Here is a 72,089-nt window from a genome sequence, read left to right on the forward strand (position 1 = left end):
TCCTGACTACCTGGGGTCTGCCTGCCAGGAAGTCCTTAATCAAGTTACACATGTGACCAGTTCCTTCAGCTTGACTAAAAGTTTGGTAGGGATGATGGTATTGAATGCAGAGCTATAATCAATAAACAGCATCCGCACATAGGTGTCTCTTTCCTCCAGGTGTTACAGGCAGAGTGCAGGGCCATTGCATGGTGTCATCAGTGGATCTATTAGAGCAGCAAGCAAACTGGAACGGGTCCAAGGTGTCTGGTAGAGAGAATGTCAGTCACTGATGTCAGTGCTAGAGGGCGGTAGTCATTCAGGCAGGAGACAGCAGTTTTCTTGGGGACAGGGATGATGGTGGTCTGCTTGAAGCATGTGGGGATCACAGTCAGACTCAAAGAGTTGCACTGTTGAGTAGAAGATGAGTAGATTAAAAATGTTAATGAAAACATCTGCTAACTGGTCAACACAGGCCCTCAGGACATGAGGTCATGACAGGTCTGTGGAGGCCATAAGGTCCTGGTGCCTTCTGAGTGTTGACTCTTATGCTGATCAGGTGTAAAAAGATCTCTCCAACTTGCAAATAGTGTTCCTTGGATAGGCTCTGGATCCACCACCACCCTGACCATGATAAAGAATGAACATGAATGAATTCAATATGAATAAATGAAGTAATAAAATTAATTCCTGTGTTTCTCATCCAGGAGTCATTGTTTTGTTACTAACAACATTTACAACATGTGCTGTTTCACTTCCCAGTAAGTAAACCATAAAAGCATGAACACAGCAAACCATGAAAGCAAGAAAACTACTTTAGATTCCTCTAAAGAAATATATCTTCTGAAGTAACAGAGATTTTTTTTTTATTTCCATATTTCTATTATACTTTCTATTTCATGTCGACATTTAGGAACATTTCATCCTTCCTGTTTTTATATTTTAACCCTTTCATGCACAGTGTCCACACACTGAGAGTTCATTTAAGACTGTTTTTAAGAAAATATATGATGTAAATCACTTCCAAGTTACATGAGATTATTATGGTAATTTAACATAAATCATTTTCATGTTGCTCTGTAGGCTGTTTGCCATTCTTTATGTCTCTGGTATAATTTTCTACATAAATAAATAATATTTATAATATAATAATATAAATTAAAAAAAGATTGTGCCAGACAATGAATGTCTTAGCTGTTTATAAAACTAGTTGTTTTAAATAAAGATTGTGTACATGTCAAAAATATTGCTATATTTTGTTCAAAAATAATAATTGCTAAAACATTGAATATTTTAGATCTGCATGTTAAAGAAATTTAGTTTCTAAACACATTGTTTATTATTTCAGGTATAATGTTTTATCCTTTTTTTAGTCAAGGTATTCCATCTCATGGACAATCTATCTACATTTTATTTTTATTTAATATTTAATATATTCAAATATATTAATTTTTTTAACATTTATATATATAACATTATACATATATAACATAAAATATATATATATATTTTAAATCCTAATCTGACATGCAGTTATAAGTGAAAAAAAAACTAAAGGATCTGGATATAATAATAATAATAATAATAATAATAATAATCTACGCATTAAAGGGTTACATTACTAGTGCAAGTAGATTTCATATATATATGTAAAGTTGGGTAACTCTTTTTTTTTTTCAGATGCAAGTCTCACAGTACCTGAAAAATGCCAGGTATGGTTGAATTGTCCTTGAGGATACACTAATGAGACAGATGTTATTAAGTTTACATGTTTTTTGTGTATTGTTTTATTTTAGGATTAAAATTAAAGATGATTTTATTTGAGGAGTAGCTGAGATTATGTTATATTTATATTTCAAAGATGAAACCTAGTGGCGAGTATAAAAGCCTTTTGGATGACGTTTTTATGTTCAGAAATATCAGTCATTTGTGCTCTAGGTTGATTTAACAGTAGAGTGTGCGCTGGACTTGCTGAACCTAATTCAGAACAGAACGGCTCAGGAGCTACCGCAGGAAGTGAGATATATTTAGTGTTGTTGATTATATTATTGTGAATTTAAGTGTAAAATGTTCATGGCATTTGAATGTGTATGTCATGGATTTTACTCTGATTGTTGGATAGACTGTGGAAAATTATTTGAACAAAGTGATGAACGTTACAACTTTTATGAAAGACAACACTAAAGACCAGAATAAACTAATATCCTATGGAAATGGTGTACTGGACGTCACTGAGAAACTGGTGTCTGCACTGGTGAGGAAAACAGACACCATCAAATCCATCAACATTTCTCTACAATCTTTAGGTATGGAACATGTTTGTCAACACTGCTGCTATAAAATAAATCTATAGTTGCATGCAAAAGTTGCCTTTTGTTCCCTTAGGACAAAATGTAGAAAACTAATTTCGTTTATAGCAAAAACATATCTTACCATCAGGCACGGACAGAGTTTTACTGAATGAAGCAAACAAATCCTAACCAACTTCTATTCTTCTGCAAATTCAACCACACTCAACGCATTCATTGGGTTAACTCCTTCTGAGGACAATAAGAAAATATAAAAACTTGAACATAATAGTTAATATTGATTTCTATCTTTCCAGAGGTTCAGGTAATTATGATTGGACAGAACAGCTCTGTGAACGAAATCCCCTCTCTGATCACAAGCACTGCTTCCATGGATATCGAGCTCACTGGGATCTTGAAGAATAACAATGGTATAGTAGTGTTCTTTACATTTTTACTTTTTTTTTTTTTTTTTTTTTTTACAAAGTTTAAAAATTTAAAAAGAATTTATTTAAAAAAAATCCCCTTTTCAAGCAGATGATCAAAATAGCCACTACAAATTTGACCTTCAAATTAAAATAATAGTCCCATCTCATTTGTAATTTGTAGGCAGGGGTCTTCAATCTTATCCACCAAGGGCTGGTGTGGCTGTAGGCTTTCAGCAATTTTATTTAAAATTTAAATTCTTACCTTCTGTTTAATTTATTTGAATTCTAAATGATTTTATTTTTTCTTCTATAGAGGAAAAAAATGATCATGTAAAAAAGCCATTTATTCCCAAAAAAATGAACAAATTAAGTAAATAAGTACAGTGCAAATGTTTAGACAACCCTATTCTTTATATAAATGCGCTTGTTGAACATCTCACTCCAGATTTATTCCCCTTTGCTGTTATAATGAGCTCCACTATTCTGGGAAGTCTTTCCACTAGATGTTGGAGCGTGGCTGTGGGGATTTGTGTTCATTCAGCTACAAGAGCATTAGTGAGATCAGGTGCTGATGTTGGTGAGGAGGTCTGGGGTGCAGTCGGTGTTCCAGTTCATCCCAAAGGTGTTCAGTGGGGTTGAGGTCAGGGCTCTGTGCAGGACACTCGAGTTCTTCCACTCCAACCTTCACACACCATGTCTTCATGGAGCTCGCTTTGTGCACAGGGGCATTGTCATGCTGGAACAGGTTTCAGCCTCTTAGTTCCAGTGAAGGGAAACTATAATGCTACAGCATACAGAGACATTTTATACAATAATGTGCCTCTAACTTTGTGGCAACAGTTTAGAAAAAGCCCACACATGGGCATGATAGTCAAGTGTCCATAAACTTGTCCATATAGTGTAGCAGCTATAAACAGTGGTTCCTTCCCCAGCCTCTCTTTTTTCTCTTTCTGTTGAAGTTAATAAGACAAAAGCAACCTGTGATGTTACAGAGAAAGTATAAAGCATAAATATTCCCATGTTGGAAAACTGACATTTTCTTCATTTCAATGCAAGGATCAGCTGCTGTGGCATTCATGAGCTACACCAACATGGCAGCCATCCTGAAACTTAAGGTCTTTGACACATCTATGATTAGAAGGAAAAGCATGATGTCTGCTGTGGTGTCAGCAACACTTCCCCGAACCACCAACACACACCTCACTACACCAGTCAACGTCACCTTCACACACATCAGAGTAAGTTATTTCCCTTATAGAGGATTTATTTATTATTTTTAATTACCCATGTTCAGATTTTATTCCCTCCTCTTCCGCACTAGAAGTTAGACCCTGAAGGTGTTCTCTCCTGTGTCTACTGGAAGGAAACTGAGTGGGTTGAAGATGGTTGTAGCATCACAAAGCAAAATAGCACTCACACTGTGTGCTCTTGTGATCGTCTGAGTACCTTTGCTCTCATCATTGAGACTGACCCAGTCGTGGTAAGAGACCAAGATACTGTAAGCACTATCCTGCAAGATATTGCATAAGCAGCAGTTTGAAAAAGAGGCAGTGGTTAGCTTCATGAGTCTCAGAGGAAGCACATGTTAGCCTTCTGTTAGTGCTGTTAAAGTTCACTGATAGACCCTTTAATAATTGCATGATAAGTGAATGCCATATCAGATCCCACTGACGATTCTGTGTTAAAATAATGTTCTGCTTTTCAAATAGCTGCATTTGGACCATGTTTGAGGACACATGGTTTTAGGTAGAGTACCACACTGTATACAAAAACAGAAAACACAAAGTCAGAGATTCAATTCCATCCGATTTAGATTTGTTAGTACATTTAACAGAAAATCTGAATTAGTTCCCTAAAGAAAAACTCCCTACACTATATAACGAAAAATCCTCAAGAGGAACACACTCCAAAGGAAACCCATCTTCTTCTGGGTGACAGAAGATAGAGGGATTACAAAGAGTAAAGACAAACAGTACGGAGTGTGTGGCGTGGATACTGAATGATCTGTAAGAGCATGATTGTGAGAAGAGTTTTAATAATAGAAAAGCATCACTTCTTTTAATCTTTCCAGATTTACACTTTCTTGGTCGTGCTCAGCACAGTGTCTGTGGCAGTGGGAATGATATTTCTGAGTTTGTCTATACTTACATTTGCCTTTTGTCGTCGTAACACAAAAGTGACCAACACGGCTCTGATAAACCTGTGTATAAACCTTCTGCTGGCTCAACTTTTTGAACAAATCAGACAACATTTCCAGGTCTGTAGAGGCCCTCGAAAGGTGAGTCTTGCTGTCTACATGCTTTACATTCTCAGCAGGTAAAAATCAATAATGTAAACTTGAAATAATTTGATTTTTTTCATCTCTCTTTCTACAGAAATTGTGTGGACCGCTGGAGGTCATTCTATCATTCTTCTATTTCTCAGCGTTTATGTGGATGTTCGTTGAAGCTGTGCTGCTCTTCATTTTTGTGAAGAATTTATCAAAGATCAGATTAAACCAGACAGATGGGATTAGCTGGAAATGGTTGATTGTGATTGGCTACCTTTTCCCCCTGGTTCTGGTGGTCATGTATGCTCTAAAAAATTCCGACGTGTTAGAGTGAGTGCAGGAGACTGGGCTAATTACAAGATTTAATTTACATTTATGCCACAGCGTTGTGGAATTCTGGACTGCGATTGGTCAGAAGGTGCTGATTAATCTTCTATAACAGCAGCTCTGACAGTAGTGCAGCTGTTTATATTAATGAACTCGTTCTAGTACGTTATTGTTTCTATAGAAACAGCTGAACTACGTAAATGAATTATAACTTTTAGCTATTGCTCTAATTAAGTTTTCTGTAAGGAGACATTTATTAAACATGTATGGAAGGAGTCTCCAGTGTCAGCACTTTTGTAACAGTCAGAAGTTAAGCTGTAAGCTTTAGCGTAAAGCTTGGAGTTTAAGCTTTGCAGTTTCTCGGTAACATGGCAAGCTACGTTTTCTTGTCATGTTAACTTCAAGAGAGAGAAAAAAATAAGGCTGGTGAGGGAGTCACTGTTTATAGCTGTTATAACATAAAGTGAGAATGGGAACTGACTCCTTTCAGGGAAATTCTACAACATTAAATATAACTATAAACATAAAAAAGTATCTAGGTTTTTTTTTTTTATAAATAAATAAATATTAGCAAATTTCTGTGGTATAAGAGGAATAAATCATGAGATGTGCTGTTATAGGAAAATAATCCATTTTGGAATGGCAAACAAACGATTACAATTTTTTTTATTGATTGTATTATGTGTGTTTTTTATGCAGATGGAGTGTAAATGTGATCACAACTACCATCATAATTGCATGCATTATTCTTGGAGTAAGTACTGCAGACTGAAAAGAATTAAAAGCCACAAATACCCAAAGCCATTACAACTAAGCAGCTGTTCGATAATTTAATTCATTTGAAATATTTTCTTTCCCCTGTGCAGACAAATGCTGTAATCTGCACCATCACTATCATCATCTTGATCTTCACTCTGATACGGCTGAAAAACCAGAACTTACAGATGAGTAACACCAATGATACGAAACTCATAATAACTGTGATGTTTAAAAGCCTGGCCCAGTTTTTTATCCTCGGCTGCTCCTGGATAATCCTCTTCATCCCAACTAATGATAGTCTGCTGTATACTGTCTTCGAGTTCATCAGCTCCCAGCAGGGCACCTTCATCTTCCTGGTCCACTGTCTCCTTAATCAAGAGGTCAGCACTCAGCACTTTGTTTTCATCCAAATTTTAACAGAATTTAAGAATTTTATAGTTACATTACTTTTTAAAAGAAAAGAAAAGTTCAATACACCATTTGACTATACTTTTGTGTCTCTTCTCTTCTACTTCCAGGTCAGACAGAAGTACAGGAAATACCTGTGTGCTTTCTGCTGCTTCAGCAATCGTAACACTGCTACAGCAGATGTGCAGGTGACTCAGGGAACAGCATGAAGGTCCACAGGGCTATTATTGTCAGGGTTACGTTAATAATGTACCATAGGTGCTGTTATAGTAAACTACTGAGTGATGGAGTGGTGTGATGAAGCAGAGTTACCGTTACCACCCTGAAGATTATTTTCTTAAAACAGCACGTTCCCAAATGTTTTATTTCTCTTATACCACAGTGAGTTTCCAATGATTACAATTTTTATTTATTCAAGAAAGACACATTATACTTTTTTTGAGACCATTTATTACCTCTTATCATTTATACTGTCAAAGCTATAAACAGTTAATAACTTTATTATTCCAGTTAATGCATTTGTCTCGTTTAAAAAGGCTTATTCACTGATTTACACAAATGTCTGCTTTTAATGTTTTAGAAACTCTTTTTAAGGTTTTGTTGGCCCTTTTATGTCACATGTTTTTTAGTTTTTGGTTTTCTATATTAAAAAAAAAGAAGAGAAAAAGGTGTCTGCTGTTCAATTTTATTATAGGGCAAGCTAAAATGACAATTTATTAAAGAATAGAATCAGGTCAGGATTGTGATGTGTGCTGGATTGTTTAAAAAGCTTATGAACGTTGCATAGCTCAGTGTAGGAATTTCTGGTTTTGATAAAAGTGTGTGATTACAAAGGATTTTTTTTTGCTGTTAATAATGATGATCTAACCTTCCCTGACTTAATCACATAATGATGTGTATAAATAAACTATTCAGAAAATGATGATCTAATAAAGGATTGTCAAATCTCTCTCTCTCTCTGTTTCTCTCTCTCTCTAGTGCAATATACAATTATTGCTATAAATAAATATTTGCAATTATTGGGGCAGTGGTGGCTCAGTGGTTAAGGCTCTGGGTTCCTGATCAGATGTCCCAGCACTGTCAAGTTGCTACTGTTTGGGGAAGAATCACATATGTGATGAACAGGTGTCCACATACTTTTGGCCATAAGTGTATTTCTTCCATTTATGAGCTCCAGTGTGTTTAAACTGAGAGCAGGTTTGTCCAGGCAGATTCACGTTGTAAGAAAGTCTCAGTTTTACTTAGTTAACAGTGGAAATTATCTAGAAAACACCAGGAAACCCTTTATATAGTAATATAATTACCTCATAATACATAACCAGTTAGGCAACTGACTTATTATTTAAATCAACAAATACATTGATATCTGTTTTAACAGATTTCTCATGGACATAATATGTTTCTTACTGAAATGATTTGAGCTGCTTATCACATTTCTGCCATCTGGAATCTAGTAATAGTGTAATAATGATATATACTAAAAAATACCCTGAAAAGCATTCATAGCTCTCCCTTCACTTTAAGAAGGAAAGCTTACCTAAGTACATAACTTTCAGTAATACTACTAATTATATTCAGCAATATAATTACACTCACAAGGTTACAGTGGTACATCACCATCACGTACTATATCTATAAAGCATTACAATATAATTACCAAAATAACCTGTTACGGGGCTCGGCGCTAGGATGTATAATAGTGTCCTGAAGATCCCGCTTGACCCAGAGGAAAATATATACGGTGTGGAGCAGAACCAAGTGTGGAGACGGACTGCCAAATGGCTCTGCCTGAAAAACGAGCGCCTCGAGCGGGGTGCGAACCTGGTAGGTTGTGTGATAAAATGGCTGAACTTGAAAGGACTAAATATTTCCTTGCGAATACTAAATATATCCATCCCTCAACCTCAGTATTCACTTTTCTAAACCTGAACCTCAATATTCACTTTGCTAAACCTCAAACCATTACACTAATTAGTTAGAGCAGAATGACACCATTCTGCTGGCTGGCACAGAACTATTTCCACACCCGGAGTGAGACCATTGGAGGGCTTCTGAAGAGGCGTGGCCAGGTGCTGCACATTCACGCTGATTACCTGCATGAGAGCGCCATCTTCTAAAAGCCCGTGCAGGTGGCCGCGGATTTGCCTGAGAAGGCACCCACCGCGTTACCTAACCATAATAACGTATCAGTGTCTGGGCGCATAGTCGAAAAGTAAAATCATTACAGTATTTCTAAAATATATTTATTAAAATATAACTCTAAAGTACAAGGTGTCAACAGCAAATAAATAATATGTTATAAAGGTTCGACCATTGCGGCTTCTGTTATAGCTAAAAATACACTAAAAATGCTATTTTGGTGTCTAGCGGTGCCACTTTGGAGTCTTCCACTGCTACTGTGGAGTGGACTGGTGTCTGTGAGACAATAGAAGGCAGCAATATTCAAATACTCAGTTAATCTGGCACAGTGTCTCTCGCAAAATATATATAGGCTTTAGTTTTACTGTAAAACAGTTCAGTGGGGTTGTGATATAGCTGTTTGGTTTGAAAGCCACATTTTGCAGCTTTTTTTCTCTTTAAATCCACCCATTCTCTTTAAATCCCCCCATCTCTCTCTGTCCTCAGACGATGATCAGGACTTCCAGGTCCCAAATGCAAATGATTAAGATTTACAGATATGTACACAGAGTATGTAGTCAGATTGTTCTGAATAAGCCTGTGTATTTTCATATGCTGCCAGGAGAGTTTACTCAACCAGCAGAAAAATGATCCTTCTATTAAAACTTAAGTTTTTTATTGACAGGCGAGGTGTGGGGTGTTGGGTATGAATGTAACGCTGCTTTTTCTCATTTTTAATAAGTAGTTCAATATTTCATAAATGCTTTTTCCTCTTTTAATAAATAAGGAACCTGTTTTATATAGACATTACTGTGTCTTAGTCACATGCAAAGAAATGCTGTAACGCAAACATGCCTTCAAAAATAATGAAATTAAATGTTTTCTACACAAAACAAACTAAACTAAACAAAGTCAGTATCTGCTATGACAGCTCTTAGTTTATATAAATCCATACTTCATACAATTTTATGAGCGCACTGGACGGTAAGTTTTACTGACCATCTTGGAGAATATGTCACGGTTCTTCTGGACTTTGTCATGGTTGCTTCTGTTATTGCAGGTAAAACCTGACAGCCAGCATATGTAAGATTTCTCTGTTGTATTTAATTTTGTTGGAAAAGCAATGTTTGGATTAAATAAATATCTAAGACATACATTGTATTTTAAAAAAGGTGGAGCAGTTGTTGTCTGGAGAAAAGCCATTTACATCAAGGAAGCTGAAACTTCCTGATACACTCTAAAATATATATGTGCCACGTGAGATGGTGGCCGCTCTACAGACCGATGGTCTTGAGCCACCACTGTAGGGGTCTCATGTACAGCAGGCCAAATGGTATCACCTTGGCCATCAGACCCAGCAGTCTCTGGAACTGCTTACAGTGAGTGATCAGCCTTCTCTCACTCTCGTGACTGCTGTGAGGATCGACTCGATCCGAGCAGGAGATAGACGTGCCTGCATCGTGGTCGAATCCCCACCACATCCAGACAAGCGATTCTCCAAGCAGACTTTTCTCTGCATTTAGTCTTAACCCCAGTGGTTCCCGACGCCGAACCGCCGCCTGAGCTAATATCAACCAATCGTCGATATAATTCATACTTCGTGAGAGTGCGGGGTGAGAGTGCCAGGCCGAATGGAAGAACCCGATATTGGAAAGCTTCGCCCCGAAAGCAAACCTCAGGAACTTCCTGTGTCAGGGATGGAGATATGGAAATATTCGTCTTTTAGATCGATCGTGACAAACCAGTCCTCGGACCTGATCTGAGACACGACTTGATTGATTGCGAGCATCTTGAACATCAGTGGCATGACTGAGTGGTTCAAATGACGCAATTCTAAAATGGGACGCAACCCTCCATCCTTCATCGGAACGATGAAGTACCAGCTGTAGAACCCGGACTCTCTGTCATGAGGAGGGACCACCTCGATGGCCTCCCTCCTCAAGAGAGTGTTTACTTCTTGTTCCATTACCAGAGCCTGCTTTTTTTTTTCACATTTGGCAGGGTTGGCAGACCGATCTCCTGAGGGCGCTGAGGAGAGACGGGCACCGTGTGATGAGGTGTACACCGCTCTTCCCCTGAGGGGCCTGCCCTCAGAAGTCCTGGGCCCCAAGTGTCAGGACTTCCTGGCCAAGGTCTTCTTAGACCGCAGAACGGTCAGCAAATCCGGCCTTGCTCTAGAAGACCCCAGTGAACTGTTTTTGAGCCTCCCAGTATGAGGAGCTGGTACACAGAGGGGGCTGCTCCTGCCTGGCAGCCCCATGAGCTAGAGAGCGGCGAGGGAGGAACCGACATCCTCAGACTTAATCTCCCCGCCTTCGTCTAGCTCCCTCAGCAGAACAGCTTGGTAGGCCTGCAACACCACCAAGCGCCAGCCTGGCCTGCTGCCGTGTACCCCTTGCTCGCCAGCGCTGAGGTGGTCCGCAGCGGCTTGGAAGGCAATGCCGGAGCCTTCAGGGACGATGCCGTGCCAGGGGACAGATAGCTAGCCAGCATCTGTTCAACGCGGGGCATCACCCTGTAACCATGCTCACTCAGCCCCGCCACATTAGCATAATAGCTGGAGGCGGGACTGAAGATACAGGCCGAATAAGGCCTCCCCCATGACCTAGACACCTCGGTGTGGAGGTTGGGGAAGAAAGGTAGGCTCCGGCATGGAGGTGGTGGCTTACTCCGCAGAAAGCGTTCATCCAGCCTGCTTGTCTGCGGTTCAGCCCGTTTCTCGGTGGGCCAGTCGATATTCAGCTGGGCCACAGCACAAGTAACCACCTCCAAGAGCTCCTCATACTGGGAAGATTGAGGGGGCGAATCCTCATCGACGCGGTCCACGTCAAATTCCTTGGAGGAAGACAGGAGGAGCATTGAGCCCTCTCCCCGGGGGGAAGAAACCGTGGTGTGGGCTTCCGATCCCAGAGAGAGGGCAGTGGATCTGGTGGGTGAGGAAGAAGATAGGGGCTGGCCCGTCTCCATTCCCTCCACCAAATCCAGCTGCGATCCCCACGAGGAACGCTGGTGAAGGCTCCCTTCTCAAAAACAGCCTTCTGGGAGTGGAGCACATGCAGCAGCAAAAGCCCGGCTCCCTCGAGAGCCAACTGTGCATGCTCCGCTCCCAAGCAGACAACGCACAGACCGTGTGTATCCACATCTGTAATATAGCGTGGGCAGAGAGCCACATACAGCCTGAAACGGTGCCTGCTCTAGCCCGTATGTTTAGTCTTCGCGTTGGCTTTCAGCATGCCGCAGCCAAAGTGAAACAAACAGTATAAAAGGACCGACACACAGAGCACGCGTTGAAGGAAAAAGGCTGCCGCTATATCCACTGCATGTGCTTTTAAGCTTCCTGGTCGCTACGTCACCCCGTCCGTGAAGACTCGCCCATCCATTGGACTGATTACGTCACACGTGATTCAGAGTCTGGTCATGCTGAAGGCGTTCCCATAGCGTTCTGACGTAGCTTGAGTTCCTGAAGGGGAACTAATGTTTGGAATCTAAAATGTTTTTGTGCTGACTTGATAATGTAGAAGTCATAACATAAAAATCTATAACAAAGTTTGTCCTGAAAAAAAATAGGGTGCCTAAGATTTTTGCACAGTATATATATATATATATATATATATATATATATATATATATATATATATATATATGTATGTATATGTATAGGGTTAAAAACAACTCAACTAGTAGTCCAAGCAAGGGTTGACAGTGCACCTTCCCCATGTTGGGTTATTTTTGCCTGAAAGTTGAGTTGCATTTTGTATTATTATTATTATTATTATTATTATTTATGCAGTTTGTATTCACACAAACATGTAACTCTGTACTAGACTGCAAGGTGTGTTTACAAACCATCACAAATTTAGTAATAAATGTAACTAAGAGATTTTATATGCTGTTTGTCTCCAGAGTGAAGCTAGTTTAACATTACCAAGTGCTCTATTGTGAATACCATTGAAAATATACTCATTTTAAATTTTATCATAAATACACCTGTGAGATTATTTCAGGATAGGTGCAACAGTGACCGAGCTGATAAGTCAACAAAAATTACTTGATGTAACCATCTGGGATGTTTATATATTTATGATTATTAAAGAGGATATAGCCTTCACCTTTATTTTTAAGGAAAAAAGCAGGCTGGATGTCAAATCCATAGTAATCATCATCATCGTCATCATCATCATCTTCATCATTATTTTTTGTTTTTTTCTTAACCCAGTTTCCATTCAGATTGAACTAGCCCATTCCACTGATCAGCTGTATAGAACATCCTGCCTGGTATTTCCTGTATAGACTCAGATGCCACTACCACCCTGACCCGTATACAGCATAACATAATCAAATGAATTCCTGTGTCTTTCCTCCAGGAGTCACTGTTCTGTTACTAACAACATTTATAACATGTGACACTTCACTTCCCAGTAAGTAAACCATAAAAGCATGAATCCAACTGTGGATTACTGATGATGTATTCAAGCAAGCCATTGTTGATTTATAGTATGTAATGCAGTAACTCATGTTAGTTAACAGAACTAACAGAGTAACTTCCTCTTATTTCAGATGCGAGTCCCGAAATACTTGGAAAATACCAGGTATGGTTGAACTGTCCCTGAGGATACACTGACGAGACAGATCAAGTTTTTGTGTAGTGATTCATTTTAGGATTGTACTTGAAAGTAATGTTGAAGTTCTCTTTGTAATCTCTTTGTAAACATTTCAGCCAATAGAAATTTGATTATTGAAAATCATCTGATGCTATCTGACAAGTATCTTAAATTAAGGCTTGTTGTTCTTATTTTGTATCTCAGATCGTAAATAGTGGCAAGTTTAAATGCCTTTGCAGTGATTTTTGAACATTTACATGGACTAACATGACTTGGATTAGCAGTTTTTATGTTCAGAAATATCAGTCATTTGTGCTCTAGGTTGATTTAACAGTAGAGTGTGCGCTGGACTTGCTGAACCTAATTCAGAGCAGAACGGCTCAGGAGCTACCGCAGGAAGTGAGATATATTTAGTGTTGTTGATTATATTATTGTGAATTTAAGTGTAAAATGTTCATGGCATTTGAATGTGTATGTCATGGATTTTACTGTGATTGTTGGATAGACTGTGGAAAATTATTTGAACAAAGTGATGAACGTTACAACTTTTATGAAAGACAACAATACCGACCAGAATAAACTAATATCCTATGGAAATGGTGTACTGGACGTCACTGGGAAACTGGTGTCTGCACTGGTGAGGAAAACAGACACCATCAAATCCATCAACATTTCTCTACAATCTTTAGGTATGGAACATGTTTGTCAACACTGCTGCTACAAAATAAATCTATAGTTGCATGCAAAAGTTTGCATACCCTTAGGACAAAATGAAGAAAACTAATTTCTTTTATAGCACCAACATATCTTACCATCAGGCACGGACAGAGTTTTACTGAATGAAGCAAACAAATCCAAAAAGGCTAACCAAAACCAAAGTAGATAGCCAGGCAAAGTATCAGGCGATCAGTGGTCAGGCTCAGTATCATATGCTATGGGAGAGACTTCACTGAAATATTCACTGGAAGTCCAGGTTATTTATGGCAACTGTGCTGACTGGGAACAGATGGTTGTGATTAGAAGTGTACAGATCATGCGATAGAGCACGTGACTGTGTTTTTAATTCTTTGTGATATGACAGTGAGGGCTTTCTCAGGTTTGTCAAACTGGATCTAGAGACATAGTGAAGGGCAGGTGATGGGCATTCTTAGACAGACTAGACACCTGCAATGAAAACTGGCTTTGGGAATGTGAACTGTCACAGGCATTTCACTGGCAGTGAAAGAGCCTGAAATAGCATGGATAGACTGGGTGGAGTCAGCTCCAGGAGCACACTTATTTTAAAAAGAAGCTCTGTGTTTATTGGTCAGTCTCTGTCCCTATCCTCACCTAAGATCACAAGTTATGGGTAGTAGGAGTGTAACATTGCATGCAAAATATTTGATTAATTATATAATTATGTATCTAATACAATTGCACTGTTTAAACACCAGAGGTCCCAGTCTGTGCAACCCATAGAGTTATGCATTATATGTTATACAATTACATGACCACGTTGTAACAGTTAAAAAGAGCTCTTCAGTAGCTTTGAAGCAACACCATCCCCACACTGCTGAGATCTACAGAGCCCACAAAAGTCTGCCATTTTAGCCAACTTTGGAGCTCTATTTCCAGTAAAAATTACACCTCAGACATTGCTATGGAGATAATGAGCTTCAATCGAGCATTTCCCCTTTCTCCTTTGTTTATTCAGTCAAAATTTGGGGAGAATTTACAAATTTATTCATTTTCATTTTTAAGATATGATCAACCTGTAGTACATTTTGTTTATAATATTTAACCTCTGTTTGTAGAAATTTTTGGTTTCTTTAATTTGATACAAATTTTAGACAAAAATGCACATTGTTTTCCGTTGTTTACGATTCAGAAATAAAAAGTAGTCTTTTCAGTCATAATTTTTCTTCATTCAAATTTTGTTTGAAATTTTCTGAGAATGGAATTGAATCAAATAATGAAGCCAGATTGTGAACCGATTTGAATCATGACCAGAAAGTATCGTTACACCCGTTACAAGAATAACAACGGTATAGTGGTGTTCTTAACATTTATTATAATGTCTCTGGCTAAAATTCCCTACTGCAAGCAGATGAGCAAAAATGTCACTACGATGTTTACCTTCGAAATAAAATCCAGGCGATTTTTCAGAACTTTTAATGAACGAAACTGCTGTAACCTCCACTGTAAGGTGAACTGTACTGTTACAGTTCATAACTATAGTGAAATAATATGTGTTAAAAATTGTGTAACAAGGCCACAGTTACGAATATTTTCCACAATAAATCTGACTGTATAACAGTCAGACAATAATGACTAAATAATAGCGCTTATTTTCTGTTTAATTGGTATAAATTCAAAATATCTTCATTTAATTCTTTTTCCCTACAAAGAATGAACAAATTAGGTAAGGATGTTCATGCTTGAGTAGGTAGACTACTGTTCAAATTTTGGGCACCCTAAAATCATTCTCTTATATCTTCTGCATTAGAGTGTGTATTAGAATGCACACATTAATATAAACCTGTTAATCAACACCTTCTGACCAATCAAGAATTTTTTTCTAGCTAATGGTAAAATTACTCAAGTAGGCAAATTCAAGAAATGTTATCAAATCTGTGTATCCAAACAGATTTTCTTTTGTAATTTTAACCTTAATTTCATTTTAGCTTCTGTGGCCTTTATGAGCTACACCAACATGGCAGCCATCCTGAAACCTACCTTCTTCAAAACATCTATAAAGACTCGGAAAACCATGATGTCTGCTGTGGTGTCAGCAACACTTCCCCAAGCCTCTGCCACAGACTTCACTACAGTCAGCTTCACCCTCAAACATGTAGATGTAAGTTATTTGACTTTAAGAGGTGTTCTCTTCATTTTCAGTTACCGATTTTCAGATTTTACTCCCTCCTCTTCCTCACTAGAAGTTAGACCCTGGAGGTGTTCTCTCCTGTGTCTACTGGAATAAAACTGAGTGGGTTAAGGATGGTTGTAACATCACAAAGAAAAACAGCACTCACTCTGTGTGCTCTTGTGATCATCAGGGTACTTTTACTCTCATCATTGAGACTGACCCAGTCGTGGTAAGAGACCAAGATACTGTAAGCACTATCCTGCAAGATATTGCATAAGCAGCAGTTTGAAAAAGAGGCAGTGGTTAGCTTCTTGAGTCTCAGAGGAAGCACATGTTAGCCTTCTGTTAGTGCTGTTAAAGTTCACTGATACACCCTTTAATAATTGCATGATAAGTGAATGCCATATCAGATCCCACTGACGATTCTGTGTTAAAATAATGTTCTGCTTCTCAAATAGCTGCATTTGGACCATGTTTGAGGAGACATGGTTTTTGGTAGAGTACCACACTGTATACAAAAACAGAAAACACAAAGTCAAAGAGATTAAAGAGATTCAATTCCATCCGATTTAGATTTGTTAGTACATTTAACAGAAAATCTGAATTAGTTCCCTAAAGAAAAACTCCCTACACTATATAACGAAAAATCCTCAAGAGGAACACACTCCAAAGGAAACCCATCTTCTTCTGGGTGACAGAAGATAGAGGGATTATAAATCATTACAGTACACAGGTGTAGAAGAGTAAAGACAAACAGTACGGAGTGTGTGGCGTGGATACTGAATGATATGTAAGACCGTACTGAATATGAGTCCTCCAATAAGCATACGAGTTTTAATAATAGAGATCTCTTCTTTTATTCTTTCCAGTTTAGCATCAATTGGATCATTTTCTTCAGTGTGTCTTCTTGCGTGGGAATGATATTTCTGATTTTGTCTATACTGACACTTGCCTTTTGTCGTTCTTACACAAAAAGAACCAAGACGGTTCTGATAAACCTGTGTATAAACCTTCTGCTGGCTATGCTTTTTACCAATCTCATGCATTTCCGGCCCCATAATTGCCTCCAACAGGTGAGTGTTACCTTCTTTCACCTGCAGGTGAAAATGAATCCTTTTAAATCCAAAATATATTTTTTCATCTTTCTTTCCACAGAAATTGATGGCAGTGCTGGAGAATTTTGTGTCCTTTTTCTGGCTCTCAGCTGGTATATGGATGCTCATTGATGCTGTGCTGCTCCTCACATTTGTAAAGAACCTATCAAAGGTCAGATCAAACCAGCAGGAGGGGCTTAGGTGCATATGGTTGATTGTGATTGGATACTTTATTCCCCTTGTTGTGGTGGTCGTGTATGCTCTAGTCTTTCCTGGAGTCCTCAGAGGTTTCATGTGAGTGTGGGAAACTGGGCGGGCTTATTTTCCTCATTTTATTTAAGTAGTATCACACAAGCAAGAGGGCTGTTGTACTGAATATCAGCACAGCTGTGATTCAGCCATAGGCATGAGGCCACAGACCAAGTGCTACAGGTAATCAGTGTAAGAAACTATTGCTAGAATTAGAATTTTATGTGAAGTGAGTGGAGAGAAGTGGAGTAATACTGTACCAGTGCTGTTGTACTAAACATCAGCACTCTTGGAATGACCCATCACTTGTCCAATCAAATAAGTGGACCACAACTTATGTGACTGTTGTAATTGTTACTGTACTGTGTGTGTATATGTATGTATATATACATGTACATGTAACTCTAGAAACTGTCAACCATGCCATGGTCAAAGTCACAGAGATGACAGTTTTTCCCCATTCTGATGTTTGATGTGAACATTAACTGAAGCTCTTGACCTGTAACTGTACTCAGAAAGTACGCAGACCCCTACATGTTGCACACTTTATTGTGTTGTGGATTTGAAGTATTTGACACTTCAACATTTTTTTTATTAAACATATTCCCAATACAGCTTTTCGTGTGAAATATAGTTTTGTGAAAAAAGGTTTAGCCGATTGAAATATTTACGGATATAGCAGATGGAAACGCAAATTATCGATAAAATTTAACAAGTTTCGACATAATCTTTCTTCGTTTAACTTTAGTGCATAAATTCTATGCTGATACTTAGTTTGGAAAAATAGTTTGGAAACAGTTTTTGTTGAGAAAAATGGTATTCATGTAAAAAAAAGCGTCACATGACGGAATTTATCTATTCGTCGGGGAAGAATGCACCGTAAACCTGTTGCACAAGATGCACCAAGGAATTAAAGTATGCAATTTCACCTCTGCTACATTCAGCATCCTGATATAATACCTCATTCATTTTTCTTTAATAGCCATGCACACAGCAAATACACGTGGATGGACAGTCGTTTTACTAACCATAAAATTTCCCACACTACTCTGTACTCAGTGCAGGTTGCCAGCTTGAACAGGGCGATAGCAATCCGCTTTCGAATCCGAATCAGTGTTCGGTGGCAACCTGCGATGCATCAAGTGCAACATCAGGACCAATTAATTGGCACAGCATTTCATACATGGGCCGTGTCGTTCTAAAATGTTGCAGCCAGAAACGTTCCGAGAAGTGTCTCTCCACCACTACCTCCCTGAACGCCCTACTGTGTGGGGACTCTCTCCCAGACCCATGGGCTTCGTCACATTAGGGCAGTTATGGAGCCCTATCAGACGAGCTTCTGCTCCATTCTGACGTTGTCTTCTGATATTCCATACAATTGCAATTATTTGTGAAATTAAAATGACAGTATGCTGGCCAATTTCAATTAATTATCTCTTGATTTTACAAAGATTTGAGGACATGTTGGACACAAAGGGTATACAACTTGCGATATACGCAAAATTATGTATGAAAATGGCTCAAAGGCAGTTTTCTTTTGGGATACACCAAAACTTATGTGACAATTCCTGCGCTTTGCTAGATTTCCGACCGGGCTGTCAGAAAGTTAGCCAGAAGAGTAGCCCAAGAGCCAAGGACCGCTCAAAATGTGCTCCAGAAAGACCTGGAAGCAGTGGGTGCAGTCATCACTGAGAAAACAATAGCCAGTTTCTCTCCATGTTTAGATTTAGCACAGCCCTCATGTCCTACATTTTTTTCCTCTTTTTCCTTGTGCTTTGTTTGTTTCCCAGTGTTTTTGTTTCCATTAAAGAACTTATTGCATTTTGCATCCGTCTCCCTGGACTCTCCATCATGACAGATTGGAATATTACGATTTCTTTAGCTGTGTAGTTTTATTAAGTTAATACCAATATCCGGTCTACATTTCATGTGAATAGCTGCCTTGGAAATATGTTTAATGAATATAGATAAAGCTGTAACTGTAGGTTTTCTGACATCATCAAGACAGAGGAGTTTATGCTTGGCACTTTCTTAGTAACATTTTTTCTCTGCAATTTTTTTTGTTTTAGTAACATTATGAAAGAGAAAAAGAGAGGCTGGTGAGGGAATGACTGTTTATACAACTGATTGTATTACGTGTATTTTTCTATATGCAGCTGCAGTGTAAATGCGCCCCCTGATATGATCTTTATTTTGGTTATTCTTTTTATCCTCATTGTTGCAGTAAGTAATACAGACAGTACAGAATTAAAAATCACATATAATGAAAGCCATTATATCAATGATGTAATTTAATTCATCTGAACGATTTTCTCCTGTGCAGCCAAACTCGATCATCTTCATCATCATCATCATCATCATCTTGATCTTCACTCTGATACGGCTGAAAAACCAGAACTTACAGATGAGTAACACCGATGATACAAAACTCATAATAACTGTGATGGTTAAAAGCCTGGCCCAGTTTTTTATCCTCGGCTGCTCCTGGATAATCTTCTTCTTCATAGCTATTGATACTGTGGAGTATTATGTTTTTTTTTTTTCCTCAACTCCCAGCAGGGCACCTTCATCTTCCTGGTCCACTGTCTCCTCAATCAAGAGGTCAGCACTTAGCACTTTGTTTTAATCCAAATATTAATAGAATTTAAAAATTGCATTACTTTTTTTTTTGACTACGTTTGTCTCTCTTCTCTACTTCCAGGTCAGGCAGCAGTACAGGAAGTACCTGTGTGTTTTGTGCTGCATCAGCAATCGTAACACTGCTACAGCAGATGTGCAGGTGACTCAAGGGACAGCATGAACGTCCACAGGGCTATTATTGTCAGGATTACGTTAATAATGTACCACAGAAACAACGATTACAAAATATCACATACTATCATACTGTTCATACTCATACTCATCATCTGTTTACAGTTACCTTTAATGTTGAAGCACTGCTGAATGATCTGGATTCATCTTTTAACTCACATGTTTTAAATATTTGGTTTTCTGCATTGTAAAAAAAAAGGAGAGTTTAATTTTATTATAGCTTAACTAAAACAACAATCTATTAAAAGATAAAATCAGGTCAGGATCATGACATGTGCTATGTGGATATGGATTTAAAGCTCAATGCAGGACTTTTCAGCTCAGGCTTCATTTATTCTGTCAGCTTTTCTGTCTTTTGTAAATATTTTTAATATAACATTTAGAAACATTCCTACAATGTTCTTACATCACATCTTTTTTGGCTGGGGGAACTTTAACACAAACATTTTCATATTATAATAACCATTTATTATTATAATCATTTATTATTAAACCATTATTACAGCAAAAATTTTTGGAACATGTTGTTCCTAGTTACAACCTATCTTTCTAAGAACGTGTTGAATGCTTACTGTCTAGGTTTAGGTTTAGGGTTAGAATTCTTTATAATCAACACCAGAATTATTGGCACCCTAATTAGGAAAAATGTATAAAATATATATTACACCAAATGACTGAAATTTGAAAATCTATTTACCTTTCCACTAAGAGGGGAGGGGGACCAGTTTCCCTCTACAGTTATGCTATAGGTAAATGAGGACCTGAGAAGCTAAAAGTGAATAAAAGTTGTAAATGTATCTACTGCCCCCTTCTGGTCATCAGCAGCATTTACACATCTGTTAAACTTGAGTCCTCATAAATGCCTGTGTATCAGCAAGGTTCTCTGTTTAATATGCATGCTGTAACTTGTAATAAAGTGTTTTAATGGTGCATCCCACTTGTGTTAAGTTCTTAACCTCTGATGCCTTATAATCAGGGGCGGACTTTGCCATTTGAGGTGGCAGGGTCGGGGTAACAGGACAAAATGCAAGCTCGTAGAGAGATCAGGTTACTATTCACTGATGGAGCATCACAGTGACAAAAAACCGTATAAAATGGCATACAACAGGCCATACTGAAAATATCTAGAGTAGCACATGGAAGTCAAGATGTTAGCTAACCAAACTAATCTGATAGTGGTAACCACACTGAGAGAGAGAGAGAGAGAGAGAACATTGCTCATTACTGGAGATAAAATAAAACCAAAACAAAGTCCTTCCTAATTTCGCTAGATTGGTAAGACAGAATTTAAACATTCATGATTAAGATTCTTAAGATTGCAGTAGACTATTAAATATAATTGTGATAACTGTGAGAACTAACAAAAATAACACTTATTTCTTCATAGCTGATTTTGGGAATGCTCACAACAGTTAGTCTACTGAACTCTCACCAGCTCTACGCCAGTGTTAGTGCCACTGCTGCTGGAGGCCAGAATCATTCATCTAATTAATGATATGAGCTGATGAACACAGCACAGTGCCAGCAGTTCAGCAGATTTAATGAATTCATTACATTTAATTCATTAAGTTCAATAAATGATTAATTCCTAGAATACAACAAAAAAAAAAAATCAATTCATAATATAATATAATATAATACAACATTATAATATATTATATTATATTATATTATATTATATTATAATAGGAATTAATTCACATATTTACTATATATATATATATATATATATATATATATATATATATATATATATATATATATATACACACACACACACACACCCACATATATATATATATATATATATATATATATATATATATATATATATATATATATATATATGTAATATATATATTTTTAATCCATTTATTTCTGTAAAGCTGCTTTGTGACAATGTCCATTGTTAAAAGCTCTATACAAATAAAATTGAATTGAATTGAATTGAATAATATAAATAGGTAATTATTATATTTTCCTGGTTTATCAGCTCCAACTGACGTGTTTAAACTGACAGCAGGTTTATCCAATCAGATTCACGCTCACGTGTTCTCTTGCCCAATCAGAACTCTCGGCTCGTCCAGAACGCGGAAGTGAAGGGACTGTTTTTACACGAGGTTGCTCCCGAATCGCGAATAAATAAATAAAAGAAAGAAAACCAGGCGAATGTTAGGAAGTGAAAGCATTTAGTGTCGGTTGCGCGTTACATCCCAAAAGTATATAAATGTAACAGATCAGGCAAAAAAGGAAAAAAAACCTTTTTGTGTAGAACTGAAAGGGCCTGGCAGCATGACATGGAGTACAGTATAGCTAGACTAAACCCATGATCAAATAGCAAAAAGTGCATCTACAGTATATCATGACTTTATTTTTGCTTTTCTAAGTTTATAAAGTCATTGTAGCGTCTCCTGCTGCTCAGATGAGCAGTCCTCAGAGGTGTCCAGGAGAACTGGAGGAGGAATGGAGTGGAGCAAAGAGGGTGTGCCTCAGGGTTCAACACGAGGACCTCACTACAGAGCCTAAAGCTGCCACTCTGGAGCGTCTCTCTGTCAATATGGAGTCCAGCAATGCCTCTAATGAGGTGAAACATGCCACTGTAGGATCTTCAGCTGCCAGTCTGGGGGCTACAGGTGCCACTGAAGAGGCTTTTGTTGCCACTGTGGAGTCTAAAGCTACCACGATGGAGTCTTCTGTTGTAGCTGCCATTTTGGAGGATAAAAACGCCACTTTCGGGGTAGAAGGTGCCACTATGGAGTCTTCTGTTGCTAGTCTGCAGTCTACAGATGCCACTTTGGGGTCTAACACAACTTTATGGTGTAACAGTGCCACTTTGGGGTCTGACAGAGTGGCTTTGGAGTCTATTGATGCCTATTTGAGATCTAATGATGCTACTTTGGGGTCTAACCATGTCTCTTTGGAGTCTAATGATGCCACTTTGAGGTCTAATGATGCCACTTTGGAGTCTAATGATGCCACTTTGAGGTCTAATGATGCCACTTTGGGGTCTAATGATGCCACTTCGAGGTCTACTGATGCCTCTTTGAGGTCCAGTGATGCCTCTTTGGAGTCTTCCATTGCTACTCTGAAATCTGTTGGTGCCTGTGAGAAGGTAGAAAGCAGCAACATTCAAGTGGTTAGTTACTCTGGCACAGTTCGTCATCTTATAGTGCAAATTTATTAGAATTTTTAAAATGTTACTATAAGCTTAGTTATAGTAAAATTGTTAAATTCTAAAGCCATATTCTGCTGCCTTTTCTCTTTAAATCCACTGTTTGTTTTTCACTCTCTCTCCATCATCAGTCGGTGATCATACCGGTGTATAACGGTGCTAAATGGCTGGATGAATGTCTTCAGGCTGTTTTAGATCAGGACTTCCAGGGCACTTTGGAGATCTCAGTGTTTGACGACGCCAGTACGGTACGCAGACTTCATGGTCATTTTAAATCTTGCTAGTAATATAAATATAGCAACGTATTTACAGTTCGAAGATACGGACTGCACTCCTGCAGCAGCGTCTGAGACATTTACTTTTTTATTATTATCGCAAGCGGAAGCTGTTTTTTTTTTTTTTTTTTTTTTTTTTTAATCAAACCATTAAACTCTGTGATATGTGTCCGCTAGACATACTGTGAATTTTATTGTAGATTGGAATTGAATAATTTGGAGTTAATATTTTTTTTTCTAAATCTTCCTAAATTTCTCTCTCTCAGGATAACTCCAGAGGGATTGCTGAAAGCTGGAGAGAAAGGCTGAGGATGAGAGGCGTTACCATGGTGATATCAGGCCATAATACAGACAGACCAAGAGGAGGTGTGTGTGTGTGTGTGTGTGTGTGTGTGTGTGTTCAAGGCAGTGTGCTTTCCTTCTCAGTGCCATGATGACTGATGACTTGAAGGCTGTTGTTTTTGTCTTGTTTAGATCAAGGATTCTTAAACATAGCTATCTAATGTTTAGTTTTTCACACACATGATTGGCTCTTACATTTTATGACATCATAACATCAGCCTATTACATGGTCAGTATCATAGGAACCACATCTCAAAGTCTTGTCTTGGGTCTTGTGGCTGAAATATTACTTAACACGAGAAAAATGTCAGCGGAAAAGCAGTAAAAAAAAAAAAAAAAAAGCAAGCATTTGTTCAAAAAGTGAACTAATTTGCTAGGTTTCACATTGCGCTAGTTACGGATAAACACTAAGGTTAGCATGAGCTAAAGTATACAGATATATCGTCGTATCACCTAGCTATAATTTACAGGGAAAGAAAAGTATAAATGTTATAATGCTACATAGTGTTGGCATTAGCGCACACACACACACACACACACACACACACACACACACACACACACTTTTAGTTCTTTAACACTAATGTGTGGCTCTCTTTCTGTCCTCAGTTGGATTTGCCAAAAACAAAGCTGTGGCTCAAAGCTCTGGACGATATCTGTGCTTCCAGGATGCGGTGAGTGGTGTGTGTGTGTGTGTGTGTGTGTGTATACACATCCAGTGGATTTGTGAAGATGTTGTGGTGCTGAAGCAGGTGTCTCTTGCAGTTCACTAAGTGTTTGACAAATCTGTCAGAAGAAAAAGAAAAGATTAAGGTGTGTGTGGAGGCCAGTAGGAAATATCTGGCTGTTTTGTGCTGACACTTGGGAAAGAAATGGCTTGAATCACTGTGATATCCATCAGATGTCCTACACACACACACACACACACACACACACACAAAAACACTAAAGCCTGCCAACTTCAAGTTCTCAAAAACATGCCAGAAACCATACATCATACATTACTTTGGTGCGTCTGTGTGTGTGTGTGTGTGTGTGTGTGTGTGTGTGTGTGTGTGTGAGAGAGAGAGAGAGAGAGAGAGAGATACACAGATATGAAACCTGTCCAGGGCACAAAAGCCAAAACACACACACATACACACACACAAGATCATGAGAAACACCATGTACCTGGAAACACACTGTTTCCCATATGCAGAAATCAGGCTGTGTGTGTGTGTGTGCGTGTGTGTGTGTGTGTGTGTGTGTGTGTGTGTGTGTCTGTCTGTCTGTCTGTCTGTCTTCAGGTCAGCTTGACAAGGCCAGAGTTGTTGACAATTCAGCTCTGATTTGTTTGAAATAAAGACAGAGAGGCGATAGAGACAGAGTGTGAGAGAGTGAAGGAGAGCAAGAAACTGGGGGAGGGGGAAAGAGAGGGAGAGAGAGGGAGAGAGAGAGAGAGAGAGAGAGAGAGAGAGGCAGAACCACAGTGGTCCTGGGAGACAAAGAGACAGACAGATAAGATACAGGGAGAGGAAGAGTGAGGCATCAAAAATGGGGAGGGAAAATGAGAGACAGAGAGAGAAAGAGACAGACTGACTCAGTGAGACAGGCTGAAAGACAGATAGATATAGGAAAAGAGAGAGAGAGAGAGGGAGAGAAGGAGACAGATGCAGGGATAGAACCATAGAGTGTGAGAGAGGCAGAGAGACAGACTATGGAAGAGAAAAGACAGAGAGATGGACAGACAGAAGAAGAGAATTAGATGGAGATACCAAGAGAGAAGCAAACCGATATGTTTAGAGAGAGAGAGTGAGAGAGAGAGAGAGAGAGAAATACATATAAACGTTTCTACACTCATTGGCCATTTTATCAGGTCCACAGTTCACTGTATGTGTACAGTTACTGATTGTAGTCCATTTGTCATTCTGCAAGTATTGGCACCCCTCGACTCTGTCCAGAGTGTAGATACAATTTTATAGGAAGGTATATTTACTAAACTAGAAAGTATCTAACTGAGTGTGTGTTTGTGTGTGTGTGTGTACGGAGGTTGAGTAAGACGTACAGATTGAGTAACACAGAGCTCACTGCTGCATCTGCTTCTCTTCACCCAGCTCTCCATTTGCTCCAGCTATGAGTCACAACGTTCCACGCTGCCAGGCTCGGGCTGGAGAGAAGAGAAACGTTCTCACATTTAATATTCACAACCTTTTTGGTCAAGTTTACGGTTGCTAAAGTGCCTCTCGGGAGCCAACCAACAAGTTTAAGTTTAAGTAGCAGATGCAGTATGTTCTTGGCCAGCCTGTGGAGGAAACGTTCTCCAGCATGACATGACCATCAGGCACTCACCTGAAACCATGGTTTCTCCATGAAAACATTACATCGTCAGTCGACTAATTGGTTTATTGACAAAACTGATTGCTGCCCTGTTGCTGCGTGTCCAAATATTTTACCAACAGAGTTGCCAAGTGTTTTATTTCTCCAGTGGGATATTCTGACCACCAGCTGGGCTTTGTCATAGCGAGAGTGTCAGATTTTCCTACTAGACCATCAGATTGGCATTTTAATCTGAAATTTTTGCAGGACAGTTTTTCATGGAAGGTCAAGGGCTGATGGTAGATTGAGAAAGCAAAAAGGACATTTTGTGAACAGCTCACTGCTAACTCAAGCTTCAGAAATGGAGATGCTCTTTGTACAGCTTGAACCGAGTGCTAAAATTGACCTCATTTTATTAGAGAACTTGCAACAGAGCTAGGTTCCTTGGGGAGCTTTGGTGAGGTCTTATTTTACTTTTGTATGGAACACAACATGGGATGCACCAAATGCTTTCATTTTTTAAAAAATCTAGAACAGTGTTTCTCAATCCTGAGAAACTTGCAGTTCAACCTAGTCCGGGTTTGTTAATTAGCTGATAAGTTAAATACGATGAGTTGGATCTAGAGAAATCACCAGAATGTGCAGGGTAGAGGTTCTTCAGGACTAGGATTGAGAATCACTGATCTAGAACTGCTGAGTTTTCACCTTCTTGATGGTAAAGTCTTTTGGTTTGTTCCTCATTGGGGAACCTTAATAGTTCTATGTAAAACTCTACAGCAGAACGTTTTCTTTTTATGACAGTTTCCAGTTTCAAGCCCTTTAGAAAAGCTGTAATCAGTGACCATGCTCATTGATTGACCAAGCTGTGATCAGTGGTCAGAACAGTAACAAAGCTCTTTCTAGACCTTGTGGTTGGAATGTCATTGGACGTAGATCTGATATCCACCAGCCCTCCTCTTCTTCTCGTACTGGGAAGCACAGGGTGGCTGAATGGATGGGGGTACGCAAACCCAGAGCCCTGGAGTGGCATCTCTGAGTGCAAGAACTGAGGTCAGGTCTGTTGGACTGTTGGATCAGGTTGTAAGAAAATGTAACGGTCACTGTCAGCGAATTTCTGAAATACCCATTGGGGAGGCAGATGTAAAATATGGACTTTCCATTAGGGAATATCCAAACAGACAACATGGGTATTCCCCTTTGCTTTACCAGGCCATCTACAGATCAGTAAAAACCATTGCAGGAACAGACAAAGGATACATTAACTAGCTAAACACACCAGGTAAAGAAAAGTGCCAACACCAAGAGGATGTAACTGGCTAGGTTTAAAAATGGTAGCTAACATAGTATCATAACATATGGTGAGCTAGTCAGCTAGTTATGATCAGTAATCCAGAGTAAGTAAAGTGAAGGAGTTTAAGACCATGTAGCACATCATGTTTGCCCCCTCGACACGAAGTCATTGGCCATGTTTGAGCTGTGAGATGTGGTGTTTTGTCCTCATATTGCATGTAAAATATATTCTACGACTCTGGATAGCATTTTTTAATTTTTTCTCGGGATGTTTAAAAATACGAGTGGTTCCTTCTGCGTTGTCTTTATGTCAATCGTGTGAAGGGATACTGTGCATCTTTTGTCTGGAGGTCTATCAGCTAGGTGACTCCTCCCTACTGACGGACCCTCTGCAAGTGTTCAGTTAATGAACCTGTGACCTTCAGTAGTACCAGCAGTCCCTTCAGACATCAGGGGCCTTGAGCCTAGTATTACGGAAGGGATATTGTTTTGGTTTGATGAATGAATCCTTATTTGACCTTTTTGTGCAGTGCACATGGATACGCAGTTTGTTTTCACCGTTAGCTAAACGGTTCTGGTCATTGGGCAAAGTGTTGTTCATCTTTCAGTTGTTTGTCTTTAGGCCAAATCTCCCAATGAGGCAAGAATGTTTTAGTGCTGCTGAACTTTTTATTGTGTGTGTGGTGAGCACAAGCAGGAACCAGATGTCAGGGCAGGAATCACTGGATGCACATTTATAATAGCATATGTATTTTCATGGGTCTTAGGCAGGATCATGCTTATGACAGTGTTTATGGGTATCTGGGGGATCAGTGGTTGAAGACGGTGATTTATTGCTGAAACAACTATAATTATATTCATTTTTTATTTGGGGGATTATGCTGTTCTTTTCCAATTTTTCTGTTTGCTTTTTTAATAGCATATAATGACTTCATATTTTGTTTTTTTCCCTTTCTCTTCCTCTTTCTGTGTGTGTGTGTGTGTGTGTGTGTGAGAGAGAGAGAGAGATTGTGGAAAAAAATGGTGTGTATCTGTGAAAGTGAGTCACAGAGCAGCTGATGTGCAGAAGCAGATGTCGAAAGTAGGGTTGTGTGCATGTTTTGGCTGAGCCTTATTCATTTGTTGTTTTAAGTGTCTGGGCTTTAAGTGAACAAGCAAAAGTCATGACCTCTGACCTCTTTAACAGCTCCCAGACAACACACACACACACACGCTCCCTGTATTTAACTGCTGGTGGTTGCTGATCCTAGTGACTTCAAGTTACAGGTTTACTCAACATTCAGGCAAAAACTGTGGAGCTGAAGTTCGTAAGATATATTTAGAGGAAAAGAGAGAGTTTTGCTAGTAGAATCATTCTGTTAAGAGATTTATTTGGAATATTGTTGATGAACCTCAGTGCATATGTAGCTGTTAAATCACATATAAATCACTGATAGCTAAAGTTACCCTGTAACTACGCTTAGTGTCAACCGTTAACAGAATTTGAATGGGTCACGCCATCTTGGAAAAAAAGTCATGAACTTCAAGCTTTCTAATAAATTTCCAAGATCATGAATACCACAAGAGTGGGTACGATGTGATGTAAAAAGCAGCGATGCTGAACTATCTTTGCAGAATAAATATACAACAATGTAACCGACATAAGAGGTAGGGACTTCCTCTCTTCTATTTAAATGAAAAATAGAGGTATCAGTGTTAAACACAGCGTTAGTGTTACAACTGAACAAATCACTAACGCATACTTTACACATTTACTCCGCAGCTCTTCTAGATGGCTATAGAGTAAACGTGTAAAATACACGTTAGTATAAGACACGTCTGATTTTGTGTGTTTGTGTATGTTTTTCAGGATGATGTCATGATGCCCCAGAGAGTGAGACTGCAGTATGAAGCTGCTGTCCTGAACCCCGATACCGTGAGTTTGCTCATATACACACGTGGAAATATCACTGCTGGAGAGTGAGACAGATGTAACTCATCTGGAGTCATCACATCGTAGATAGACGAGTCCAAGTCAAGTTAAATCCAAATCCCTGACTACATCACTGGATAGGTGGGAGGATGGATGGATTGATGGATGTATAGATGGATGGATAGATGAATGGATGAATGGCTTAATGGATGGGTGAATGGATGGGTGAATGGATGGGTGGAGAGACTGACAGGTGGATGGATTGACGGATGGATGGATGGATGGATGGATGGGTGGGTCAAAGTATCAATGATAAGTTAAAGCAAAGCATTTAAAAAAAAAAAAAAAAAAGTCGACTTTAAAAAAGAAAATTCCATCTACATGGAAGTTCTGAGTTTGAGGGTTTTTCTCTCGGACAGCATGTCAGATATAAGCACTGTAGGAGCCAAGAACCTTTAGCTGTGCAAAGCTCTTCAGAAGAATCCTTTTTATACTTCTAGCGAACTGCTTGGAATTTTTCTCATCAGTTCTGAAGAGTTAGCTTGTGGTGTGTTAATGATTAACACCTGTGAGCACTCTGATGTTAGCGGAAGTTCATTAGGTTTAAGTTGAGCTAAACTTAACTTCTCTTCGTGTGTGTGTGTGTGTGTGTGTGTGTGTGTGTGTGTGTGTCCACATCCCTGCCGCGTCAGCAGTGCGGCTTGGTGAAAACCCCTCGGTGCTGTACAGGGTCTGGAATCTGGGGAACTTTCTGTGGTTTGGGGTTTTTTATGGTGCTCATTACCACCTCCAGCTATAATTCCATCCATTAAGAGAAAAGCAGCATGAAGAGAGAGGAACGACGAATGTTCCTTAAACTGCCTTCTTGTTATCCTCCGGTACACAAGTTCCGTTCTGATACCGAAGAACACAAGAACAGAGAACGAATAAAAGTGGTGTTGATCCTACACACATATGGAAGTATACACTCTTAAATAAGGAATAAGGGTTCCTCAAAGGTTCCTCAGTGGTCTTTTCCTTCTGTTCTACTTGGAGCCTTTTCTAAAAAGTCTATATAGAACCTTTAAGAGCCCAAACTGAAGAACTCTGTATTTTACAAGAGTGTGTTTAATGTTAATAATTGTGTTGAACCTACACGAATATGGAAGATGTATCAGCGTACCCTCTTAGAAAAAATGAGTTTCTCAAAGGCTCTTCAGTGGTGATGGTTGAATAGTTAAGGGTTCTGCTTGGAACCATTCCTAAACACTCTTTAGAGGTCTATTTAGAAACTTTAAGAGTCCAAACTAAAGAACACTGTAGAGTTAAAAGAGTGTAAACGGAGCAATTTTTTTTTTGGGAACCTAAAAAATGGAATAATGTTCCAGTATTTTGATGCGAGTTGTTTACTATTTACACCCACCGAAGTGTAAAGTTGTAGAACATACAGCATGGATACATTCAGCATACTGTGTGTTGTGTATAAAGTGGTGTTGTGATAAACCACTTGAGCTTTCAGGTCTTTTAATTTAACTAAAAAACAGTTAGAATATAATACGGAAGGTCTGTGTAGCTAGGAGTCTTGCTTATGTCTCGCGGTAAATAGCTAGCTAGCTGAATTAGCCTCATCCGTAAAGGAAGATTGTGTCTGCTGATGAATTTTAGCAATTAAGGGTTAGTTTGACCTTTTACCTCAGGTTAGTTTGAATTTTGACACCAGGACAAAACTGTGCAAGAAAAAAAAATGGAAAGTGTGAGGCAAAGACGTCGTTCTTGTGTGTTGTAGATTGTTGGGTGTCAGGTGAGGCGTATTCCAGAAGGTTCCACTGAGCGCTACACCAGGTGGATCAACACACTCAGTCCAGAGCAGCTACTTACGCAGGTAAAACACACACACACACACACACACACACACACACACACACACACACAAAGACTACTGCCATCAGATAAATTTGATGTCCACAAAAACTTTTTAATTGAAATAGTTTTATAGAATAACAAATACTGAGGTAAAGAAGAAAAACTTCAACAATCCACTGAATTATTGCCATGACAACGAAAAGCGCACCCTAATAATGAGGAAAAAAAAAAAAAAAAAAGCTGCCAGGACTCTCAAAAAAATAGGAAAAAAAACTTTGTGGATTTTTGAACACACACACACACACACTCTTTCACTGTGATCGTTGCGTGGGTGTTGTGTGATTTATAGCTATTTATCTTCAGGAAGTGGTGATGGTCACCTTTCATCTTCCTTTGCCATATTTGGGCGTGTTTGCGTCAGGATGTGTGCTAAAGCTTTGTGTGTGTGTGTGTGTGTGTGTGTGTGTGTGTGTGTCAGGAAAAGGGTGCGTCATGGTATGGTTTGAGAGGTCGCGTGCCATGGAGTCAAAGGTCACTGGAAACAGGATGTGTACCTGGAGACTGCTGTTTCCACACACACACACACACACACACACACACACACACACACACACACACGCACACAGACACGCACGCACGCGCGCACACACACACACACACACACAGCAGAAGAATCTGGTTCAGAGGGGACTGTAGATCAGTGGAACCCCCCCAGACTTGTGTGTGTGTGTGTGTGTGTGTGTGTGTGCGTGTGTGTGTGTGTGTTTTATTGTTTTGTATTTAGATAATTTGAAAACATTAAAAAGAGTTGTTTTCATTTTTAACTTTGGAAGCTGGGACAGACAGACAGAAAGGGGCGGGGCTTGTGTGTGTGTGTGTGTGTGTGTGTGCGTGCGTGTGTGTGTGTGTGTGTGTGTGTGTGGAGAATAAGAGAATACAGTGTTCAGATTGTGTCAGGAGCCGCTCTCGCTCTCGTATAGATAACTCAGAGATTCTGCAAACAGCTGCTGGGTTCCGAGTCACTTAATAAAGGATTTCTCTATGAAGAGTCTCTCACACGCTTCGTTAAACGTGGCGTATGAATGTAGCGTTTGACAAGAGCAGCAGCATGACTGGAATCCAGGTCAAAATTTAGGCCACAGTTCTGATCATCAGAAACAAAAACAGCCACATGACACAGCTTGCAGCAAGCAGAAACATTTTCAAGGATTATTCCGGAGAGAGTGAATATTAAAGTGCAGCCGTAATATGTTCAATTCTTCTTATAACGTAGCGTATATTATATCAGTGTCGAATTTTTAAATAATAATGCTAATGATAACTTATGAAATAATCGTTATTATTATTATTTTAAATTTTAAGTTTTTTTAAAAAAATTCATTTTAGAAATTTTTGAATTAGGAAATAATTTTAATGATAATAATAATAATGACTTGTTTATTTATTTATCTATTTATTAAAACATGAAAAAACCCAACAACAAAACGTTTTGTTGAAGCCCCCTGGCAGTTGATTACAGCTTTAAGTTTTAGGGTTTGACGCTACATCTGGAACACATCTGGATTTATGGATCTTTTCCTATTCCTGTCTGCTGAATCTCATAAGCTCTGTCAGGTTGGATGAGGAGCGTCTCTGTACCAGTAATTACAGGTCTCTGCAGAGGTGTTCAGTGAATTTCAAGGTCAGGCTCAAGGCCACTCAAGGACATTCAAACACTTGTCCTGAAGCCACTCCCACTTTGTCTTGGCTGTGTTTCGGGTCATTGTCTGGTTAGAAGGTAAATATTTGAGCCTCCTACGCTGCATTCCTGAGCGCTCTTCTTCAGGTTTTTCTCAGTACTTCGTACATCTTTCCTGTGATTTTGACAAACTTCCCAGTTGCTGCTGCTGCAAAAATAAAAAATAAAAAATCTCTGGGAATTGTCCAAGCGTCTGGTTTCCTCCGGATGTAATGCTTGGCATTTGTGCCAAAGAGTTCAGTTTTGGTTTCCTCAGACCACTGAATCTGAGGAATTAGCCGCTCTGACATTTAGGTGGAGAGCTGCAGAAATTGTTGTCCTTTTGTCACGTTCTCCGTCTCCGTCTTAGTCCCGTTCCTGATTAACCCCCCCGTCCCTTGTTTTGCCTGGACTCCAGCTCTACGCAGAGTCTCAGAGGTTTGCTCACATGGACATCGATAGATTTATTTTTGTCCGATGACATGAATCCTCACAACATTTTAACTCTGTCTCTTTCTGATTAAAAACAGCGTCGGATTTCAATAGGGTGTGTGTGTGCACATTCCGCCATTCCATCCCTCCACCCTCCACACACACACACACACACACACACACACACACACACGCACACACACACACGCACACATGCAGGGCTTCCAGAGGTCAGCAGCTTTCACCCATCAGAAGTTTCAAAACTGTGCTACGTTAATGAAACCGCAACCGCAGCCAACGCATTCCTTCGACTTTGAATTTAAAGCTCCACTTTGACTCGTTCAGTAGCGAGACGCTTAAACCTCTGGTGTACCGCTGTGTCATACTGTGCTGGAACCATCACTCACATCTGCAGGTTTTATTAAACTTTATTTCGTTTCTGGGGACATTTGGTTTAAAACCTCTGTAGACACACACACACACACACACAGTGAGAAATATGATATACCGTATGCCTATAATAAGCTGAATTGCACAGTGGTCAGCATTCATCTGAAAAATATTAGCTATGGATATTTTATGACTTGGAGAATTAGTCATCGCCCCGTACCTTACGAAAGCCCTGTGTATCTGGAGGGTATTTCGTGTGTGTGTGTGTAATAATATGACTATATGCAGGCTCGTGTCACATTTCAGGTCTACACCTCTCACGGACCAACGGTCGTCATGCCAACATGGTTCTGCTCGCGCCATTGGTTCCAGAAAGTCGGAGCTTTTGATGAAGGAGGCAAGGTGAGTCTGAGGGTTGAATACTTTCGTTCCGACGCAGGATCGGATCTGGGCTTGTTGGGAGTGAGTCTCAACATTGCACACTGTAGAATTTCATCCAAACCACAAAATACTCCATGCAAATGACGTAGGTGTTCACAAGACGCCCCACTTTCAGGCACCAGGATGGTGAGCTCATTGCAAATACCAGCAAACCAAAGCATCTTTCATCCTCAAGCGCAGGTGAACAAATGGGTGCGAAGCAGACTTTCTCAGCTGAAGGCAAATGATATGCAGTAATCTCTGGGTGGTGGCCAGTCACATTGTTGAATGTTTGGTCCCAGTCAAGCCTCAGTGAAATCAGTGCAAGACACAGCAGTCAGATAGCATCTGTATCCTGAAGCCAATCCTTGATTACAGCAGTACAATGAGTGAAAAAGACCTTTTTATACCTCCAACTCAAGCAGGAAATCATTTATCATCGGGTTAAAACATGTTGAAACAGGAACATTAGGACATTACTTGGAATTAGATCTTTTTTTTAAAAAAAAAAAAACAAATTAAATGTATCCCAAAACATGTCTTGTTAGTAATGGCACCTCTGCTTCAGTATAGTAATGCTGCGTTCATGGTGCATTGTAAGTGGTAATGACAATTACGAAATTTGACGTGCAAAGTGGGGAAAAAAAACAAAACAAAAACAAACATGGACGCCTCCACGAACGTGAGTCTGTTGTTTACTCTGTCAGAGCGTGTAAAGCTCATAAAAAGCTACTTTAACTGCAGTTTTACAGTCACAGGCCTGAGTAGCTGCTGGTTCTTTTCTACTGTAGTGACCTACAAACATTCATGCAGCATTTTGGACTGAAATAGCAAGTAGCATTAGCAAAAGGCTAGCTGGCTAACATTAGTGATAGCTCTAACGTTGATAATAACCTTCTTAAAGCAGTGATTAGTATGATTAGGGTTACAGATTTAACCAAGTGCTGTGTCTGTATATTCACTGATCTAAAGCAAGTGCTGCTATAAACTCATTTAAAAGTAGAGAAGTGGAACTTTACACTGTTCACAGTGAGAGCGGCCATGCTGAATCGACGTCACTCTGTTAACGGGGAAGGAACTGGTAGCTGAGAAGACTACTCCACGTTAATGAGTTAAAATTGCAAGTTGAGGGGTGTTTTCGGTGGCTTTTACCCGTTGTACACGGGAAATTAAATTACATTACACCTGCGTTTCGCCAGCACAGCTCGGCATGCACTTCCCTCTGGAGAGATAAACCTGCCCATGAAGCAGCCAGATTCTGGTGAAGGAAAGTGTTTTCCTTCATTTCACTTCAATATAAGTCGCATTATTCGATGCCCCACCCCCTGGGAACTGATCACTTTCATCCACAGTGCAGTCGCGCCTGAGATCGGTTACAGCAAAACCCCAGACTGCTGGTTTTCTAGACTGCCCCCGAGTCCGAAAACAGCTTCACACGTGACCAACCGTATCGAATTCTCAATGCAAACGCCCTCGAGAGTGACGTTATATCAACCAATCAGAGCTTATTTTTCCTTGCTCAAGCACCTCCCACTCTCTCCCTCCCTCAGGGGGTTCCGGAGGATTTGCTGTGGTTCTACCAGAGTCTTCGCCAGGGAGGGGGCGTGATCCGAGTGGACGAGTGTCTGCTGATTTACCGCTACCACGAGCATGCGGCAACACACTCTGTACTAGAGTAAGTACACACAACACACACACAGAGCTAAATGGAGCTTGACACTAAGACCAAATGCCATCACAAGGAGACATTTAAAACCTTAGCCATGACCTCGACTGGAAAAGGTTCAGGGTCCCTCCTCAGGGAATGTCTGACGCTTGTCAACTGGAAGGTTGTGAATTCAAATCCCAGGACAGCCGCTGTGTGCCCCTCAGACAAGGCCTCTAACCCTCAACTGCTCAGCTCTGTGCTCGGATTGCGCTGTGGTGGACAAGTCATCAAGTTAATAGTGCTGTTTTCAGCTAAAGCTCCCAACCTGGAACTTCCAACCTCTGACTTGGAAAAACAACACAAACATCTTTGAGGTGCTACTCAGAATGATCTCCTCAACCCCAAGTTCAGAGTATGACGTCACATCAGCAGGAAATAAAACACCACTTCTGTATCGTTCAGTGAGATTGTAGTAGTATTTAATATAGACCAGTCAACAGACAGTAGGTTAAACCTAAACACTTAACATCACAAAGTTATCCCTCATATCACTAACATTAGCTACACTTACAGCTTTTCCTCTGACTCTTACAAAGCGCTGACACTGGAGACTCCTTCCATACATGTTACATAAACATCTCCTTACAGATGATTGTCTCTGAAATGGACTGTATATAGTTTCCATTTATTCGTTTTATATAACACCGTGTTACTCATCTTCTCCTTCTCTGCATGTGTATCTCTCTCTCGCTCTCATTCACTCTCTCTCTCTCTGTGTCTCTCTCTCTCTCACTCTCTCACTCTCTCACTCTCTGTGTCTCTCTCTCGCTCTCTTTCTCTGAATTTCTCGTGTTGGGAAAACAGTGAGATTTTCACACCGATTTTCAATTAGCCACAGTAAGCCTGAGTTTCAGAATCTGAAACACTATCCTTGTACCCACATATGTGTGTGTGTGTGTGTGTGTGTGTGTGTGTGTGTGTGTGTGTGTGTGTGTGGGTGTGTATGAGAGAGTGAATGAGGGGAAAGTAAAAATAAAAGGTTCTCCATGATGACTCACTGATGCTGGACAGAAATGAACACTTTCACAATCAATTGTATTATTCTCTCTCTCTCTCTCTGTGTGTGTGTGTATGTGTGTGGCCACATAGAGAGCATAAAACATGTGTTTCTCTGGAGATGATTAGCTCTAACTGATACCATATGCTTCCTTTCATGATCTTGCAACAAATTAATTACAATGAAATCAGTAAGAATACAATAAGAAACAAAAAAAACCAAAAGGAAACCAATGATCAGGCTTCAGTTTAGCCTGTGTGTGTGTGTGTGTGTGTGTGTGTGTGTGTGTGTGTACGATATTGTAATATATTACAGTATTGTCATCGGTTCCTTTTTTGGGTAATATTTCAGTTCAAATAGACAGCTACCTTCTAAGCTTCCTAATTTAGAAAAAGAAAAAAAAACAAAAACAATGAGCTTTTAATGTGATCCATGAGCCAATCGCAGTACAAACTCACACACACACACACACACACACAAGCTGAAGAACTTCTTACTCACAGTTTTCTACACAAAATATCCTGATTGTACGGAAAGGGGATGACGAAAAATGTTAGTGGTCCAAATTCTGATTTCCAGAGACAAATTTATCAACATTAATATGCTTTGTGTAAAATGAAATTAAAATCTATCATATTATTTCGATTTATTATTAATTTAAAAATATATTTCTGTAAATAATACAGATAATAAAATATTTCAAATGTATTTTTTACAATTTTCATCCTCAAAAATATAAATGTTTTGCTTTAAATGCAAAATTTAAAACGGCTAAAAATAATATTGTTATCTTCTGGCGTCTTTTTTTTTCCCATTAAGCAGAAACTTTGAGCCAGAAACACATTTTTGTGTATTGAGATCATAAACCATAATCAGCTGTGAGGAATTCTAACAATGTGGAATCTTTGGGAATACCAGGAATCTTCTTGGCATGAGCGGCATCTTCACTCCTGCGTGCTGAATCTGTGGCATTTAGAGGTCAAGTGTTAAAAATGCCCTCCCATGATGTGTGTGTGTGTGTGTGTGCGTGCTTGTATAGTCTTATTGCGCTCTGTTCCAAGGTTTAATGACTCTCTCAGTTCAAAGACTTGCGTAAAGGAAGTAGTGCGTTTCTTTAAATAACCTGAAAGAGAGATCCTCCTTTTCCTTCTGTCCTTCATTTCCTTTTCTCCTTCTTCCTCCCTGACTCCTCTTTGTGTCTTGTTGTGTGTCTGGGGTCGGTTTCTGACTGGGATTCATTTATAGCTATACATTTAGCTATACGTCAAATTCCTGTTGTATAAGAAGAGTTAGCGTAACGCTTGAGCATCAGGTTCCTTGCTAATATCACATTACATTACTTAACATTGTATCACAGTTTACAATATAGTTATAATATTGCATTTTTTTTTTTAAAAAGTCCATGTAAATAATCACAAGTCTTCACTTAAATCAGCGTAAAAATGCACATAAAAACTCAAAACACACTCTGACAACCTGCAAACACAAATATGACTAGCAAGATTTTAAAATAAAAATAAAAAAACAGCTATTTTTTTAAGATCTTGTACCAAACTTTGACTTACACTGTACCCTGTTTGTCGGATGACATCACATTAGCAATCTAAGTCACGTTTGTAAACTGTGTTTTTATACTATCCACGATAATAGTAGTGTGAACGCTAGCTTCGGTGAAAACTTCGTGTTAAGTGCAACAGCGTGAACGACTTCTGGCAGTCGACAAACGCGAACGTGACTGTTAATCAGAGAAGGAAGGAAAACGTTATCTAGGAGATAAGCTATCATACAGTCACAATTGTAATGTCTGATTTACTTTTCACTCCTTTTCTGCTGTCGAGCTGCAGTGTGCTGACCCCTGATTCAGTAAAGGTCGTTGTGTTGAACTTTGGGAGTAGCTGGTAGCTCTGGTTTATGTGCAGGGAAACCATCTGGAACCTCCGAGTGCACTTCTTGGAGGAGAGAGTGCTCGGACAATGGGATTCATTCACCATATGGAATGCTGGGAAACAGGGACGGAAACTGTACCGCAGCCTGACATCCACCAATCAGAAGAAGGTATGAGACAATAGCTGTAAACGAGTGCAGATTTGTATTAATACGTTTTAATAAGCTATCGTTTCTATAGCAACAGCTCATTCACTGGGACAGGGACAGGTACAGCGCTCCACAGAAATGTATTTTTAATAAATACGTTTTTTTTTAATATTTACTTTGCAAGAGAGAAAAAAAGAGAGGCTGGTGAGGGAACGAGTGTTTATAGTATAACATTAAATGTAACTGTAAATGGATTAAAAGTACCATGTGTTGCTTTTGAATTAAAGATTAACTGTAATCATTAGCAACTTGATACGGTATAAGAGGAATAACACACTTGGGGACATGCTGTTTTAGGAAAACAATCAGTTTTGGTATGGTGACAGTAACTCCGCATCATCACACCACCACGTCACTCCTTATTTTACCGTAACAGCAACACACCCAGTGTTTTATTCCTTAAATGAAATACGTTTCATATGAACGTAACACAGTGATGTGTAAAAAAATATTATACAATAGCAGGCTAAAGTTATTTTTAGCTGGAACGGCGATAATGGTGGACAGGCCACGCCCACATGTGACAACGCTGTAATATCCTGACGACACACACACCTGGATTGACTTGATGCTTACTAGTGCGTTATTTTATTTCAACTAAACTGATACAAAAGCTGATGAACGAAGTGGAATTGGGTTTAAGTTTTTGTCTGGAGGAGTCTCTGTTCAGCTAAATTTGCTAGCTAGCTAGCAATAACCTCCTGTGTTAACTAGGAGCTCGTTAGTGGAACGTAAGCGTGGATTAGTACGGCTACGGCAAGTTTGCAGCGCGTGAATCTGGAAGCTGCTAGCATTAAGGGCAAGTAAGCAGAATCCTCCTCAGTTTGTGGGTTTGTTAACAACTTTTCTTGTTCTGCGAATGTACGTCCGTTGTTCATGCTGAGAAACAGCCACTGTTACAACGACACTGTTTTCTACTTTGAAACCGATGTAGTGTTCTGTGATCTGTCACTTTAGCTAGTTAAAGTGAGTGTTTTCAGTTTGTTGCTAGTGTGTGCAATAGTTTCAGTGTTTATTTTCACTCATTACTATGGCAGCTGTTACTGTGTTTCATAGACTTTGGAATAGAATGTCTCACACACACACACACACACACACACAGATGAGTTCATCTGCTTACAAATCTGGAAGATCTGTATTAATCTGTGTGTGTGTGTGTGTATGTGTGTGTATGTGTCCTTTTGTGAGTTCCTCATAGTTATCGAAATGCCTGACGTGTGTGTGTGTGTGTGTGTGTGTGTGTGTGTGTGTGTGGCAGGTGAAAGCATTCTGTGATGTAGACGAGAACAAAATTAAAAAGGGCTTCTACACATATGAGGAATCAAAGGTAACATCACACACACTTAATTCTATCTTTGTAAGTTCTGTCTATTGACAGATTTGTCTGTTGTGTTATTGTTTTATTATTGTAGCTAAATAATGCTAACTTTAGAAAAAAAAAAAAATATATATATATATATATATATAAAACTTTCTAACATTATGGGGAAATTCGGTCTTCAGAAAAGCCTTAAAACATACACGTGTTTTTTTTTGTTTGTTTTTTTTTCCCCCCTTACAGGAACGTCCCAAACCCAGAGTCCCTGTGCTGCACTACAGAGACTCATCACCTCCATTTATAGTGTGTGTAAAACTGGTGAGTACCGTGTGTGTGTGTGTGTGTGTGTGTGTGTGTGTGTGTGTGTGTGTGTGTGTGTGTGCATGCATCGGTCTGTGTGTTAGTTATCAGCCGTGTTGTTTCCCCCTGCAGGTCTCTAGACTACATTATAATGGCATTATTACAGTTAGGTTGGAGAGACAGATCGTCTGGACAGACAGGAAATAAAGTCATAAAAGGCATAAAGTTTTCACTGATGACTACGCTACAAATGAATGCCTACCCCCCCTCCCCTCCCCCCAAACACACACACACACACACAAACCCCCAAACACACACACACACACACACACACATCAGGTATTTGGATAATTATGAGGACCTCACAGAGGGACACATATACACACACACACGCACGCATTAATAATTATGAGGACCCCACAAACACACACACACATACACAGGTCAGGTATTCTACTCATTATGAGGACCTTACAAAATAATTAAAACATTCACACACACACACGTCATGTATTCTACTCATTATGAGGACCTTACAAACTAATTAAAACATTCACACACACACACACACACTTGTCATGTATTCTACTCATTATGAGGACCTTACAAACTAATTAAAACATTCACACACACAGTGTTGTTTCAGAGTGACTGTAAGTGATGCTTGTTTCTTCCTTATCTTAATGAGGTTCCTGTGCGACCAATTACTAAACCACACACACACACACACACACACACACACTCTCTCTCACACACACACAGAGTCACTCTCTGTCTCTCTCTCTCTGTAGGATATGACCGGCGGCGTGTTAGAGGAGACTCTGCTCTCTCTCTGTTTAACGGAGGGAGTGGACTACTATCACTTCAACTGACTGATGGACAGATAACGGAGAGAAAGAACAAGTGAAGATGTGACACATGAAGACTGAACCACAGACAAAAGGAAAAGAGTTGGAGAGAAGAGAGAGGGAAATGGGACATGTTCGTGTGTGTGTGTGTGTGTGTGTGTGTGCTCAGTGTTACTGTATGTAGCTGATAAGTGCAGCGATTAGAGAGCAGCTCTGATTGGTCAGCGTGCTTTTATTGTTTACTTTTCTCTAAACCTCAAAACACTCATTCATCCTGTTATCTGTGTTTGTGTGTGTGTGTGTGTGTGTGTGTGTGTGTGTTAGTGTTACAGAGTGTTGAAAGACAGGAGTGTGGCCTTCATGGGCAGGAGGCAGACAGAGGAATGTGTGTGTTGTGTTAAGGCATTATCTGAGGTCAGCAGCCACGTTCCTCCCTGCGTGTGTGTGTGTGTGTGTGTGTGTGTGTGTGTGTGTGTGTGTGTGTGTGTGTAGGAGGGGAGAATTCAGGGAGTCTGTCTACTTAAATCAGTATGGAGAATTACTCTGATGTTTTTATCCCTTTTCATTTTCATTTTATTTACTCAAATGTTTTATTTATTCATTTTTTATTCAAATATCAGCACTTGTGGTGCTGTTGGTGCTCTTAATAAAGTTACTTAAGTTTTTATGATCTATTTGTGAACAGGAATTACTTCTGTGTGTGTGTTTGTGTGTGTAGGTGTGTGTTGATGCAATATTTATTTAAGATATTTGTTAGTGAGAAATGTAAAGGCTCTATTTGCAGTGCATATTTTCTAGTGTTAATTTTTTAGACACATTTAAATAATGCATTTAAAGAACAAAAATGAGTGTGTGTTCATGTGTGTGTGTGTGAGTGTGTGTGTGAGTGTGTGTGTGAGTGTGTGTGTGAGTGTGTGTGTGTGTGTGTGTGTTCAGAATGTGGAGAAATTAGGAAGCTGCTTGTTCTTTGCAGTGTTAATTAAACTGCAATATTATCACTAACAGAAATATTTTAATATTATTATAATCATAATATAATGCATAGGTTAGTGTGTGTGTGTGTGTGTGTGTGTGTGTGTGTGTGTGTGTGTGTGTTGTGTTTGCTCTTTGCAGCATTTCACTAAATTGTGTCATGTGGTGGAATGTGGCGACTCGGTTACGTCGCTGCTCTTTGCGCCATTTTCTCACGGGAAACATGCAGCGCCACCTGCTCCCGATTTCTCTAACACACAAACACACACACACACAAACACACACACACACACACTCTGAGAGACAGAGTGCGAGTGTGTGTCGGGTTATCGAATTAAAACATGGAAACAGCCCAAATCCGCTCTCCAATAACCGTGAGGATGTTCAGACCCAGAGACTCGAATCGGAGCTAAAACTCGAGTCCTGATCGGGTTCAGCCTGAAGCTTTTCATCACATGTAGAACTTCTTTTTTTCTCCACGTACACAAGTGTACTTATTTATTTATTTATTTACTTACTTACTTACTTACTTACATTTGCTTGTTTGCTTGCTTATGTCTAGAAAGTATTTGTTAATTAATTTAAAGTTTGATCTTTTATAGGAGCCAATAGATATACCGTAATAACTAATTTACTCTAATTAATTCATTAATAATCCTATATTTGTTTACTTTGTAATTTAGTAGTAAATACTATATTTATAATAAATATATTTTATTATTGTATTTTAGAAAATCCAGACAGATGAGTATTGGGTATTTATTGTTTCATATATTTACAAAATTAAGCAACTATTCATTTCATTCATTACACTATTTTTATTTATGTATTTATCTAATTATTTAGCTAGTTAGTTAGGTAGGTAGTTAGTTAATGTATGCTTGTTTTGGCCTATAAGGTATAATTTCATGAATGAATCACTCTGTTCATCTCCACGTTTACGTAAAGCTTGATGGTGTTTTTCCAACAGCCAATAAATCTAAAGATTTGTTTATTTAGAAAATATATTAATTATATTATTTCTTTCATTTACTAGTTTATTTGAAAGCAAATGTCTCTCTTTGTTTATTTAATGTTTAAAATATTAATATGGTATTTTTAGAAAATCTGGCAGGAGGTATTGTTTCATATACACTATAAGCTCCACTCTTCTTGTGAAGTCTTTCCACTAGATGTTGGAGCGTGGCTGTGGGGATTTGTGTTCATTCAGCTACAAGAGCATTAGTGAGATCAGGCGCTGATGTTGGGTAAGGAGTCTCCAGTTCCAGTTCATCCCAAAGGTGTTCAGTGGGGTTGAGGTCAGGGCTCTGTGCAGGACACTCGAGTTCTTCCACTCCAACCTTCACACACCATGTCTTCATGGAGCTCGCTTTGTGCACAGGGGCATTGTCATGCTGGAACAGGGTTGGCATAGACCCTTTAGTTCCAGTGAAGGGAAACTGTAATGCTACAGCACACAGAGACATTCTATACAATTGTGTTCTTTGCACTTTGTGGGAACAGTTTTGGGGAAGAACCACATATGTGTGAGTGATGGTCAGGGGTGCACATACTTTTAGCCATGTACCTCTTTACTTAAGGTATTTAATACCAGTTGATCGTGTCATATTTTATTTATTTATATAGTTAGTTATTGGTAAGTAGGTAGGAGTTTATTTATTTAGTTAATAAGTAATATTTACTGTATCTATTTGTAGCCTATGTTTGAAAGGAGATTATGGAGTGTGTTATGTTTAACTCAAGTTAAATCTGATATGTCTGTTTATGGAGCCGCTTCAACACACACACACACACACACACACACACACACAGCTGCTCTTTATTTTAGGGCACTAATTAGAGTATAAAGCTCTTCTCCAAGCTGTTTGGGACTTTCGGGAGGCGTGGTGTGGGCGTGGTTTTACCGGGAGGTGGGAGGGTTTATATTTTTTCCACACACACACACACACACACACACACACTCAGTAGGTCGCTGGAGCTCGCGCGGTGTCCGGAGTGCAGGAGTGCAGGGCTGCTGGCGCGCGCGCGCTGGGAACGAGATGAGCTTTTCCGAGAGTGTGGAGTTTGGGTCTCTGAGAGCGGAAGAGTAAACTTTTCTTCTTCTTCTTGTTGTTTGGGCTGCTGAGGAGGAGGAGGATGAGCATGAGGATGAGGATGAAGGTGCTGCGCGCGCTCCTGCTGCTGTGCGTTTGCGCGAGCGCACTTGCGCAGTACTCCAGCGACCAGTGCAGCTGGAGAGGGAGGTACAGTGCTGTAAACAACTCCTACTCCCATCTCACTGCTCAGCCTGCAGGGTTTCACTGCTCACACACACGCTTACAGAGGGTTTCACTGCTCACACACACTTACAGAGAGGGTTTCACTGCTCACACACACGCTTACAGAGAGGGTTTCACTGCTCACACACTCTTACAGAGGGTTTCACTGCTCACACACACGCTTACAGAGAGGGTTTCACTGCTCACACACACGCTTACAGAGGGTTTCACTGCTCACACACTCTTACAGAGGGTTTCACTGCTCACACACTCTTACAGAGGGTTTCACTGCTCACACACTCTTATAGAGAGGGTTTCACTGCTCACACACACTCTTATAGAGAGGGTTTCACTGCTCACACACACTCTTACAGAGAGGGTTTCACTGCTCACACACACGCTTACAGAGAGGGGTTTCACTGCTCACACACTCTTACAGAGAGGGTTTCACTGCTCACACACTCTTACAGAGGGTTTCACTGCTCACACACACTCTTACAGAGAGGGTTTCACTGCTCACACACACTCTTACAGAGAGGGTTTCACTGCTCACACACACTCTTACAGAGAGGGTTTCACTGCTCACACACTCTTATAGAGAGGGTTTCACTGCTCACACACGCGCTTAGAGAGGGTTTCACTGCTCACACACTCTTATGATCCCTCTGTTACACTCTGTTCCAGGGGAAAAAAGGTTTAAATGGAGAAACTTTCCACTGTTTTTGATTTCTCTTTGAAGACTCAGTGTGCTGAGGATCTCAAGCAGGAAATCCCCTTAACATTATCATCACTTATTGATCATATGAGATCAGAATCCTCCTATTCCATCATATCTTAATTAAAAAAAATACACTGATGGTATTATATCTTGGGGGCGGGGCTTATTTGATTGAAAGACAGTGAGAGAAGCACAAAAGTCAGGTTTCCTCAGTGTACTGTTTTTAGGGAGAATGAACTTTTTCCACCTGTTTCCACCCTGGCAGTGAAAGCATTAGTGACTTAAAAGCTGATTTGCTGCAGAACTTCTCCATGAACCGCTGTGGGATTTCATCAGGACTGTTGTTGTGTTGTGTTGTGGTGTTGTTGTTGTTGTTATTGTTTGGTTTTCATTGTTTTCCACACAAGGATGATTTCAGTGATATGGTTCTAACTTTGTAAAGTCCTACACTCGGAGAAATAAAGCTAACAAACTACTTTTTTCTCGTTGTTACCCCACGAGCACATCTACTGTAGCTTTAGTATGATGTTTTTTCACCTGGAAACCTTTAAAAATAATTTAGGGTATATAAATGAACCTTAAGAAGGTAGAGTTGTCATTAAAGTCGCACGCTACAACGCCACAACATGACATCATATCTCACTCCTTTTATTAAAACAAACAGAGATCCTGTTGAGATTTAGAGCTAGGAGAGTCTAACTGGACGAGTGTTTAACACTCCTGCTCCTTTTAACTGCATCTTTTTAATGCTTCCTGCTTTCTTCACACTTAATTCAACCCATCAGGTCATTAACACATGTTTTATGAGGGTATAAACGGTGTGTGTGTGTGTGTGTGTGTTAGGATGTTGATGCTTTGCTTCCTGCTCTTAACACCTCACATTTATTAGTGTGAAGAGCTCATCAGTATTTGAGATTAAGAGTAAAAACACTGAATTTCAAAGAAAAAAAGTTTGGTCAAAAACAATGAAGCACAATGCTAAGGCTATAGACTTCCATTGCTTATGAATATTAGCTTCCTAACTCCAGTATAAACCTATAGAAAGCACTAAACATGTCTAACTGACACCATGTGGAGGAAAATATCTACGATTTTATTTTCTTACTCTTGGTAGAAGTTCTTCCCCCCCGTCTGCTCCCTCTCTCTGATCTTACCCTCCAATCTGGGCTCCATTACGCCACTCTGGCTTCAATTGGTTTAATTGAATCCAGAGAAATAATTTAATGACTGCGATTAGAAGCAAAAGCAAACCTCGAATGAGGAGATCCAGGGCCGGGGTGCAGGCCTGGGTGTTAGATTAGGTATTCGTTTTTTTCCTGATGGAAGGAAAGCACACAGGACAGAGTAGACTAGTAACCAGATACATTCCCATGCGGTATGATTGTGCTGATAACTGATCATACGATACATCACAGTGTTTAATATGAATAATACTGTAATAGAGGACATTTCAGTAGCAGCAGCGCATGTCTTCATACCTGTGAGGGTAAATATTTCGTCCAATTATAAAATAAAGACAAGTACACCTGTAGGAATTTACCAAAATGAAATTTAAAAGAAAGAAAATAATATACCAATATCATAATTTAACCTCATAAAGAAATTAAGCAAGTTATTAAATAAAATATATATATAGAATTTAAAAATAAATTGATTTGGGTTCTGTTTATATTTGCATAGCTGATATGGTTCGCAATTTTAATTAAAAGAAAAGAATTAACAATGACGTGAACTTTAATGTTAATTTTGTAGAATCCACAGATTCAATTTGTCAAAAAATTTTTTTCATCATATGCAGATCGTTAAATCAAATAAAAAAAAAATACATTTTTATATACAGATAGTTAAAGATAGATAATTTATCTCATGCCTTCCGACATCATGAACAAAACATCATAAACCTGACTGTTAATGTGATGGACGTGTGTTTGTGTGTGTGTGTGTGTGTGTGTGTGCATCAGAGGTGAGACTTTGAGCTTCCTGGTTAATATTTTATCTCTGATTTCCGTAAAGGCTGCGTGCCGACCCTCCCTCACCCCAGGCTTAATTACACTAAAATATAAATCAAACCCAGCGCACAGGCTTTGATCGCTCTTTTATGGTCCCGAAACAGCCGAACAAAGCAAAGCTCGAGAGTCACAGCGGCTTTAATAAAGCAGCTAATAAACAACGTTATCAGAAAGCTTCGTAATGTCACGTCAGGATTTAACGTTATGTTCTAAAACTTAGAAATGTTCTTAGTTAGGCAAAACATTTATTAACATTCGTGCTAGTAATGGTGTAACATCAAAGTCACACGGTTTATAAAGTCTACTTTAAACATGTTTCTGGTAAAAGGTTAGCAAATCCGTCAAAGTTCTGCTCATCTACAGCTGCAGCAGAGTTCTCATTGAGGATTTTATAACATATTATATTAAAAAAAAAAAGTTTGTCAGCGTTCCTACAGCGAAAAATGGTGCAGCTGCCTGGTAGCTACATTTCTTATCGTTTCTTTAAAACTCTCAGCAGCAAGAAGATTGGCAGCGTAAAAGTTTCTAGTAGGAATCCAGCACACGACGTTCTCACTTAGACCCAAACTAACGATTGCTAAAATGTTCATCAGCTAAAAGGGTTTAACTACATTTATAAACTTTACTTTCTCAGCTTTCACAACTTTCTCAGCACCGAGGAAATTAGCCACTTCACAGTTTCTAGTAGGAACCAAAAGTTCTGAAAATGTTCTGAGTGACCTAAATTAGCTATCTGGGAGCGCTCTCTCTCTCTCTCTCACTTTCTTTCTTACTGTCTCTCTTTCTCTCTCTCTCTCTCTCTCTCTCTCTCTCTCTCTCTCTCTCTCTCTCTCTCTCTCTCTCTCTCTCGCTCACTTTCTCTCTCTCTCGCTTTTACTCTCTCTCTCTCCCTTTCTCTCTCCCTTTCTCCCTTTTCTCTTTCTCTCTCTACTCTGTCTCTTGCTCTCTCTCTCTCTCACTTTCTTTCTCTCTCTTTCTTACTCTTTCTCTCTTACTGTCTGTCTCTCTATTTCACTCTCTCTCTCTTTTTCTCTTTCTCTCTCTACTCTCTCTCTCTTTTTCAGTTCAGTTCTTCACAGATTTTTGTATTTAATTCTTTATGCATTGGCTCGTCTGGTCAGTATAAACACCTGACCGCATTCGTAACGCTTTAACAGAAGCCAAGGTTAGAGTAATGACAAATATTTCACATTCCTGATTAATGAAATGTGCTTCCTGGAAAGAGTGTGTGAGCATTTTAGTCACACCACGGCGCTGTAGAATTCTGGATTGTGATTGGTCAGAAGGTGTTGATTAATTTTCTATAACAGCAGCTCTGACGTTTCTATAGCAACAGCTCATTCACAGTGACTCGTGCGGCGGAAAGAAACGTGTAATCATTGATACGGTGAAGTTTTCTGTAAGGAGATGTTTATTTAGCTTTTTTTTTAATTTTACTGAGAAACACACTGCGGTTTCTCAGTCACATGACAAGCTGTGTTTTTTTGTCTTATTAACTTGAAGAGAGTTGCTCGTTATTTTCTAGTAAAAGCACTACACACAGTGTCTCACGCTAAACACACACGTTCTGTTTGTCTCTCCAGTGGTCTGACTCACGAAGCTCACGCCCGGGATGTAGAGCAGGTGTACCTGCGTTGCTCTGAAGGTTCTCTCGAGTGGCTCTACCCCACCGGTGCCATCATCGTGAACCTCAGGCCCAACACGGTTCCCGAAGCGGGCGCTGAAACCCGGCTGAGCGCCTGCGTGAAGCCGCGGGGTGATTCTCGCGGAGCCAGCGTGTTCGTGGAGCGAGCAGGAGTGATGCGAATGCTGCTGAGCGAGGAGGAGCAGGCGGCCGGCCGAGTCCGCTGCTTCAGCCTCGACGAGGGAGCGCTGTTCGTTCAGGCTTCAGCACACACAGACATCAGCAAGAGAGTCACAGCGTTTCAGTACGAGCTGATCAGAGGAGAGAGAGCGACAGCAGGAGAGACACTTTCACCTACAGGTAAACCCGAGATTCAGGATTTGGCCATTTTTAACAGCTAATATGTTCTTTTTAGTCTAGTTATATTTTATTCATTTAAATATATTCATTCGTTTATGCATTAAAGTCGTGTAACGCACACCTAGCCCTGGATTATCCCGCTTACACCATGGTTACCTGCCAGCACTGACGAGTTAAAGCTGTAAATTTGAAAAAAATTAGTCAAAATTTGAGTGAAAGGATAGAAATAACAGTGAATTCTCATTAGTTATTTTATATACGGGTCGTTAGATCTAGAATTCTGCCCGCTCTAAATCATACACAGAGATAAACTAGTGCGATAAGATTACATGTATTTGAGTGAATTATAATAAATAGTTATTAGAGAGAGAGAGAGAGAGAGAGAGAGAGAGAGAGAGAGAAAGAAAGAAAGAAAAGAGTACCTGTGTCTGTGCCTCCTTCTCTACTAATAATGAAGCTGTGAGTTTATCTCCTGTATGTTTAACTGTAACTGTTTGTTACTATGGTTACAGTTGTTTATAAGCAGCGCGTTAATTTAGAGCGGTGATTAAACTGACTGGAACTACCTGCGTAATCAACGGTTTGAACCCACACCTTCCAGCCAATCAGATTCGAGTATTCAGACAGACCATGGTATAATGTTAGCTTATTGTTAGTCAGATTTAGTTGATGAAAAATGGTCAATTTTACTTAGCTAAAAGTTTTTGTCTTTTTTTTTTCCCCTGCATTTTTCACCAAACTGTGAATGTAATGTAAAAGTTGTGAATGTAACGTAGCTGCATTTCCTCGTAAGTGGTAATTCGCAGGTCACAGTGATGTCACTTTCGACCTCGGCGTATTCGACATACGGAGTATGAAGTAACATGGACGCCTCCATCTTCGTCTTTTGTTAGCAATACACTCGCCAGCTAACTGTGATGAGTGATGCATGAACAGTTTTTTTTTCCTCAAAACAGTGAACTGGAGAGTCAGTGTTGTAGATTTAACAAGTGAATGTGTCTGTATGTTGATTAATCTAAAGCTAATACGTGTATAAACAGTACGACTCATGTAAAGGGAAGAAGTGCGATTTTGTTTACTTCTGATGCTGTGAGCGGCCATGTTGATGTGACATCACTCCATAAATGGGCGAGGAACTCGTAGCTGCGAAGGTTACCCCAAGTTAGTAGAAATTTCTAGTTGAGAGGGTGTTTTCTTCGTTTTTTCCTGGTCGGAGGTGGGAATTACAGGTTACAACCTCGATCGATGCAGCATAAATATGTACTAGTTTTTTGATAAGGAGCTCGTGGTTGCAGACTTTTCGTCTTTGATGTGTGTTTGCGAGCTGATTGCTGTCGGTCTGTGTCCCTGTGTTTTGTCTCATGACTAACGACCTGATAACGACTTCGGTCACGCTGATTAGAGACGTCGGCGCGTAACTCCACACCCAGCTGATGTGAGAGGTGAAAGATGGGGGGAGAGAAAGTGCTAGAAATGATCAAAGAGAGATGGGGGGTTGGAAAGAAAGAAGGAGGGAAAGAGGAGAGTTTTTACAGCCATGGACTAGACAGAGCCCTGAAAAACGACCCCATACACACACACACACACACACACACCTCCCACTTTCATGTTCGTAGTGACATAAAAAAATAAACAGTGTAATCAGAAGGTCCAGCTCGGGTCAGGTCAGCCTCTCTCGCTGCCAATCACGGCATCACCTTACGCATGAGCGCCCCGTTTGTTTATTAAACATGATTGGTTAAACGGCGCGTTTGATTGCTTCTGATTGGTCGGCTTGTAACAGATGTAATGAAAGGCAGCTTTGTATCGACCCAGCAGGGTTAAAATGTCATGTTTACTCCATGTCTGGAATTAAAACAGTGAAACAAAAGCGCTTCTCTTGTGCTTTTAAAAAACAATATATAGTCGAATTTTTTTTGTTTTATTTAATTTGAGGTCTCCCTGAAATGTCACATGCTAAAAGATTAACACTGGCCCATTGACACAGAGTCAGGAGGAGTTCATACCACATCCATCTTACTGAGAAACTGCAAAGAAGCGTAAACTCCTCTGTCCTGAAGATGTCAGAAAACTTACATACTGTTACAGAGCACTGACACTGGAGACTCCTTCCATAAATGTTACATAAACATCTCCTTACAGAAAACTTATCACCATATCAATGATTTTTAAATCCGTTTATGCAGTGTTCACTGTACACATCCCTGTGAACGAGCTGTTACTATAGAAAAGATAATGTATTAGAACAAGTGTGTTAATATAAACCTGTGATTTGCAGCTGCACTACTGTCAGAGCTGCTGCTATAGAAAATTAACCAACACCTTCTGACCAATCACAATCCAGAACTCAGCAGTGTTTTGGTACAAGTCAAGTTATTTTGGTCTAATAAATTTGGTTAGAAAAGTCTGTTTAGCTAGTTTATTTAGCAAGGTTTACACACACACACACACACACACACACACTAAGGATATGGGATTTGTTAGATGAAATGAAGTTTGGGGTTCCTCCTGGGCCTTCACCTGTTAGCTTTACTCACTTTAACTCAGACACGCCTCAGGGGGTGTGTGTGGGGGGGGGGAGAGAGAGAGAGAGCGAGCGTGAGAGAGAGAGAGAGAGAGAGAGAGAGAGAGAGAGAGAGAGAGAGAGAGAGAGACTATATACACAGAAGGGTATGAATCAGACACTAATACACTGTGTATTTTATGGAAAAAGTATTTGTGTATTTGTGAAAAATAACACACACACACACACACACACGCACACACTGACCCTGTGACCAGGGGTTAGTAAAAGAGGTGGGGGTTGCAATGGGGAGTCTCTGAAGTGTAACTCTACCATGCGCGTGTGTGTGTGTGTGTGCGTGTGTGTGTGCGTGTGTGTGCGTGTGTGTGTGTGTGTGTGTGTGTGTGTGTGTGTGTGTGTGTGTGTGTGTGTGTTGTGTTTTGACTTGAATTAGTCTTGGTACTTTAAACCCTTCCAGTGTCCCTGTTCCCTATTCTGACTCTAAATGCTTAGACACTCAGTCACAGTTACACACACGCTCACATACGCACGCACACACACACACACACACACGATCACACACGCGCACACACACACACACACACACACACACACACACACACACACAGAGCGAGAAAAACATTACTCTGTAGGGGGTTAAAAAAGCAATCCACCCCTTTCCAAACCCTCATCCTGTAAACACCCCAGGATTGGGATAGCACACACACACACACACACACAGACAGGAGTTGGGGTGTTGAAAACGGGGGGAAGGAAGGATGGAGGGAGTAAAAGTGCAGGAAGAATGAGGGAGCATTTGGACAGAGGTGTGTGTGTGTGTGTGTGTGTGTGTGTGAGTGAAGGATGAATGAGTGGAAAGATCAGACGCGAGACAGGAAACACAGACTTTGCAGGAAATCACCGCCACGTGGCGTCTCCCAGTTCACGCCAAAACACATACGAAGGGAAAAAAACAACACACACACACACACCATACATATATAAACTTATGAAATGTAGCTTAAATTAAACCTAAACCTAGTTCAGTTCTGTTTCAGTTATTAGATGTCAGTCATCAAAAAGCGTACAGATTTGTTACTTCAAGTATCTTGGACAGTCATGTAACATTTCTAATAATTGTGCCCATGTAGTCATGCTGATAAGGTTAAAGGTCACACACATTACCCATCATCCCCCTGTGCCTAAACACAGTCTGAAGAGTATGAAAGGATCCAGATTTACAGAGATTTCATTTGCAAACCAATTGAATGAACATGTAGTAAAATTAAGTTGCTTCAATTTAAAAGAAAGAAAGAAAGCGATTCCAAAACAAATCCATAAATTGAGACAAATAAGTTTAGCCGTTCAGTTAGAACAAAAGTAAAGGCACTGTGTCTGTTTTTTTAAAACCCACAATACTAAAGCTGCAACTAATCAGATCATGCCTTCGGTATTACAGGGTTATATCTGAATTAAGAATGAATCTGTGTTAAGATAGAACCTTATAATAGCAAGGGTAGGAAATTAGAGAGAAAGAGAGAGAGAATGAGGTAAACATATGCATGTTTAGAATGTAATGCTTGTGTTCGCTGAGCTATCATTAATGGTCATGTGATCACTGTTCACGATTATACATTAGAGTTGGGTTTTCATGTGTGTCTCAAACTGATAGACTGTGTGTGGGCAGGTTTTCACATCTTGGTGGAGACCAAATGTTCCCACTAGGAGAGGATTATCTGATAGTTATGACCTTGTGGGGACATTTGGCTGGTCACCGCTCTGTAAACTGCAGCTGTTATTTAAAAAAAAAAAAAAAAAAAAAACTAAAAGAGCCAAATGGTTTCCTTTTGGTTACTAGGGTTAAGGTCAGGGTTAGATTTAGATGTAGAATAGCATTAATGAAATGCATTATTAATCAACAGAAAGTCCTCACAAGGACAGTAAGACAACGTGTGTGTGTGTGTGTGTGTGTGTGTGTTTCAGATCCCTGTACACCCTGCACTGATGATGAGATTCTCATGGCTGTCTGCACCAGTGACTTCGGTAATGATATCATGTCTTCACTCCATCATCTCAACTCTTTTTCAGTTATAACTTTTCCCCAATCTCATGTGATCTACTCCATATTTTTTTCTCATGAGTAGCGTGTAAGTTTGTTTGACCTCTTGTGGTCCCTGACCTCAGCGATACACAGATCAGTTTAACGTAAAAGTTACGGCATTATTATTGCAGCATGTGACGACAGTAGCCATCGTCGGGTCCAGCAAAGCAAGACAAGGACATTTTAGTTAACAGAGATTTTAAAATAAATAAATCAACTCAAGGACAATTCTGAAAACTATGCTTTGTGATGAAATTATATTGATTTTTCGTTTAGTTGGCACTAAAACCACATCTGATCAGAAGGATATTTTGCGTTATTTGTGCAATAAAAACATTATTCCTGTATGTTATTTTAAGAAATTAAAACAGTTGTGCAGCTACAATGTTGCTTTTGACACAAAAAATACTTATGCGCTAATATTGTCTTATATGTACCTGCGCACATATACCTAACTCTGTTGTCTTCTCTCTCTATTTCTTCACACCTCAGTGGTGAGAGGCAGCATCGAGTCCGTCATGGACGGCGGGGATGATGAGCAGCAGGCGTCGATGCTGGTGTCAGTGAGTCGCCTGTTTCGCCAAAAGCGGCGCGTTTTCGAGGGACGAGGGCGCAGCCGGTGGTCAGGACGTGTAATGGTCCCACGGAGTTGCGCCATCCAGGTGGAGCAGGGATCAGATTCAGGAGTGGGACAGTGGGCGGGGCTTGAGGAGTTTCTGTTCACGGGAGCCGTAAGGTTCGGCGAGGCGTGGCTCGGCTGCGCTCCTCAATATCAAGACTTTTTACTGATGTACCAGGCCGCCGTGGAATCAGGAAGTAACCCCTGCCATATGGACGTGAACTGAAAACACGGACAGGATCACGTGTACAATCAATTTTGTGGGCAACCAATCAAAGACCTACTCTAAATTTAGGGTCTTTGGTTCCTACAATGATGAAGCTGTTTTTGGAGTTGTATAAACAGCACGCTGTGTGTTGTTTGTAGCTGTTGCTGCCAGTTTGGAGCCGATATGAAGGATCTAAAGACTCAAAGCCTGAGACTGAGTGTGTGTTATTAGAGCTTTTCCGCTGGACATTGTGTTACAGCACAGCTTGATTCCGCATGTTGTGCCATTCTGAATTGTGTGCCAAGTGAGCTACCCTATCTAAATTCCCATTTTCAGTTTCTCATTATGGTACAAAATGTCTATTTTCTGCTCTATTTTCACTAAGATTGAAGTATCTGGCTGTCTGATGATCAGTGCTTCACCCTGTGAGTAAGATGGACCACAGTACCACAGACACATGAGCTGAATCTTTAAAAAATTGTCTAAGAAATATTCCATTTGTCAATTTTATGCAGTTTTAACTAATCATGTTAGGGTCAATATTCAAAAATGACCTTTTTTAAAATTATTTTTCTATATTATATTTTAGTAGCCCCAGTTTGTTATCTACAGCTCTAGTAGAATCTGGATGACCAAATATAATGACATCTGTCTTAACTTTATTCAGCTGAAGGAAGTCCATCATTTAATAGCCCTGAGACAGTTAAAGAGAAGTTGCCGAGAGCCATTTGGAGGAGATACAGCGTAAAACAATTAAACTGTATAGGGCCCATGATGGAGCCCTGAGGTACACCACAAGAGAGCTCTGTTTGTTTTTAATTTAGTTCCAGAACTATATTTGTAAAATTTGCTTAGTAATTTACTAATCATGCCAATCATTAGTCAGCACAACCTCCAGAGGAACTCCTACTCACAAGGGTGCGTTAAACAGACAGTGGTGGATGACCCGGAGAGTCCTCGGGTAGAGCTGTACCGTGCCACACTGGCCAGAGGAAAAGCGCGTGTGTGTGTGTGTGTGTGTGTGTGTGTGTGTGTGTGTGTGTGTGTGTGTGTGTGTGTGTGTGTGTGTGTGTGTGACCTCCTGTACAAGGGCTGTCATAACAATACATCCTGTACGAATCTAACTAGGTCTGAATCCACTATTGAAATGTTTTTATTTTTTCAGTAATGAAAAATGAGTACAATTCTGAAACTCTTCAAAAAAAAAAAAAAAAAAACAATGTTCCCTTATTGGCCACGACTGAAAATGTAATTTATCTCAGTTTTAAAACAATATATCCTTGATTAAGATAAACTTGTGTAAATCTTGTGTAAATATGTGTATTGCTAACTGATCAAGTAAACAGTTTTCGAAAGTGGACTGTTGAACCCGAGTGTCCTGTATGACGTTGCGTTTAAAAGCCGATGATGAGAAACGTGATGATATTCGAGGATGTTTGTGATGTTGATGATGTCGGTCCTGTTGTACAGTGAGAGGACTTTTGTTGCTGCTTTTGTTAGAAAGCTTTCTGTATAGTTCAGTCGATTCTTCTGACTGAGTTTTATGTTCTTTACTGTTTGTGCATATAGGGGTGTGTGTGTGTTTGTGTTTGTACAGATTTTTTTCTCTCAGGCAGTCTGAATAAAACACTTTCAAAAACAAAAAGTGTGAAATTCGTCTCTTTATGGAAACTGTACTACTCTCTCATGGAGCAAAACTGTTGGCACCCATAGAGAAAGTACACTGTTATGTATGTATGCGTATTGGGAGTGTAATATTACAGTTAAAAAGTCATAATTTCATGTTACAGTCCTTGTGGGGGTATTAAAGTACAGCTCAGTGTCTGTGTGTGTGTGTGTGTGTGTGTGTGTGTGGGAGAGAGAAAGGAGTAAGGCATGAATGTTAATTCCTGTGGAAGAGAATATTGACATATTTCTAAATATGTACATATTGTTTATAGATCTTAAAATTTAAATGTGCTTTTGGTTTTGTGCGTGTGTGTGTGTGTGTGTGTGTGTGTGTGTGTGTGTTTGTGAGAGAGAGAGAGAAAGTGAAATTCCCACACATTGACCTCAAAAGCTGTTTTGTTTTTATCCATGCGCTAATGAGACCTGAACAAAAGGAAACAGGAATGTGTGTGTGGGTGTGTGCGGGTGTGTTTTTCAAAAGAATTCACAATATGTCCTAATTGGTAATGAATTTCGTGTATTAAGGCTATCATTTAAGTTTCAACAAAGTTTTTTCAGACAGTTGGAGAGAGTCCCCAGAGTGTTCACGTGCTGGGAATGAAGAGGTCGTTACACAACATGCTAACACTAAACACAATCTACACACATCGAAAACATCGTTACAAACGCTTTGATCCTTTTAGATTGAAAGTGAGAAGAAGAAGAAGAAGACATACGCCTCCGCGATGAGATCTCACATTTGGCAGGACGGCTGTGTTTAAAATTTTTCTATTTTGGGGAATTTTTGGCAAAAGTGCAGAAAAGGCCATGAGTGTGTTCACTGGATGAATAATATTAACCAATGTACTGTTTTCTAAAGATATAAAATTGTGGTAATTGTGTCAGAAATAAGCAGGTTTCCAAACTACACACTAGTGTTGTGTCTTTCATGAACGAGACGACTCTTTGAGCTTAATAATGACAACAATATGTGTGTTTGATTAGTTGTTGATTAATTAATGACATTAAAGTAGATATTATAACAAACATATAATGGTATTTTTGGTATATAATGGTATCATAATGACTGATAGGGAAAAAACAAAAACTTGTGATGCTTTTGGAGGGAAAATGTCAATGAGTCGTTTGGAATTTAAAAGAGTCGACTCGAGTCAAACGATCTGACTCAATGAAAAAAAAAAAAAAACAGACTCTTACTGCTACTACAAACAGGCTAAATTAACTTAAAACTACAACATATCAGGAACATTCAATGTTCATTGTTCAGCCTTGTGTGTGTGTGTGTGTGTGTGTGTGTGTGCTCTGTTCTGCTGGATCTCTAGCATCAACCAGATGCCTTGTGAGTTGTTCGTGAGCCGAAAGAGTCGACTCTCATACTCTCTCATACACTTTTGCTCCCCAACTTTATATTTGAGTAAAAATGTTTATAACTGCCTGAGCACATTTAACTAAACTTTATGTTTCGTGTAATTTTATCAACCTCAACTACAACAAACAAATAAACAATAAATCCGCTTGAGAAAAGAAGAGTATAGTGAAAATGACTCGCTCTTTGCAGCAGGATTTGATTCTGCGTGTCTCACATGCAAAAACACAATGCCAGATTCAGCACGTGGACCAAAATGGCGGATATAAGAGTGGGTTAAATTTTTGTGTTTATGTGTACACTCTTTTCCTTGACTTGGTTTAAACAGCAGTGATCTTTTTTTACCATGTATAATCAGTATCTTGTACTTTGCAGCAAAATTAAGATAACTAGCTGCCATACTAATGAGTTAGCTAGCTAAGAGAGACACACACGGTAGCCACTAGCTCAGGGATACTTAGCTCAAGGCACACTTTGTACATGCTCGAACACGCCATTTTTAGCTTTCTTTTAAGATAATTTATAAATCTAAGCCATCAATAATTTAGCAGTTGTCTAGCAGTAATTAATAGGCTAGCTCAGGTTACCTCAGAGTGCTGATTAGCATTAGTGTTAGCATCGGAGGAATTCCCGCTCAGATATACTTAAAACAAGCAGAAAGTAAGGGCTGATAATGACAGAACTCTCATCAGGTTTGGTAGAAGAACCGTAGTTTAACCATTTAACTGAAAAACAGTGTCTCCATCTTCTCTCTCTCTCTCTCTCTCTCTCTCTCTCGCTCTCTTCACCAGAGGGACAACCAAATTATCTAAGACTGTAGAACTGCAAATGCGATGTGGTAAGCTAAGACCGTTATTAGGTCATATATTATGAACAATAATTTTACACAAATGTAAGTTATAATCATTTGTTGCAGTTTTGCTTCTAACGTCATGAAACAGAATATGGAAAATGGCATACAGTTAGCTGATGATCCCGATTGAAATGCACAGGCTTTCGTTTGTATGGAGTTTGCAGGGATGCTTGACTCATCGTCATGGCAACGGTTTGTGCCCAGGTCAGATTACATGAGAGTTTGTTGGAAAATCCTACCACACTGCTTTCATTCCACGACCTGACAAACACTGACTGAACATGTTCATTCAGTGAGAACAAACACAGGGTGAACACACTGATCTGACAAAACCCCACAAACGTGTCTGCTGGCGCAGGTCGGCGTCTCTCAGTGCAGTGTGAACTACGCTTTACTCTTCAGTCCTCCTTCTTTTACTCTGTTATGAAAATGTGCTCATTTTACATCATAGAATGTTAGCATGTAATAGATGATTAAATTTTAGACTCATATGGAATATCATTTGTATTAACACAGTGATAGTTGGTTCTTGTTTTAGCAGCAGAATGCAGATGGACATGGTGATGGTGATGATGTCATGGTGATGATAATGATGTCACGGTGATGATGATTATGACATGCTGATGATGATGTCATGGTGATGATGCAGATGATGACATGGTGATGAAATCAACCCCAGGTTGGTAGGAAACTGGTATGGACAAAAATATTTAAATTAATAATTAAAGGTTTATAATAAACGTTTAGCTAAAACTGAAGGAAAATGATCAGAAAATATCCCTTGGATCTCAGCCACTCCAACTTTATTTACATGAATAAGTAAAGGAAATGTTCTGAAGTTTGGAGGGGAAAAAAAATCTCATATCAACAAATGAGATTGCTCATGTGTAAGAAACTCGCAGTAATTCTTTATCTCAACACGTGCATTCGAAACACATTTCTTTTCACAGCATTATTTGCCAGTGTTACCAGCTGCATTTACTAATTTAAAAAAAAATGCAGAACACAGAAGATTATTGTCTGCACTTCATTGTTTTGATCAGTAGATGTCACTAGCATGTAGTAATGAAAAGCTTTGAGTAATGAAGCGGCATTGTTTCAGAAAGCCTGATTTTCCCATTGTTATACAAGTCATTCCTAATGAAGATGGTTTGAGAGCTTTAAAACCTTTTCTGGATACTCGACTGGAAAAGGACCCACTCACTGAAATTCTCTAAAGATTATCAAAACTGGTGTATAGTCTAAACTGCTTCAGTTTCAACTCGCAGGTTTTCCTCCCAGGTGAGAGGCGTCAGTATGGGCACTGACATGGTCCTTCCTATGGCAACCTTTTCACTCGATTTTGTTGGGATTTTTTGAACAGTTTGCTGGACAGACTCCCACACTCGTCTTAGCTATACTGACGACAGCTGCTGGCACTGCTGACTGCACAGTAGAGTACCTCAAGCTTTTTATTTCCTCTTTCACTCTGCCCTGGAGTATTCATCAAATATCAGTCACCCTGGCTTGGCATATTGTTGAAGTCAAAAAGATTCCACTTGGAAAACCATCCATTAAAAAACTGACAGACTCTCATTCCTACTTCTCATTCCAACTCCTCCCATCCCAAGCACTGTAAAAACTCCATTTCCTGCTCACACTCACAGCTTCTTGCAGTTAGAATTAAAACTTTCTCCCGACTTTCCCCATTCTGATGTTCGATGTGAACATGAACTGAAGCCCTTGATCTGTATCTGCACGATATCACGATTGGCTGAATGGATAAATATATGAATGAGCAGGTGTTCCTAACAAAGTGGACAATAGCTGGATTTTTATAAAAATATAAAACACACATTTAATTCTATTAACTGCATTAATGCACTCAACCACCTAACACTGATATATAAAGTGAGAATGTGTATGGTGGTGTTTTTTTTATGTGTGTGTGGCTGAGCAAAGAGTAATCGAAGTAGTGCACGCACACACACTCACACACACACACACACACACACACACACACACACACACACACACACACACAAACATTCTTCTAAACCATCTCTGTATATTAAATAATCTCGAGACTAACTAAAATGGAGATAATTAATAATAAGAAAACACAGTACACATACACACACGTTATGGTTTCATTCCAAATCCATGGATTGAGGAAGTGGCTTGACGCTCATGGCTTTTAGCTTTGGTTTTTGTTGCTGTTTAGATGAAATTGGAAGGTGTTAGAGCCAATTCATGACCGACAGTTTTTCACTCCTCCAGTGAACCTTAAATAATTACCATGAACAACTGTCTGTATTCCTCAGAGCTGCATGGATCCTTCAGGAGACTTCAGCTGCTCTAGTGGTCATGAAGTGTGTGCTATACTGCTACCTTAGTGTACAGACATAGATTTGATTTGGCTCTTCTTTTAGTAAAGAGGCACAAAAAAAATCCCACAAAATGGATAAAGCAGCAACTTAATTATGAACTTAAACATGAACACTGCGTCACAGATGAAATGATACTGTAAACCGATTCCTTATTTTTAATTGAGAAAATCCAATCAAGAAGAACTAATGAAGAACTAATGAGCCACATTGCTAAACTATAAACATTTATTTATTATAAACATTTCCTACTCTGAGTAAATCAGCAATATTGTTCATCTCCGTTACAGTTACTTTACTTAGTAAGACTATTTCTGCTTGAATAGGATTTAGATTTTTTTTTTCTTTGTAAACCTGTTCATTTTTCCATCCCATCCTCACCATTATGCCCAAAATCCATCCACACCTCTGCTACAGAGCAGTCAGCAGAGGAACTCTTTTTATCACTATACACTGTTGTGTTAAATGTAAATTTTCTCATTTATAGAACGGGGTGCACCCACACGAGTGTAGCTGGACACACAGTGCTGTTTGTGTGTATCTGTACATCTTAGGCATTTGCATTTGACACCTTAATATGGTACATTATTTTTAGAGGAGCGAAGCAGCTTTTGCATAAACAAGTTTCCACTGAAGTGCGCTAGCAAGCAAGCAAGCAAATCAACATGTCGGACATGCAAACGCAACTGTTTATGGGTGAAAAATGGCGTCTTCTTCTTCTTCTTCTAAGTAAGTAAATAGTGCATTTAAGCACAACTATTATTATGGAATTGTTTATTATTATTATTATTATTATTATTATTATTATTATTCGAACATAGTCTAATCTTTGTAGGCTTTGAGTGAGTCATTGTGTGCACAAATAAAAATGACTAGTTTACTCAGATGAGGCCTTTTAACTATGAGTACAGAGAAAATGGTACAATAACTGGTTAAGTGGTACATTATTTTTGGAAGGCTGTGTTTAAAGTTTACAAGATTAAAAACCAATGAAACAAATATTAAACCAAATCACTTGGCATGCTGGTTAAAATTCAGAGTGAAGTGAGTAAGAAATTGGCAAAACCCAATGACATAGCATTTTATGACTGAATTTTAAAAAAAAGTTTTTTATAACTTTTCTTGTTCTTTAAAGAACTGTCCATCATGGTGTGTACGTATTTGCATTTTGATTCCCTGTTCGAGACTGGAGTAAAGGCTGCAGTTACACAGCTTTCCATTTTTTCCACACAAATTCTTACACATTTTATTGAGATATGATTTTACTTTATTATAGTGTTACTTTAATAGCTTATATTTGCATAATGAAACTACACAGTGTTGTAGACAAGTTAGCATTTAATAGTTTTCCATTTTTATGATGTATAATTCTTCAAACATTAAACTGCAAGAAACATCTAACTTCAAATAGATGGGCTAGGTGACATTTTGATTATCCCCTAAAACATTCTTAAAAGAAATACAGCGTACGTATACAGTATGACTATATGACTATAATATGACATATAAAGATGGTATAGGCCTTGTACTACAAAAAGCAAAAAAATAGACTCTTTGAAAAGGTAAACCAACAAGTAAAATATCTCTTTACCTAAAATACCCAAGAGAGATAATGCAAAGGCAGTAAAAATAAAATAAAATAAAATGCACTACTCATTCTATGGGTTTCAGCTGTTTTACTTTGAGCCTGCATCTAATTGTTTTTTTGCCAAAATTGAGTTTTATATATAGCTTATATAGCTTGTATACATTGGAACAAAATGTTGTTTAAGAAAATTCATGATGTCTATTATCTCTGGTCATTTGCCTAAAAGGCTAAGGACCCTGAACTAACATGTTTTGTGGAGTTTCCTTATAGTCACAGCATTAACTATAAGTGGGAAAAAAGGTATAATGTGTTATTAATTCATAATACAATTACAGGTCAATTGCTTTGGTATAAGAGTAATAAATCATTTGGGGACATGCTGTTATAGGAAAATAATCCGCTTCGGCATGGTAACAGTAACTCCACTTCTTCACACCACCCCTTCACTCAGTATTTCACTACAACTCTGAGTATTTCATTCTTTACTTAAGAATCATGTTTAATAAAATATCCCATTTACTAACAACACAACTGTAGCATCTTTGCTCACTGCCCAGGTTATTTTATTACGGTATATCGACATAACCTTTTATTAGTTGTCCTGGGAATCTTCAGGTTGTGCCCTGACACTCCTGGAGGTTGCTGCTGGATTGTTGGAGAGAGAGAAAGCACACAGAACTTTTCTGTACTTCTGCCTGACCTGGAAATAGATGAAGAGAGGCCAAAGTAATTAAATACACATTTAGATGTTTAGACCTCCTACAGTATGGAGCGCCAAATGGAATAAGATGAATATTCCTTTCTATCTGACCTTTTCTTTAGGCCATTCGCATACATTTAGATAGTGATTCATGTGAAGTAGCAGGTTTGAGTTTCACTATAAAATTTAAATCTAAATCTAAATGTTGAATGTAAATATTAAATGTTTAATAGAGTATATTGTAAATGTTAAATGGAGAAGTAAATGTTTCATTCATACGCTAATTGTCCCTGCTCTCACGGAGTGTGTGTCACTGGTCCCACATGAGCATCCTGAATGAATCTTTGCAATATATCTGAAAACAGAAATGGTTCTGCACATTGCGGATAGATCTACAATGTGTATTTAAATTTCCCGTTTGTTTGCTATAGCACAGATTTGCTGAAATTGATTTGGTTTTGAATTTGACAGCATCTTGGTGGCCACAGATTGTTTTTAAAGCAGCCCAGAAATGCCACCAGCAGACTTGCTTTTTACATCCTCAACATTGTTCCAAAACTAGCATATTAACATTTACATTTAAAATATAGATTTCAATTTTGAATTTTCTCTCAAACTTAAACCTGTTATTTGACATCAATCACTATAAAAAAAAAAAACACTTGAAGGAAAGAGTATTCAACTATTTACATTTGGTTCTCCACACTACAGGCTTAACATCCCTCCTTCAGAACACTCCTTTAGAGCATTCATTTGTACACAAAATGTAAATAAATTAAAAAGTTGATCACATTTTAATATTTTTTCTTCTCCAATTATTCCAGTTTTTTTCTTCTCCAATTATTCCAGTTATTCCATTGAACCAGAGTAGGTGAGGCAGGTGAAAAGACATTCAGTGAGCCAGGTAAGTGGCTCTCGGGTGAGTGCTGACCTCTTGGTTGGAGAGACAGTGGATGAGGAAGATGAAGGTGCCCTGCTGGGAGTTGAGCAACTGGAAGGCGTGATATAAAACTCCGTTCTTGCTGGGGATGTACAGGAGTATCCAGTAGCAAACGAGAATGATAAACTGGGTCAGGCTTCTGAGCATCACGCATATTATCAGATTCTTCTGAAAATTATTACTTATTTGTAAGACTTCATTCTTCAGGTGTTTAAGAGTGAAGATTATGATAATGATGATGATGAGGTAGGGGACCAGGTTTAACTGCACACAGGGAAAAGAAAATAAAATATACACGTGATATTTAACTTGTGAGATAGATTAACCCCTCTAGATTGCACAAGTGCTACTAGCTTCAATCATATATGTGGTTTAAAAAGTACTTACTGTAACAGTGAAAAGAAGAGGACCTGCAAAAATAAAGATCAAGCTTTCATCCTCATTTAGCCAGCATCTACAGAGAAAAATACATAATGCATGTTCATTAAAAAAAATGCTGTAAGAAACACTGTTATAGTAAAATACTGGTCATAGGGTGGTGATGATGCAGAGTTACTGTTACCACCCTGAAGTTAATTAATTTCCTATAACAATATGCGTTTTATTTCTATTATTCACTGGAGACTCCTTCCATAAATGTTAAATAAACATCTCCTTACAGAAAACTCGATTACACACTTTGTTTATCATTGTGCAAGTGTATAAGTGTCTGCCATACAAATCCCTGTGAATGAGCTGTTAATATAGAAATGATAACTTTTTAGAATGAGTACATAAATACACTATATGCCCAAAAGTATGTGGACATCTGACCATCACAACCAGATGTGCTTGCTGAATATTTCATTCCAAAACCATGGGCGTTAATTAACCTGTGATTTGCAGCTGCACTACTCTTAGAGCTAAAGTCACACTCACTCTTCATCGATGTAACCCTTAGGAAAGCGTACACCAGACATGCCCAGTACTCCCAGTGGAATAAGGTATCCAATCACAATTAACCATTTCCAGCTAAGCACCTCCCCTGGGTTTGATCTGATCTCTGACAGGTTCTTCACAAAGATGTAGAGCAGCACAGCTTCAATGAACATCCACACGAAAACAGACATTAAAAAAAACCACTGCACTCCAGCCAGTGCTGCACGCAGTTGCTAGAGAGAGAGAGAGAGAGAGAGAGAGAAAGAGAGAGAGAGAGAGAGAGAGAGACCTTAGGGAACACATCTTAACTCTCACCAGCTAACAGTGTATATAAGAAATAAAACACTTTGGTTGTGCTATTATAGGAGATAATCAATAACAGGGTGGTGTGATGAAGTGAAGTTATTGTTCACTCGGAAGTTGATTGTTTTACTGTAGAAGGTTGTCTCCAAGTGTTTTATTCTTCTTATACCATAAGACTATTCCATTTTCTTGTTAATTAAAGAATGACACGTCACACCATTTTATCCATTTAAAGGTGTGATGTGTCATGTGTCAAAGTTACATTTAATGTTGTGGAACATTTGAGAACCAAATTATAGCAGCTACACTACATGGCCAAAAGGACCATCTCACCCAAATGTGGGCCTTCTCCAAACTGGTGCTACGGTTGGAAGTACACATTTGTCTTGAAAGGGTTTGTATGCTGTAGAATTATGATTTCCTTTTGCAGGAACTAAGAGGCCCAAACCTGGTCTAGCATGACAAAGTGAGTCCCAAAAGACTTGTTCTGGAAAGGTTGAGGCCTGCATAGAGCCCAGACCACAACCCCACTGAACACCTTGTCTTCTTCTTCTCAACCAACACGAGTGTCTATCCTCAATAGTGCTCTTGTGGCTAAATGCCCATAGCCATAGAATCCCCACAGCCACACTCCAAAATCTAGTGGAAAGCCTTCCCAGGAAAGTGGAGGCTGTTAGAGCAGCAAAAGGGGGACTAACTCTATATTAATACACATGGTATAATAATACAAATAAAAAAAACAATTTGTTTGGAAAACCAAATCAACACATCAACAATAACATGCATTTTAAATTGGTTTACTATATGTGGAGCATCTGTGAATTACTATAGAAATGATGAAGTATTAGAATGAGTGCATTAATATCAACCTGATTTGTAGCTACATTACTGTCAAAGCTGCTGTTCTAGAAAATTAATCAACACCTTTTGATCAGTTAGAATACAGAATTTAACAGAGTAGGGAGTAAGTATGTGATAAAACTCACCAGGGGGTGTATATGGGCCAGGAAAAGAGTTTTGATCAGGCTGAGAAGGTGAAACAGCAGAAGGTTTATGCACAGGTTTATCAGAGCTGCGTTGGTCACAGGGTTCCGAGAATAAAAGGTGAATGTCAGTATAGACAAGCTCAGGAATACAAGTCCCACTATTATAGCCACTGCAAAGAGGGCGTTCATGAGGCGGTCACTCTGCAAAGAAACAATGAAGCTACAATAAGTGCTTGTGCTGAGCTAGTTGTATGGTAAGAAAACGCTAAAAGTGAAAATGGAAGAACATTATTGTTGCATAATTTGCGAATAAATATTACGAGCTCCAGAAAAATCATTCAAAAAAAAAGAAAAAAGCAAGTGAATGAATTTAGACACAATTATGGTGATTTTGCCTCTGTAAACCACCACAATGGATTTAAAATGAAGCAATCAAGATGTGATTGAAGTGTAGACTTTCAGCCATTTTTTTGTAGAGTCCCTCCATTTTCACAGTAATCAAAAGTAACTGGACAAACTAACATAATCATAATATTAGGATTATTTTTAATACTTGGAAGCAAATCCTTTGAAGTCAATGACTGTCACGGTTCATGGGTTCACCGGCTGTTTTATGTACTACTGCTAATTAATTCATTTGTTTCAGCTGCCACTCATTTACAGCTCTATTTAAGCCTCAGTGTTTGTCCTGTCTTTGTCAGTTCGTTGTTTTCATGTCTGTGTTCTCTATGAATGTACCAAATAGTTGATCTGGCCACACGTAATGTTTTTGCTATCTGTCTGATGGGTTTGTTTTAATTTTCCAGCCTAATGATGGCTTGCTTCACTGGCAGTAACAGCTCTTTTGACTTAACTATTAAGAGTTACCAGCAACAGATTCCAAATGCAAATGAATACTTGAAATAGTCTCTAGCCTTTTATCTGATTACCTGTAAGTGAAATAATAAGGGAATAACACACACCTGGCCACGGAACTGCTGGGCAGCCAATTGTCCAATTACTTTTGATCCCTTAGAAATGAAGGGACCACATATAAAAAGTCTTGTAATTTCTACACAATTCACACGAATGGTTCACTGCTCACCGTTCATTCCTACACTGTTCACACTGTTCACCCACTCACATTCAGTATTTAATTTCAAATCCAATCTCAAATCCAATTTCACCCAACATCGGCTAAAATAACAATAACTTTGTCAATGTACAAATATTTATGGACCTGAATGTATACACTATATGGCCAAAAGTATGTGGACACCTGACTATCACACCTATACGTGGTTCCTCCCCAAACTATTACCAGAAAGTTGGAAGAACGCAATTGTATAGAATGTCTTTGTATGCTGTAGCATTACAGTTTCCCTTCACTGGAACTAAGAGGCCCAAACCTGTTCCAGCATGACAATGCCCCTGTGCACAAAGCGAGCTCCATGAAGACATGGTGTGTGAAGGTTGGAGTGGAAGAACTCGAGTGTCCTGCACAGAGCCCTGACCTCAACCCCACTGAACACCTTTGGGATGAACTGGAACACCGACTGAACCCCAGACCTCCTCGACATCCCAACATCAGAGCCTGACCTCACTAATGCTCTTGTAGCTGAATGAACACAAATCCCCACAGCCACGCTCCAACATCTACATTACTTGGATTGATCAGATAAAGTATCTAGATAATGTGTATTAACTAGCTAACACTGGTAATAGAACATCTGGTTGGTGACGCTGACTGACTCACTTAAACATCTGACTAAAAGAGCATCAGGTTAATTTCGTCCTGCATTCTAGAGAGGATAATCCAATAGTTGAATGGAAAAGAGCAGGGTTCTCCCTTCAAGTGAGGTGAGAGACCTTGTCCCTGGTAGAGGAGATAAATTACCCATCTTCTTCACAAGTGATGGAAAAAGATTGTGAGATTGGTTTGGCAGCAGGTCTTACAGTTGCTATACCGGTCTATGGTGGTAACTTAGGAGCTCAGTTTAATGATAAGATAATCAAAAAAGTATTATACCTTGGGCTATGAAAAAAACCAAACATGCAAATGCATAGATTAAAAGAAGTTTACCATTTTCTCATGCTACTTCAAGTAACTCTAACATAAAGTTGTGATCTTTAGATACATCCCACCTGATTTTTCATGAGTATGTTTGTACCTTTCAAACCATACTATTTCTTTCCTGGTCAACTCACCTGATGTGATGTGAATATGTAAATACCTGTGTATATGTAAACACTGATCTCTTACCCTGCATGGGTCAGTCTGCATGATGAGAGCAAAGGTAGACAGGTGATCACAAGAGCACACAGTGTGAGTGCTGTTAGTCTGTACGATGCTACAACCTTCTTCAAGCCATGTGTCTGTCTTCCAGTGCACACAGGAGAGAATGCCTTCAGGGTCTAACTCCTAACCAGTGGAGAAAGGAGAAAATTAAACAACCGGAAAAGTGATTATTAAACTTTCTAATGAAAAATTCATTTAAAAGACAATTAACTTACATTAATATGTTTGAAGGTGATTTTGACTGGTTTGGTGAGGTTGGTGTTGGCGGTTTTGGGAAGTGAAGCTGACACCACAGTAGACATCATGGTTTTATTTGTGCTTGTAATTGTCTTAAAGAGGGTAGGTTTTAGGATGTTTGTCATGTTGGTGTAACTCATGAAGGCCACAGCAGCTGATCCTGAAGTTACAATAAAGTTGAAATTAAGAAAAAGAAAATGAAGATAAATATGAAAAACATTACATTTAAAAGAATTCTTCAGCTTTTAGACCAAGCAAGATCACACCAGTGGTCCTGCATCAGGTGGTTTTATCCTAAGTAATGCACCATTCTAAGTGTTTCCTCAGATATGTTAAAGTCTGCACCATTTTTTTTCCATTTTTTCCACACTTTTTATAAGAACATAGTTGCCTATCTATCATGTTAGTTTATTTGGAACATGGACACTCAGGGCTTCTGAGAGTTTGATTCAAATTCTTAAGCCAGACATTAAAAATCAGGTTAACATTTAGCCAGACACAATAATTAAAATGTGTAAAGATTACTACTGTACCTTTGTTGTTCTTTGAAATTTCAACAAGATCAATATCCATAGAAGTGTTTCTAGTACTAATTTGAGGAATTTCACTCAAAACATTAGGTCCAACCACCATGAATACTTGAACCTCTAGAAAGATATAAAATTAGTGAAGTTCTAGCTCTGTTCAGTTAGGAATTTAATTTCTTATAGGCATCATCAATCAAAGCATACAGAAGATGTGAAAAAAGTTTTCCCTGCAAAGAATTGTCCAGGAGAAGAAATGGAATTTAGGGGTGAAATGTTTAAAATGTAGCTGGGAAGTTCTACAATTTACAAACTGCTTTCATACCAAAATTTTGAAGAGACAAGCTTATGTTGCTGTAGGTGTCTCTGTTCCTCACCAGTGTAGACACCATTTTTTCGTTTACATTCAGTACAGCATCTCCATAGGATATTAGATATTTTTGGTCAGGAACACTGACTGTCACACGAGTCGTAAGATTCATTGTGATGTTCAAATAGTTTTTCACAATCTATCCAACAGCCAGAGAGATATCCATGAGTATATATACAAATTCAAATGAAATGGACAGGATGGTTCCTGTCTAAACAACACTTGACAATATTCACAATTAGTAAATAACAGCACCAAATATGTCTTACCTCTTGTGGTAATTCCTGAGGTATGTTAACAGGAATTTGAAACAGGAAGTTCTTTGCACACGGTCCTGTCAAATAACCCTAGATAAAAATAACTCTTTCTGTGAACACTAATATGCTATTGGATTAAATTTATAGAGGTTTAAATGTTTACTTTTTTCATTTAGGTCCATCAAAAAATATAATGTTGAATCAACATGAAAATGCATTGACAAAATGTTTGCGATCTTTCCCTATAGCATCTCCTTTTCATTGTAGAGTATGTGATTATAAATGCTTTGTGTAATGGTATCACTTCCTCAATCAGCATGCTGTTATAGATGTTATTATTTAAATAAATTAAGTACTTTCTGGAGTTTGTTGGTGTATCAGAGTTTGTTGGTGTATCGTATCATTTCGATACAGTGTATTGTATTATTTTTTTCACTTCATGTCATATAAGCAGTATTTTATGAGGATGAGCCTACATTATTATGCAGCCTGTTGAATGGATTGTTTGATACACAGATGTATTGAATCGAGAGCCTAATATCAAACATAATGATATGTCTTTTTGTTTGTCGTGAGTCAGGAGAGGTTAATGGGGAATAAAAAAGCATGCCTTTTCACAAGACAATACATTGGAATACTAGCATACTAGCTTGAGAAAAACAACACCAGCAATGGCTTTCATCAACAAGCAGGAGCTGTAGGATTCCCCTCAATGTAAGGTCTGGTGTTTGGGAGCACTTCAGGTTCCTGGCAAGTTACAACACTGACGACCAGTGAGTGGTGGACCTAAATGTTGCAATGTGCCAAATCTGACAAGTACAATATGTGTACAATACACTGGTGCTAATACTGCAAACATATTGGTAATGGAACACACACGTACAGTACATGCACAGCAAAAAGCCTTTCCTTGCTGATTCAATCCAGCATAAAGAACTCACCATGGCAATTATGACGTTCGTATTCAGCAGTGCAGAATTTAGGATTCAAAGACACCTAGCGCTACAGAGATCTATATAACTCTGACAGTGCAACAAAGCTCTTTGTTTCAGACACACCACCCAGTGAAAACTTAGCCATGTTTAATGCACAACTTTTGTTTCATTATTTGCTATTTAGAGTCTGAATGGATCCCAAACACTTTCATTAAGAGTCACATCTTGTACTTTTAATCAATTGACAATATTTATTTCCTGGTCACATAGCCTGGTATGTATATGCGCAGTAGGTATACAGATCTCTTACTATGCATGGATCAGTCTGCATGATGAGCATGACGGTACCCAGGCGATTGCACGAGCACACAGTGTGACTGCTGTTGGTCTCTGTGATATTACAGTAATTTGCCTCCCATGCCTTTTCAACCCAGTACATACAGGTGAGAATGTTTTCAGGTGCTAACTCCTAGCCAAGAGAAAAGGAAGAAAGAATAAACAACCTACAAAGTTATTCATTCACTCATTCATCTTCACTAGCACTTTATAATGGTTGGGGGCTTGAAGTGGGAACGCAGGATGCTAGACAGGAATACACCCTGCTCATCATATAATTATTTACACCTGGGGCAATGTACCATAGTCAATTCACCTACTGGAATGTTTTTTTCTGATGTAGGAGAAACTGGAGTACCTGGAGGAAATCCATATGGACATGGGGAGAACATGAAAAACTGTCCACCAGCAGTAAACAGCACAGGATTGAACCCTGGACCCTGAAGCTGCAAGGCACCACTACTGCCTGTGCAACCATACCACCCCAAACCAAACGTGACTATTTAAACAATATTCTGAAACATACAGTGGGGTCCAAAAGTCTGAGACCACATTGAAAAT

General features: G+C 39.1%; 4 protein-coding genes across 4 annotated transcripts; 3 read left to right on the top strand and 1 right to left on the bottom strand.

The window, feature by feature from the left end:
• The first annotated feature begins 2,146 nt into the window (after nt 1–2,146).
• On the top strand, nt 2,147–6,667 carry LOC128317493 (adhesion G protein-coupled receptor E2-like). The gene is made up of 6 exons (XM_053229669.1): nt 2,147–2,285; nt 2,585–2,698; nt 3,752–3,933; nt 4,017–4,175; nt 6,158–6,430; nt 6,569–6,667. Exons 1-6 carry the CDS (start codon nt 2,147–2,149, stop codon nt 6,665–6,667), a joined length of 966 nt encoding a protein of 321 aa, XP_053085644.1.
• A 15,551-nt stretch (nt 6,668–22,218) lies between these two features.
• Nucleotides 22,219–42,289, top strand: b3gntl1 (UDP-GlcNAc:betaGal beta-1,3-N-acetylglucosaminyltransferase-like 1). The gene is made up of 12 exons (XM_034300141.2): nt 22,219–23,315; nt 23,483–23,599; nt 23,893–23,992; nt 24,578–24,642; nt 29,403–29,468; nt 31,231–31,326; nt 34,153–34,248; nt 35,817–35,941; nt 38,891–39,026; nt 40,324–40,392; nt 40,627–40,701; nt 41,475–42,289. The coding sequence occupies exons 1-12, from the start codon at nt 22,602–22,604 to the stop codon at nt 41,553–41,555; spliced, it is 1,740 nt and encodes a 579-aa protein (XP_034156032.2). The 5' UTR covers nt 22,219–22,601; the 3' UTR covers nt 41,556–42,289.
• A 2,158-nt stretch (nt 42,290–44,447) lies between these two features.
• Nucleotides 44,448–56,123, top strand: metrnlb (meteorin like, glial cell differentiation regulator b). The gene is made up of 4 exons (XM_026931893.3): nt 44,448–44,746; nt 49,072–49,472; nt 53,959–54,018; nt 54,569–56,123. The coding sequence occupies exons 1-4, from the start codon at nt 44,640–44,642 to the stop codon at nt 54,919–54,921; spliced, it is 921 nt and encodes a 306-aa protein (XP_026787694.3). The 5' UTR covers nt 44,448–44,639; the 3' UTR covers nt 54,922–56,123.
• Nucleotides 56,124–62,477: 6,354 nt separating this feature from the next.
• LOC113537435 (adhesion G protein-coupled receptor E3-like) lies at nt 62,478–69,725 on the bottom strand. Its single transcript, XM_026931903.3, has 8 exons — nt 69,640–69,725; nt 69,085–69,266; nt 68,834–68,992; nt 66,592–66,792; nt 65,303–65,535; nt 64,772–64,838; nt 64,376–64,648; nt 62,478–63,444 (listed from the first exon to the last, which is right to left on the bottom strand). Exons 1-8 carry the CDS (start codon nt 69,677–69,679, stop codon nt 63,337–63,339), a joined length of 1,263 nt encoding a protein of 420 aa, XP_026787704.2. The 5' UTR covers nt 69,680–69,725; the 3' UTR covers nt 62,478–63,336.
• Nucleotides 69,726–72,089: the final 2,364 nt, after the last annotated feature.

This window comes from Pangasianodon hypophthalmus, chromosome 26, assembly GCF_027358585.1.
Source record: "Pangasianodon hypophthalmus isolate fPanHyp1 chromosome 26, fPanHyp1.pri, whole genome shotgun sequence".
In the NCBI taxonomy this organism is placed as follows: Eukaryota; Metazoa; Chordata; class Actinopteri; order Siluriformes; family Pangasiidae; genus Pangasianodon; species Pangasianodon hypophthalmus.

Coding starts and splice junctions, on each gene's coding strand:
- LOC128317493 (XM_053229669.1), top strand. CDS start 2,147: ATGAAAGACAACACTAAAGACCAGAATAAACTAATATCCTATGGAAAT. Junction 2,286..2,584: donor CATTTCTCTACAATCTTTAG/GTATGGAACATG, acceptor CTATCTTTCCAG/AGGTTCAGGTAATTATGATT. Junction 4,176..6,157: donor TTGAGACTGACCCAGTCGTG/GTAAGAGACCAA, acceptor TCCCCTGTGCAG/ACAAATGCTGTAATCTGCAC.
- b3gntl1 (XM_034300141.2), top strand. CDS start 22,602: ATGAGCAGTCCTCAGAGGTGTCCAGGAGAACTGGAGGAGGAATGGAGT. Junction 31,327..34,152: donor CAGAGCAGCTACTTACGCAG/GTAAAACACACA, acceptor GTCACATTTCAG/GTCTACACCTCTCACGGACC. Junction 40,702..41,474: donor TTATAGTGTGTGTAAAACTG/GTGAGTACCGTG, acceptor CTCTCTCTGTAG/GATATGACCGGCGGCGTGTT.
- metrnlb (XM_026931893.3), top strand. CDS start 44,640: ATGAGCATGAGGATGAGGATGAAGGTGCTGCGCGCGCTCCTGCTGCTG. Junction 44,747..49,071: donor CAGTGCAGCTGGAGAGGGAG/GTACAGTGCTGT, acceptor TTGTCTCTCCAG/TGGTCTGACTCACGAAGCTC. Junction 49,473..53,958: donor AGAGACACTTTCACCTACAG/GTAAACCCGAGA, acceptor TGTGTGTTTCAG/ATCCCTGTACACCCTGCACT.
- LOC113537435 (XM_026931903.3), bottom strand. CDS start 69,679: ATGGATATTGATCTTGTTGAAATTTCAAAGAACAACAAAG. Junction 64,839..65,302: donor AAGGGTTACATCGATGAAGA/GTGAGTGTGACT, acceptor TTTTCTCTGTAG/ATGCTGGCTAAATGAGGATG. Junction 63,445..64,375: donor ACTGTCTCTCCAACCAAGAG/GTCAGCACTCAC, acceptor ATCTATTTCCAG/GTCAGGCAGAAGTACAGAAA.